Here is a 60,948-nt window from a genome sequence, read left to right as displayed (position 1 = left end):
GTCACTGTAGAGGGAGCAGGTCCTCACCTCTCCCACAGGCGGGATCACAGCCAGAACCTCCTCTCCGCATGGGGAGTGAGGCTTGGTCCTTTCCCTGAACACAGTGACAAAGATCTCTGTGTCATCACAAGAAGGCTCCAACTCTTCAGAGCAGATGTTCCCCCACAAGGTCAGCCCCTAAATGTTGGTGACAGATGTCCCACCTCCATCCCTTCCTAGTCCTTTCTGTTCTGCTATGAATCTGTCAGTCATTGGGAACTAGCAGGGAAAGCGAAAGAGGAGGGGAGATTGCTTAGATGCTGGCTCAGGGCATTGAGACAGACCTCTTCTTCTCTCTGAACCTCACACTTTATCCGCTCCCAGACGCATGAAATAAAACACAGACCAGAAATGTCTATTTAAAGAGTAAACATCTATGGTATAAAATTATGCACATATAATATTAGACACAGAGTAATGCATAACAGTGTGATGGGGCGAGGGGACCTCAAGGTGACAAGAAAGCTGCTCCTAGCTGGTCAGGAGTCATCACCAAGACACTCACAAAGCTTACCTATGATAACCTAATTACTACACATGTAATATATTAAAATATATTAAAACATAAGAAAATAGGACGGGCACAGTGGCTAATATAATAAAATATATTAAAATATAATAAAATAGGCCAGGCACGGTGGCTCATGCTTGTAATCCCAGCACTTTGGGAGGCTGAAGCAGGTGCATCACCTGAGGTCAGAAGTTTGAGACTAGGCTGGCCAATTTGGTGAAACCCTGTCTCTACGAAAAATACAAAAATTAGCTGAGTGTGGTGGTGACTGTCTGTAATCCCAGCTATTCGGGAGGCTGAGGTATGAGAACTGCTTGAACTTGGGAGGCAAAGGTTGCAGTGAGCTGAGATCAAGTCAGTGAACTGCAGTCTGGGTGACAGAGTGAGACTCCGTCTCAAAAAAAAAACCAAAAAACCAAAAAACACACACACACAACAGAAATAATGATACCAATTAATATGGCACTGTTAAGGGCCCCACAACCCTGTACCGGACTGAACAAAGGATGAACGTGGAAATAAAGACAAAGACAAAAGAGTATATTTGGAACAAGGGGTCAGGGGGCTCCTTGCTTCTCGCGAACAAGGGCTCTCTGATCTTCCACAGCCCTTCGTATTTATTGGTATAGGAGATAGCGAGAAGAGGGGTGGAAGAAGGAGTCAGCTTCTGGGTCCAGAGTAGGTTTTCAAGACTGCATTCTTCGAACAACAGGCTCTAGATGACCCAGTAGATAACCTCAATGAGCACCATGGAGTGATTGCCCTCAGCAAACCTTCTGTCGGCAGGAGCAGTCCTGAGTTTGCCCACATCCTGTATTCATGATAAGCAGTTTGCTGTTTGATCATATAGCCTCCAAAGGAATGTTGAGTTGGTCATGATCTCTTTGCCGCTCTCTACATGGCAGAGATGCAAACACCTCATATCCACTAACACTTTGCAGCATCCAACAACAATAAATAAGTGCTGATATTTTCTCTGTTTCATAGGTCAGGAAACAGAGGGAAAGTGCTAGTGAGATCCAGGCAGGGAGTTGAATCCCGGCCGCCTGTCTGTAGAGTCTAGACAACCCTCAGCGGAGCCAGTGGACCCAGGAGCTGACATCAGAGGCTGAAATCCCAGCTGTGTGGCATCCCTGTGGTCTCCCGTCCCAACCGGGTGTTGATCCAGGGTCTGCAGGCTCACGAGCTCTGGAGAAAAGAGGGAAACGGGTAAATGCTCCACTGGGTGCAGTGTTGTGTTTATTCCCTGAGGACTTTTCTCTCTTCAGTTGCTCCAAAACCAGATTCACCCTTTCTCTGAGGGAAGATGAGGCCCCCACTTTTTTCTTCCTCCCTCCCTGCTTTTCCCAGCTCCTGCCAGTTCCCTCCCATCACTCCATCAACATCAGCCCCTGCCCTTGCCCAACACCCATCGTGCAGGGAGTGAAAGGGCCACAAGACTAAAGGACAAGACCCAAGAGGGAACCCAGTGCCCTCCCCTCCTCTCAGACCTGACCAGTCCTGTTACAGTGAGAGGCCTCCCCAAAGAGAGGCCCTGACCCTTGCTCTCAGTCCCCAGGCCCTCCTCTCCTGCAGAGGCACCTGCATACCAGGGCAGGCCCTGCCCACTGTGGGCTCTGCCCTCTATCTGCAGCTCAGTGCTCCTCCCCTCCCAGCCCTGAGCAGACAGCTCCTAACTGGGAATCCCATCAGGAAGGCTGGGGTGCCCAGCAGGTCCAGCATGGAAAGACGTGGCTGCCAGAGGATCCGCACCTGACATGACCCTGGGACCCCCACCTTGCTCGAGGAGGCCTGGCCTCTCCTGACCCTCAGCACCCACTGAGGCCTGTGACCTGCTCTTGAGTCACCACTGCTCCTGCCTGGTCCACTTACTCCACCCCAGGGCTGCTGCTTGGTGAGGCTGCGAGGCCTTCCTGCTCTGTCCCTAGCAGGGATTCCACCTAGGCCACTGCCCTTGCAATCTAAAAGGGATTTTCTCCATGTGGACTAGGGGAGTCCCTTTAGCCTGAGGCTGCTTCTGCCCATCCTCTGCACCTGGGAACTGCCACTGCCACAGCCACCATCTCCCACACAGATTCTCCTGGAGAGGGGGCTCCAAATTTGAGTTCCTGTTTTATTTAATATGCTTTACAACAGCAGTATTAGAGGAAATCCTATTAAGATTATAGAGCTGAAATTATGAACATTTTTATTGGACATCAACATTGAAAGCAGGAATTTTGAGAAATTGGCACGTGAATTTCATACCCTTTTCCTTGCCAAAACCCCAGTGACCTACGAGGAAACCATTCCTGCCCACAGGAAAGCAGAACCGACAATCCCTCTACGGGAGACACCGCAGGTGAGAGCAGGAGTGACCACAGACCTGCACTGTCCCTGCTGTGGGTGCCTCCTGGACGGGGCCCTCTTGCTGGAGGGCAGGGCATGAATCTTCCCATCTGCTCAGGCCTGAGGGGCCGACTGATAGTGCAATTAGGTTCAAGGATGAGAAACCAGCGCCCCTACCGCTAGACACACAGAAGTGGGGAAATGACAGAGACTCAGGTCTCCTGGATACCCCAGCCTCTCACTGTCCCTGCATGGCCTGCTTTTGCAGAAACACAAAACTTCCTGCTGTCTCTTTTCATCTCCCATCAAACAACCTGACTGGGGGGGAAAAGATTCTGACTGTCCCTTACTCCAAATTTACCAGGTAGTGACTACCTTGAGAAAGGGAAGTTGGCTCAGGGAGGGCAAGGTGAGGCCACAGAGCACAGAACAAAGCCCCAAAAAGATGGTGCCTGGGGACTGTCTCCCTCAGGGACTGGAGAAGAAAACACTCGGAGGTGGGATGAAAACAGGGACCACAGCTGCCCTGATGAGGAGCTGGGCCCCGCTCCTCAAATGGCCCAGGAACATCTGCTTATCTACTCATCCATGTCATCTGCAAGGAAACTCTAGGAGGCCAGGTGGTGGGAACCTGGAAAGTGCCTCCTGGAGGAGGCACATAGGGGAGGCACTGCCTCTCCTTGGATTCCTCTCCAGTTTCTGGCCCTCCCCAGATCACAGCTGCCTTTACTATTTGCTCCCTCTGAGGCCATGATCATCCATCAGCATGTGATTCCCAACTCACCCCACCTGGATGCACCCTAGTGAGCATGAGAGACAGAGAGGCCGGGATGGGGACAGAGCAAGCACCGCAGCCCTCCCTGCTGCCCACTCCACCTGCAGCAGGAGGAGGCCACAGCTGGACGTTCGAGGGCCTTTCCCCAGTCCTGGCTTGGGAAGGACTTATGGGTGTAGATGGGAATGTGGCTCCCATTCCCCTCCCAAATACCCCAACTTCCATCCCCTGTTCCAGCCTTGTCACCTACATCCTATCAGGAGCAATGAAGGGACCCTGCTGCCCAGACAGGAGCCTTGTCATCTCCAGAAACTGCCTCCTTTTCTCACCTGGACCCTCTGCCGCTGATGATTTCTTCTTCTTGCAACGATGGACACAGATAAAAAATGCCGTAGCAACGGCAACAGCAACAGCAACAGCAACAGCAACAGCAACAGCAACAAGAACATATAGAAGGTTTAGCCATTCACTCTGAAGCACCGGCAGCTTCCCTGAAAAAAGGGACTTGTTACACACTGGGCAGAGAACTACAGCCGTCCCTGTTGTCCCTACCCTGGCCTGACCCTCTCCAGGGTCACCCCAGGCTCACCAGAGGGCACAGGGTGAGTGCTGTGATTCCCGCTGTGTTCCATGTAGCAGGCAAACTTCTGCTCCTCTCCTTGGCGAATCCTGGTGGCCACCCAGGTCTGGTAGGTTCCATTCCAATCAGGCAGGACATCCCCCCACTGCTGGGTGTCGTGGCTCAAAGACACCCCATCCTGACGCCAGGTCAGTGTGATATTCCGGGGATAGAAGCCGGAAGCCCTGCATGTCACGGTGATGTTGCCCTCTGAGGCCTCGCTGTGGGTGACGTTCATCATGGGGGGCACTGGAGAAGACAGGGCAGAGCCAGTGAAGCCCTGCTCCCCTCTAAGGGAGATGCGGGGAACAGGTCTGCTCCTCTCCACTGTTCCCACTCTGGCTGAATCCCTCACAGATCCTGGACCTTCTGTAAGTCTGTCCTCACCCTGGGGCCCAGTTCCTCCAGGCTAGCAGGAGGATGGGCCTTGGGACTGTGGCCTCAGGCTCTGGGATCCCCACATTGATGCTGAGGAGGGGGATGTTGGGGTGGACTCCTGGGTCGTGGGGCCAGGAGGGAACTCTCCAGGATGGGCAGGCTGGGAGGCAGAGGGGGCAGCCCTGGCCCTGAGGGCTTCCTCTCCTGCCTAACTCCCACCCCAGGCTCAGGCTTCTGTCGCAGGGCCTGCCGCTTTCCCAGATTACAACACTGGATGGTTCAGTCCCTGACCCACTGTCTTTATCCAGTGGCTCTAACGATAGAGGAAAATCAGGACACAATATGCCAACAGGAAATGCTTGCATCCATAGCACAGGGAGGGTTTCCCTGGACAGAGCTGGGAGGCGGAGGCAACTCTAGCAGAATTGGAGGGAGAGGAGAGCCCCTGGCCAGGATTGGTACCTGTTCTCCTGACAGCCACCCCGGATTTCCGATATTGCCGTAGTTTCCACAGGCAGTCTGCCTGCACAGCGCGATAGTGTGTCTTGGTCTTCATGGTATCTTCCTTCCAGAAATTCATAGCCAAGGTCTGAGCTCTGGAGGACTGGGCCACTGTCCATTTCTGAGTCTCCAGGTTTAGGGAGAGGAAGAGCTCGCCATCGTAGTACCAATGCCAGGAGCCCCCGGTGCTGCTGTCTTCATAGATCTCACAGATCTCAATCTTCTGGAGGGAATGCAAGCCTGCCCCCACCCAGCAGTGACTTCTCCATTCCCGAAACCGTCACCTTTCCACGCAGGTGAGGAACTCAGCCCAGCAGGGACACCTCCCTGGCCCTCCTCCATGCCTCCCTGTGTGGGCTGAGTGCTGACTCACCACCCTGCTGAGCCCCACTGACCTACTCCTCACCCCCACCCCCAACCAGAACCAGCAGGAAGAGACGGGTCCTGCTCTCTGCCTCCAACACTCCTGGAGAAGGCCTCCCATTACTATTGCCCCTGCCCGCTCTCACCTCCTTTCTGGCCCTCAATATGAGTCAGGGTCCTCCTGAGGTCCTGCGCATTCTCTGTCAAGTCCTCAGTTTCTTGGTCTCCCAGGACTGCTGCTGCCCACTGTCCCTGGGGCCTTGCCCTGTGCGTCTCCCTGTCATAGCGCACGAAGAGCTGACCATCCAGATGTCCCTCAGCGAGAAACTCTGACTGCACAGATCCATCCCGGGACAGCACCGTGACGTTGTAACGAAGACTGTGGAGCTCTGGGGAAGAGGAAATCACAGATGAAACTTCTTCCTGGAAATAACTTAACATCGATGTTTAACACACAGGTCTGCTGTCCCAAGCTTCTTGAGGAGGCAGGAAATGCACATGGGCAAAGGGACAAGAACGAGGATTTCAGATATAAGGAAAACTGTGAGGGTGGCAGGACAGAGGAGGGGACTGATGAACGGAAGAAGGGGGAATGCAGATGGCAAACTTGTAGGCCAGGTGCCAGGACTGGGTGGCCACAAGCCCCCTAAGGGAATAGGGGCCACGGGGAGAGGCTGCTCTGAAGGGGCAAGGGAAGGCAGTGGTGGAAGGAAGGTCTTGCCAGAGGGGACGGTGGGAATGGGAAGGGACTCAGGCTCAGGGGGACCCATGTCCACTGTGGCTGTGGTGCACAGGTGAGGGTGAGATGGAGGCAAGGGGAGCTGCCTTGAGAAAAGACTCATCATGGGCATGGCGGGGGCAAGGAAGGGGGTGGTCATGAGGCAAAAGGGGTAGGAAGGTTGTAGCCCCAGGGAAACTTATAGTGGGGTCAGTATCCCAGAGGGGAGCAATGGTGTGGGCTTGGGTCCAAAGTGGAGGAGTGGCATGACAAGGCCCCAGGACAGCAATTGGATGGACCAGTTAGTGTCCACCGGGGTGGGCAGGTGACAGGTCTCAAAGAGTCAGTCCATCTTTTCAGCGAATAGTGTTGGGGGCACTGGATGTTCAAATAAAATAAAATTGGACCCTTAATTTGTACTATATACAAAAATTAACTCAAAATGAATCAAAGACCTAAACTCTAAACTCAAGAACTAAAACTTAAAAATATCTTAGAAAAAAACATTGGGGATAATCTTCATGACATAGGATTTGACAGTGCTTTCAGGGATATGATGCCAAGGCACAGATAGAATAGAAAGAACTGACAAACTGGACTCACGAATATTCAAAACATCTGTGCACCAAAGGGCACAATCAGAGTGAAAAAGCAATCAACCCCTGAAATGAAATAAAAATGGCAAGTCATATATCTGATGAGATTAGTTTCCAGAATATGTAAAAAAGTCTGACAAAAACAACAAAACAGTCAACCCACTAAAAAATGGGCAAAGTAGCCATGAGAAACTATGTGGGGGAAAAAATGGGCAGAAGACTTAAATCGCCAGTTCTTCAAAGAAAATATACAAATGATCAATAAACACATGAAAAGATGCTCAATATCAGTAGTCACTAGGAAAACGCAAATCAAAACCACAATGAGATACCACGTCAAGCCAATCAGGATGGCTATTACACACACACACACACACGCACACACACAGCAAGGTTGGCAGAGAGGTAGAGAAAATGAATGAAGCCCCTGTGCACTGCTTCTATTTCTGGATATATACCCAAAAGAAATACCAAAAATAAATAAATATATACGCAAAAGAAATGAAATACTTGCCAATATCCGAAAGGTAGAAGTAACCCAAGTGTCCACTGTCTGAGGAATGGATAACCGAGATGTGGTACATACATATCATGAGTATTATCCATCTTTAAAAGGAATGAAATTCTGACCTACACTACAACCTGGATGAACTTCGAAAATATTATTATTATTGTTTTATTTTTTATTTTTTATTTTTATTTTTTTATTTTTATTTTATTTATTTATTTATTTATTTATTTTTTTTGAAACGGAGACTCGCTCTGTCTCCCAGGCTGGAGTGCAGTGGCCGGATCTCAGCTCACTGCAAGCTCCGCCTCCCGGGTTCACGCCATTCTCCCGCCTCAACCTCCGGAGTAGCTGGGACTACAGGCGCCCGCCACCTCGCCCGGCTAGTTTTTTGTATTTTTAGTAGAGACGGGGTTTCACCGTGTTAGCCAGGATGGTCTCGATCTTCTGACCTCGTGATCCGCCCGTCTCGGCCTCCCAAAGTGCTGGGATTACAGGCTTGAGCCACCGCGCCCGGCCATTTTTATTATTTTATTTTGAGACGGAGTCTTGCTCTGTCGCCCGAGCTGGAGTGCAGTGGCCGGATCTCAGCTCACTGCAAGCTCCGCCTCCCGGGTTTACGCCATTCTCCTGCCTCAGCCTCCGGAGTAGCTGGGACTACAGGCGTCCGCCACCTCGCCTGGCTAGTTTTTTTTGTATTTTTTTTTTAGTAGAGACGGGGTTTCACCGTGTTAGCCAGGATGGTCTCGATCTCCTGACCTTGTGATCCGCCTGTCTCGGCCTCCCAAAGTGCTGGGATTACAGGCTTGAGCCACCGCGCCCGGCCCATTTTTTATTTTTTTAGAGATGGAGTTTCCCTCTTATTGCCCAGGCTGGAGTGCAGTGGCCTGATCTCAGCTCAATGCAACCTCCGCTTCCCGGATTCAAGCGATTCTCCTGCCTCAGCTTCCTGAGTAGCTGGGATTACAGGCACCCGCCACCATGCCCGGCTAACTTTTAGTATTTTTAGTAGAGATGGGGTTTCACCATGTTGGCCAGGCTGGCCAGGCTGGTTTCGAACTCTGAAACTTGGGTGATCCACCTGCTTCAGCCTCCCAAAATGCTGGAATTACAGGCATGAGCCACTTTGCCCACCGAATCTCAAAAATATTATAAGTGAAATAAGCCAGAAACAAAAAGACAAACAACAAACATTACATGATTCTACTTAAATGAGATATCTAGAGTGTCACATTCATAGAAACAAAAAGTAGAACGGTGGTTACCAGGGGCCAGAGGTAGCCAGGAATGCGGAGTTACCGATTAATGGGTACAGAGTTTTGGGTTGCACAAAAATGTGAATGTAGCTAATGCCACTGAGTATACATTTAAAAGTGGTTAAAACAGTAAAATTTATGTAATGTATACTTTACCACAATTAAACATTTAAAGAACAAGAAATATCAGTCCTATTCAAACTGTTCTGAAAAACGGAGAAGGAGGGAATACTTCCAAACTCATTTTACAAAGCCAGGAATATCCTGATACCAAAACCAGGCAAAGATACATCAAAAAAAGAAAACTACAGGCCTATATCTCTGATGAACAATGATGCAAAAATTGTCAAGGAAATACTAGCAAACCAAATTCAACAATACATTAAAAAGATCATTCTTTATGATCAAGTGGAATGTATTCCAGGTATGCAAGGATGATTTAACATACACAAATCAATCAATGTAATATGTCATATCAACAGAATAAAGGACAAAAGCCATATCACCATTTCAATTGACACTGAAAAAGCATTTGATAAATTCAACATCCCTTCATGATAAAAACTCTCAAAAAACTAAGCATACAAGGAACAGACCTCAATATAATAAAAGTCATACATGACAAACTCACAGCTAGTAACATACTGAATGGGGGAAAACTGAAAGCCTTTTCTCTAAGATCTGGAATAAGACAAGGATGACTAATTTTACCAGTTATGCAACACAGTAGTGCAAATCCTAACTAGAGCAATCAGACAGGAGAAAGAAATAAAGGGCATCGAAACTGGGAAAGAAGAAGTCAGATTATCATTGTTTGCAGATCTTCTGGTCTGATGCTTGGAAAAGACTAAAGACTCCACCAAAAAACTATTAGAACTGAAGAACAAATTCAGTAAAGTTGTAGGATACAAAATCAACAGTAAAAAATCTGTAGCATTTCTACATGCCAACAGAAAATAATCTGAAAAAGAAATCAAGAAACGAATCCCATTTACAACAGCTACAAATAAAATAAAATACTGAGGAATAAACTTAACTGAAGAAGTAAAAGATTTCTCCAATAAAAACTATAAAACAGTGATGTGGCTGGGCGTGGTGGCTCACGCCTGTAATCCCAGCACTTTGGGAGGCCGAGGCAGGTGGATCAACTGAGGTTGGGAGTTCAAGACCAGCCTGACCAATGTGGAGAAACCCTGTCTCTACTAAAAATACAAAATTAGCCAGGCACAGTGGCACATGCCTGTAATCCCAGCTACTTGGGAGGTTGAGGCAGAAGAATCGCTTGAACCTGGGAGGCGGAGGCTGCGGTGAGCCAAGATCACTCCATTGCATTCTAGCCTGGGCAACAAGAGCGAAACTCCATCTCAAAAACAAAAAACAAAAAACACTTACGCAAAAAAATTGAAGAGATATTCCATAAAAAATGGAAAACATACTCCACGTGCATGGATTGGAAGAATCAATTTTGTTAAAATGTCCATACTATCCAAAGCAATCTACAGATTCAGTGCAATCCCTATCAACACACTAATGGCATTCTTCACAGAAATAGTAAAAGTAATCCTAAAATGTATATGGAACCACAAAAAAACCAGAATAGATAAAGCTATCCTGAGCAAAATGAACAAAACTAGAGGAATCACATCATCTGACTTCAAATTATACTATAGAGCTACAATAACCAAAACAGCATGATACTGGCATAAAAACAGACACAGAGACCAATGAAACAGAATAGAGAACCTAGAAATAAATCCATACATCTACAGTAAACTCATTTCCAACAAAGGTACCAAGAATACACACTGGGCAAAGGAGAGTCTCTTCAATAAATGATGCTGGGGAAACTAGACATCCCTACACAGAAGAATGAAACTAGACCCTATCTTTCACCATATACAAAAATCAAATCAAAATAGATTAAAGATGTAAATCTATGACCTCAAACTATGAAACTATAAGAGAAAACACTGGGGAAACTCTCTACGATGTTGGACTGGGCAAAGATTTTTTAAGTAACACCCCACAAGCACAGGTAACCAAAGTAAAATTGCATAAATGGGATCATAGCAAGTTAGAAAGCTTCTGCACAGCAAAGGAAACAATAAACAAAATGAAGAGACCATCCAAGAATGGGAGAAAATATTTTCAAACTATTCATCTGACAAAGGATCAGTAACTGAAACATATAAGGAGCTCAAACAACTCTATAGGAAAAAAAAAAATCTAATAATCCAATTTAAAAATGAGCAAAAGATCTGAATAATCATTTTTCAAAAGAAGACATACAAATGGCAAGCAGGTATATGAAAAGGTGCTCAACATCATGCGTCATCAGATGAAGGCAAATCAAAACTCCTACGAGACAACATCCCACCCCAGATACACTGGCTTTTATCCAGAAGACAGGCAAATAAGGAATGCTGGTGAGGATGTAGCAAAAGGGAACCCTTGTCCACTGTTGGTGGGAATGTAAACTAGTACGACCACTATGGGAAACAACGTGGAGGTTCTTCCAAAAACTAAAAATATAATAGAACTGTCATATGCTCCAGCACTCCCACTGTTAGGCATATACCCAAAAGAAAGGAAATCGGTATATTAAACAGCTGTCTACATTTCCATGTTTATTGCAGCGCTATTCAAAACAGCCAAGATCTGCAAGTAACCTAAGTGTCCACCAACAGACAAATGGATAAAGAAAATGTGGTGTACGTGTGTATGTGGAGTACTATTCAGCCATAGTGTCATTTGCAAAGAACTGGAGGTTATTATGCGAAGTGAAATAAGCCAGGCCCAGATAGACAAGACTTGCATGTTCTCACTTACTTGTGGCAGCCCAAAATTAAAACAATTGACCTCATGGGGAGAGACAATAGAATGATGATTACCAGAGGCTGAGAAGGGTAGTGGGGAGGGGGGGAGTGGGATGGTTAATGGGTACAAAATATAGTTAGAATGAATAAGATCTAGTAGATAGCAGAGCTGGGTAAGTACAGTCAACAATAATTTATTGTACATTTAAAAATAACTGAAAGAGCATAATGGGATTGTTTGTAGCACAAAGAAAGGATAAATGCTTGTTGTGATAGATACTGCATTTACCGTGATGTGATTATTACATATTGTAGGCCTGTGTAAAAATATCCCAGGTACCCCATAAATATATACATATATATCTACTACATACCCAAACAAAAGTTAAAAATTAAAAACAGGGCCGGGCGCGGTGGCTCAAGCCTGTAATCCCAGCACTTTGGGAGGCCGAGACGGGTGGATCACGAGGTCAGGAGATCGAGACCATCCTGGCGAACACGGTGAAACCCCGTCTCTATTAAAAAATACAAAAAACTAGCCGGGCGAGGTGGCGGGCGCCTGTAGTCCCAGCTACTCGGGAGGCTGAGGCAGGAGAATGGCGTGAACCCGGGAGACGGAGCTTGCAGTGAGCTGAGATCCGGCCACTGCACTCCAGCCTGGGCGACAGAGCGAGACTCCGTCTCAAAAAAAAAACAAAAAACAAAAAACAAAAAACAAACAAAAAAACCCACAAAACATTAAAAAAAAAAAATTAAAAACAAAGCAAGGGGTAGGAGTGCTGGCCAGAGAGAGAAAACCAAGGTAGAGGGATTCTCAGCCTGAAGAAGGGCCTGCCAAAAGGAGTAGCGCTGGAGGGGGAACACTGGCACCCCAAGAGCAGGCAAAACAGATTTTAGATATGTGGTGTAGGGCGTAGAGCTCACTGGGGTCAAGGAACCAAAAGAAAAGAATGCAGGTCAAGGAACAGTTGGCCCAACAGCCTGTTTTAGGTCTGGGTTGGGGAGGGGAGATGGCGGAGCAAGAACTGGAGGGCGGCATGACCATGGGGCAGGAGTGACTGTGGGAGAACTTGAGGTAGGGTGAGGACAGGAGGGGAGGGTGGGACTTGGGAAAGATGAGAACTTGCTGAGGGCCCAAGGCAGCTGGGCAAGAAGTGAGAGCAGTGCAAGGTCCCAAGGTGGAGAGGGGCGGAGGGACCCGGGAGGGATGGTTCAGCACCTGTGGGTTGGAGGGTGGGGTCCTCAAGAGGGTAAGGCTGAGGATGAAGGAGTAGGGAAGGGGCCACCGTGAGGCAGAGCCCAGAGCAGGCACGTGTACTAGAGGGGAGGGGGCATCTGCGCTGCCCTGTGCCCTGCCTAAGGCCCAACTGCCATTAGCACCAGGGCTCCCCTTGGGTGGTCTGGAGGGGAGTGGGATGGAGGGAAGATCCCCAGAAAAAAGGCAGTACAAGAAAGTTAGGGTCAGGGACAATTGGGAGTGGGAGGCATAGGGGCAGCACTGGGTGAAGGCTGCTTGTAGGAAAGGCCATAAGGGAGGCAGGAGGGACCTTCGGTGGCGGGGGCAGGGGATGAGGGCAGAGGACTCCCTAGAAATGGCGACAACGGCCGCGTCCAGCTCCCCGCACCCCAGACAGCGCACCTCAGCCCCGCCCTGACAGCACAGCGCTCGCCGCGACCCACCCGACGGCCCGAAACGCCCCGCTGCTCCCGCTCCGCCAAGGACCACCAGGAATGCCACTCACCAGCAGCGGCTCCCAGACGTGCAAAAGGGAATATGCTGGCCAGAAACAGCAAGACCGGACCCAGTCTCATGGCCCCGACGTCCCCACCCCCTCAGCGGCTCAAGCAGTGGCAAACTGAGCTAAGTCCCGGGGAAAGCGCAGCGTAAACTTATATAGTCAGCGGCTCCTTCTGCTCATGAACCTGGGGCCCGGAACTTATGAGAATCAGGGGCGGAGAGGGCGTGGCCACGCTCGGAGGAGAAAGTTCCAGTGGGCTGGAGACCTGGGGAGATTTAGAAGGCGGGATCTGGCGCCCAGAAAAGGGGAACACGCGGGAGCGCAGCCTAAAGCAGGGACCAGCTTCTAGTAGTTAAGAGTACAGCTCCAACTTCATGAGCACGGCCAGGGCCCTGCCCGCCCACCCGGCATCGCGACCACCCATCCCCGAACCCCCACCCCTAGGAGCGCGGGCCTCACCAAGCCCCATTTGCCGGCCGCCCCATCAGACCGGCTCTCACTGGCTTGTTCCTTCCGGGACAGACAACGCGTGGCTATTCTCCCAACACACTCCCTTAACCGCGCACAGGGTCACTGGCAATGAGACTAGTGACCAGATTTGCAGACCTGTTTCCAGATCTCAGCCACCTCTGCCTCTCAGAAGCACCTGCCTCAGTAGAACAGCTCAGACCACAAACTCTCTTAGACGTTTCAGCTTTATAATCTTCTTCTCTTCCCTTTGACTCAAAGCCAGGCGCCCCTTTCACCCCCTTATATCCTTTAAGTGTCTGAGGTCTCCCAGGGCTGCCTCTCTATTCCGTCCCTGGGTGGTCACAGGGCCAACGAGGAGGCTCCCCATGGTTCACTACAACACCAAGCTCTCTCCAGACTCCCTTTTCCAGCCTGTTTTAGGACATCTGTATCTCTGGGACCACAGTCCCCTCCAATGTGGCAGATCTACAAGGACTCTCTACACATCTCCCACCACATCATCCTCTCTTCCTCCTCAGTTTCTCTTAAGAGCATCACCATCCTTGATCCCTTCTGATTTCCTCTTTCCCCTTCATCTCCGGGAGTCAAAGTCAGCTCCTCCAACCCTATTTCAATCCCACAACCACAATGTTAGTCTAGGCTTTCCCCTCCCTGCAGCCTAGATTACTGCACAGGCTTCCTAAACACTGTGTCTGCCTCAGTTACACTCAGAGTGCTCCAAGCCACTCACAGCGCCCCATCTGCTGAGTGTCACACATGATGGATGCTTCTACTCTATCATGGAAACCACAGCTGCCACAACCTGCTGTCTGGCACCACCCCCATTTCTCTGGTGACATCTCCCCAGAGTTGCAGTAAAAGTGGGCTCTGGGATCTCCTCACCCTATCCCACCAGGATGCCACTTCCCAAGCAGTTTCCCTCGTCCAGGTTACTGTCACCTCTGACTTTGAGCCCATCAGACCATACTATAGCCTTAAAATCTTCCGAGTTAGGCTGGTCTGAGTGCAGTGGTGTTTACAACTAATTGATCGCAATCAGTTATAGATGTCTTTGTTTCTTCTTACTCCCACTGTTTCACTTGACTAGCCTTTAAAAGAAAAAGAAAAGAAAAAAGAAAAAAAGGAAAAAATCTTCCAGGGTAGATAGTGGTGATGGTGGCACAACTTTGTGATTATACCAAAAGCCACTGAGCTGTACACTTTAAAAGGATAAATTGTGTGGCATATGAATTCTCAATTCTCAATAATAAGAATGCTGTCCGGAAAGCCTCTTTCTACTAAGAGAATTGCCTTGTCCCCAATGCGTATCTCTTAGTCGTTGGGACATCTAGGCACTGGTCTTCAAACCTAGCCACTGCGTAGAACCACCTGGAGATTTTTAATATCCGTATTCCCAGGCCACAGCCACAACCTAGGTTGTTAAATCAGTAAACCTAGGTTAGACCTAAATCTTAGTATCTTTTAAAGTTCCCTAGGTGTTTCCAATGTATAGTCAAGTCTTAGAACTACAGATTTAGCCCGTGGTTTGAACCTTCCTGATAGTACTCACTGTGCCCTGCCTTGAATCTTTTTTTATTTTTTAAATTTTTTAAAGAGAGGAGTCTTGCTCTGTCACCCAGTTGGAATGCAGGGGTGTGATTATAGCTCACTGCAGCCTTGAATGCCTGGGCTCAAGCAATCCTCCCACCACAGCCTCTTGAGTAGCTGGGACGTGAGTGCCACCACACCCAGCTGTCACCCACCATCTTCTACCCTGTGAACCCTCCAAGATCAGGAAATGTGCCCATTTCTTCTTTGTCAGCCTCACAAACTTTCTTTTTAAGTTAAACTATACTTGTCATTACTAACTATTCCCCCATGATCCCTAGCCTATGCTTTTCTGCGGATTAAAATGTAGCGTATTTGAGAATTTTAACAATTTCTTAGTTTTCCCATTCACATTCACTGTTACTTTATTTTGATCCTCATAATTTATTGAGCACAGCAGGGACTGGGGTCCTTTCCCCATCTTAGAGAGATTATTTTCACTGCTAAAGATCGTAAGTCTAGTGAGAGACAGAGAGGGAGATGGACCCAGCCCTTCCCTCCACAATGTCTACCCTCCCTCCAGGACTTCCTCCCTGTGCCAGCTCCAGCAAAGGATCTCATTCAGCTCACCGCCAAAGAGACTTAATAGTTCAATAATAATAATGAATATGTAAGGTTTGTTCTAAGGCACTTAGAAGTGGTTTCAGGTAGACATGAAGCCAGTCCTCTCCGGGGCTAGGGGAGGCCAGTGTGGTCGAGCTCCAGGGGAGTTGCTTCTTAGTGCCCAGGCCTGGGCGTCCCTCTCCCACCAAGCCTCCCAGGTCTTCTGTCCAAAGCCCTCCCCCTCCACCCCACCTCCAACCCCGTCTGCTCTGCCCCATCAACTACGTTTTCTTCCTCAGCACTTGCCTTATACCCCATGCACTCCCGAGCATAGAGGCGATTTCCTTCTCGCAGACTTTAGGCGCCACTGCAGGGTCCGGAAAAGAAAAGAGAAACCGCCCAGCGCGGTCGCTCACATAACACAGGGCGGGGCTGCGCTCCGACCCCGAAAGCTTTTCTTTCTTTTTTTTTTTTCTACGGAGTTTTCCTTCTTGTTGCCCAGGCTGAAGTGCAATGGCGCGATCTCGGCTCACCGCAACCTCCGTCTCCTAGGTTTAAGCGATTCTCCTGCCTCAGCCTCCCTACTAGCTGGGATTACAGGCATTCACCACCATGCCCGGCTGATTTTGTATTTTTAGTAAAGACGGGGTTTCCCCATGTTGGTCAGGCTGGTCTCAAGCTCCTGACCTCAGGTGATCCGCCGGCCTCGACCTCCCAAAGTGCTGGGATTACAGGCGAGAGCCACCGCGCCCGGCCTTGCCCGCGTTTTGAATTCTGCGGCCCGGAGTTCACTGCGAGGAATGGGATCACCCGTCACCCCGCCCTGGTCTACGGAAAAAGAAACGTGTTTACTGATATAGAAACGGAATAACGGCGCTGCGGCTGGGGAGGGCCGAGCTGCCTTCAGGCTTCTGGTCTCCAGCTGCGGGTCACTCACACCTGCCGCTGTGAAATGCAGACCCGTGGGGCAGGAATTCCGAGTCCGGGCTGGAGCGCGATCTGGACTCTGACTGTCTTGAAACAGCACCGCGGTGGATTCGGATCCGGGTGAGTAGGGAAATGCGCCTCAGTCCCTCCCACGGGCCGCCCACGGATTCCAGGATCCGAAAACACTTCCTGCTGCTCCGCCACCCCTGGAAGGCAGCTCCCGCCTCTGGGCGGTTCTGATGGAAACGGGCTCCACGGCCCGCAGGAAAACCCACAACTAAGAGGCCAGGAAAAAGTCTCTCAGGGTCCCGCCACTTCAGTGAGGATCCTAATTTATGCCCCGAGTGTGGCCTCCATCAAAGACTGGAGTGACCTTCACTGAAATGATACAAGGAGCCCAGGTCGCTGCGGCTCTCAGAATGCGGTGACAGCGCCGCCTCGCGTCCCTTCCCAGACCTGCCTCGGCGGACTCGGACACGTTTGTTGGCCTGGAGGCTGGAATACATAAGGGGATCAAATGCAGAGAATGCAGAAAAGAGGGAAGGATGGGGGGACGTGTTGAAGAAAGCAGGGAAGAGACAGGAAGAAAAGGGGAGAGAAAAAGTCAAGGAGAGATTTTTTTTTTTTTTTTTGAGACGGAGTCTTGCTCTGTCGCCCAGGCTGGAGTGCAGTTGCAGGATCTCACTGCAAGCTCCGCCTCCCGGGTTCACGAGTAGCTGGGACTACAGGCGCCCGCCACCACGCCCGACTAATTTTTTGTATTTTTAGTAGAGATGGGGTTTCACTGTGTTAGCCTTGATGGTCTCGATCTCCTGACTTCGTGATCTGCCCGCCTCGACCTCCCAAAGTGCTGGGATTACAGGCGTGAGCCACCGCGCCCGGCCGGAGAGATAAAATTTAAAAGATGTAGTTTCATTATTTCTTTTATTTTTGCCCTTTATCTAGTTTTACTTATGAACATTTTTACCATAGCTTTCTCTGTCTCTGAATCTGTAAATATAATGCTATTATTGCTTTTTCAGAGCTTGTGAGGGTAAGTTGCAGAGAGCATGACCCTCTACCTCCAGATGTGTCAGGGTGTGTCTCCTGGGCACAAGAACAAGGTTTTTGTTTTGTTTTGTTTCACATAAGCAAAGTGCAAGTCTCAAAGAGGATAATATTTTTAAATCATCTTATTGGGGGTATACTTTTCATGCAATAAACTGCATCTATTTAAAATGTTCAACTTGTTGAATTTTAGCTATTGTACACAACCACATCTCCATTACCACAGTGAAGATAAAGAAGATTTCAATCATCTCCCAAAGAACAGCTACATGATAAAATTCTATGCTGTCATTAAAAAGAGTAAGAGCAATTTTAAGTATTGCTATGAAAAGATGTGCCAAGCATACTTTAAACCTTTTTTAAAAGGTTAAGGAGGCTGGGCGCAGTGGCTCATGCCTGTAATCCCAGCACTTTGGGAGGCTATGGCGGGCAGATAACCTGAGGTCAGAACTTCAAGATCAGCCTGGGCAACATGGTGAAACCCTGTCTCTACTGGAAATACAAACATTAGCCAGGCGTGGTGGCGGGTGCCTGTAGTTCCAGCTGTTCGGGAGGCTGAGGCAGGAGAATCACTTGAATCTTGGAGGCAGAGGTTAGAGTGAGCCGAGATTGTGCCACTGCACTCCAGCCTGGGCGAAAATGCCACTAATACCACTTACATAATATTAATATATATTTTAAGTAGGGGAAAACCTGGAAGATTCCTCATGAAAGTTTTGACAGTGACTCCGGAGACTGAGATAACTTCGTGACTTTCATTTCCTCTTAAATGTTGTGCTGGGGTCTGACCAGCAGACCCAGGCTGCACGATGGATGAATAACATACTCAGACACCGATATTCAGTGAAAGAGTGCGCCAGGGGGCCGGGCCACTCACAGAAAGGGTTGTGGCAGCTGGGTATCCTTACTAACTGGCCCTGTGGGCCTTTATTCAGCACAGATTTAATGACAAAGGCTTTGAGTCAACACATCTGTGGGTAATTAATCTGGTCACCAACCCCTGGAGAGAGCAGTACTACAAATGATCAAAGGTTGGTCTTAGGATCACATGAGTAAACATGCTCTTTAGATAAACTCCCTTACATGTCTTTGTACCTACTCGAAGCTATTAACTCAAGGTAAGAGGATTAGGCTAGTATCCAAGGTAGAGGATTTCAGCCATAACCCTATCCTGAGGCTTTTGCAAAACTTACTGCCTTCCAAGAAGGTTTGTGTCTATTTCCTATAACTTTATAATTATTCCCACCACCTGACCGATCCCCTACAATGTTGAAATTTTATCTTTTAGTATAAACTTGGATTTGGGTGGATTGCAGTGGTTCATGACTATAATCCCAGTTCTTTGGGAATCAGAGGCAGAAGGATCACTTGAGCTGGGGAGTTCCAGGCTGCAGTAAGCTCTGATTATGCCATTGCACTCCGGCCTGGGTGACAGGAGGCGACCCTGTCCCCGAAACAGAAAAATAAATAAAATTTTAAAATAATAAAAATTATAAACTTGTATTTATGTGGAGGTTAAGGAAGAGAATATTTCAGTTTGAAAATATGAGGCTAAGCCCCACAACGAAATAGTTACAGAGTTTTAAAAACCAAAATGTGGCCGGGCGCGGTGGCTCAAGCCTGTAATCCCAGCACTTTGGAAGGCCGAGACGGGCGGATCACGAGGTCAGGAGATCAAGACCATCCTGGCTAACATGGTGAAACCCCGTCTCTACTAAAAATACAAAAAACTAGCCGGGCGACCTGGCGGGCGCCTATAGTCCCAGCTACTCGGGAGGCTGAGGCAGGAGAATGGCGTGAACCCGGGAGGCGGAGCTTGCAGTGAGCTGAGATCCGGCCACTGCACTCCAGCCTGGGCGACAGAGCAAGACTCCGTCTCAAAGAAAAAAAAAAAAAAAAAACCAAAATGTTCATTAAAACCCACCACCAGAAACTCTCTTTCAAGAGGATCCTTCATATTTTCATGGCATTGAATCTTTCTTAAAATGCCTTTGAAAGCGATGTTTTCAGTGGAATAAAGAGATATGTAACAATATTTACAAAAGGGGTTGGCTGTAACAAAAAGGAAAATGCAAATGAGTGGGGACACAGGGGACCCCGTTCCATTTATTCTCAAAGCACGTTTGAAAACTGCGTTGCCATAGCGTCCTTGGGTGGAGACAAAGTCGAGGCAGATCTTGTTCCTGGAGTATTGATTTGATTTTGGAACCGATCAAAGGCTTTCAGAAATCAGGCTGACTTTCAGATCTAAAGTCTCAAGAATGTTCGTTCTAGCAGTGAGCCTGTGGCAAGAATCTAGCCCATCTGGGCGATGTTCGCTCTGCTTCCACCTAGTGGCAGTGGTTGGAAGGACAGGGCACAGTAATACTGCGTTGGTAGGTCTGAAGCCAAGGTGAAACCGCCTTTGCAAAATTATAACTAAGGAAATGATGACAGTGAAAGATATCAAACCTAACTGACCCCATCTTGCTTCTAACCGCTAAACTGCCCTTGTTCATTTCTAGGCGTAGGCTGAACTAGCCTTGGGAAGGAATTTAGTTTATAGTTTAAAGGAAACTGTTCTTGTAAAACGAAGAAAGGCCACCGGCCATTAAGTTAGGATGAGAGGGGCTGGAATTCTAAATATTACCAGCCATTATTCCGGAGGTCATAAGATTTGCAACTTCTCCTGTTACTCTTGTAGGTAACATCACTATTGTGAACCCCGGAGCGGCCTTTTGAGATGTCTTTTCAGGTTTTTTTATTTCTAACAACTGGAGGGCCCCATCTGGACCTGCCAACCAGTCCTGTGGCCCCGACTCAGGAACTGACTCAGCCTGAGAGAATAGCCTCCACTCACTATGATTTCATACCAGAGCCAACTAATCAGCTCTCCCGATTCACTGGCCCCTCCATCCACCAAATTATCCTTAAAAACTGATCAGAGTTTTCAGGGAGACTGATTTGAGTAATAAAACTCTGGTCTCCCGCATGGAGGGCTCTGCATGAATTACTCTTTCTCTATTGCAATTCTCCTGCCTTGGTAAATCAGTTTTGTCTAGGTAGCGGGCAAGATGAACCCACTGGATAGTTACAAAGGGAGTCCAGGCCAGTGTGCAGGATGTGCTTTGCTGTAGTGGGGTCCTGGTAGCGGAGGAAAGGCGAGGATACTCAGGGAATAAAGGGCAGAGGAAGAAGGAGCACAAGGGAGGACCCAAAGCCTCCAGACCTCTCCTTCCTTCCCTCCCTGTTAGGATTGGAGGGAACCAGCACTGCCCCAGGAGGGGCGGCCGGTGGGGTGCAGAAAACACCCTGGTTGCAAAGGGGTGTCATGTGCCCCACACAAGGGTCCTGGTTGTCAGCTGCTACTGATGAGTTCAAACTAGGAGGAGACTCACACGTGTCCTCTGCAAAGTAGACTCCTTATCTCCCCCTCCGGCTGGTTCCCCAAATCCATTCTTATAAAGCACAAAAACCAAGAGCCAAATTCTGCCTGACTTTGCTGACAGCTGGAAGGTCCTCCCCCTTCCCATTCCTCTCGTGCTCCCTTCTTGCCCTGCCTCCTCCTCTTTGTCTCCACTTCCTCATCCTTTTCCCTCTCTGGACCCGGCTCCTGAGTATCTCCCGCCTTCTTCAGAGGACGTCCCCTCATGGAGTACAGACTCCTCCACTTCCAGGAAAAAGAGACAAAGGCCACTGAGAGGGACCTGAGAAACGCCTGTGACCCCACCCCTGAGGTCAGCCTCTCCCTCAGGGCTGACTCTGGCTGTGTTTGTTTGTTTGTTTGTTTTTGAGACAGGGTCTTACTCTGATGGTCAAGCTAGAGTAGAGTCCCGATCACAGCTCATTGCAGGCTCCAACTCCTGGACTCATGTAATCCTCCCACCTCAGCTTCTCGAGTAGCTGGGACTACAGACTGGAGCCGCCACACCCAGTGTGTGTGTGTGTGTGTGTGTATTTTGTAGAGACTGGGTCTTACTTTGTTACCCAGGCTGGTCTCAAACTTCTGGCTTCAAACAATCCTCATGCCTCAGCCTCCCAAAGTGCTGTGATTATAGGCACAAACCACAATGCCTGGCTCCTGTGTGTGTACATACAAAGTCAAAGTGCTAAACCTGGTGCCTAGGAAACATCCCCACCTTGGCATTGCTTGCAAGAGTCGGTATTTTGTGCACCTGTGGTTTTATTTCAGGAGCTGGGACAATTATATTCATCAGAACAGCACAGTGTCAAGGCCCTCACCCCCAGAAAGCCCCCCACAAGGGTCCTGGCTGTCAGCTGCTACTCGTGAGTTCAAACTAGGAGGAGACTCATGCATGTCCTCTGCAAAGTAGACTCCTTATCTCTCACTCTGGCTGGTTCCCCAGATCCATCCTGATAAAGCACAAAAACCAAGAGCCAAATTCTGCGGGTGCTTTTTCTGACAGCTGGAAGGTCCTCCCCCTCCTTATTCCTCACATGCTCCCTTCTTGCCCTGCCCCCTACGCTTTGTCTCCACTTCCTCATCCTTTTCCCTCTCTGGACCCGGCTCCTGAGTATCTCCCGCCTTCTTCAGAGGACGTCCCCTCATGGAGTACAGACTCCTCCACCTCCAGGAAAAAGAGACAAAGGCCATTGAGTGGGACCTGAGAAACGCCTGTGACCCCGCCCCGAGGTCACCCTCTCCCTCAGCGCTGGCTCTGGCTGTGTGTGTGTATGTATTTTGCTTTGTTTTGTTTTGTTTGTTTGTTTTTGAGACAGGGTCTCACTCTAATGGTCAAGCCAGAGCAGTGTCCTGATCACAGCTCCTTGCAGGCTCCAACTCCTGGACTCAGGTAATCCTCCTGCCTCAGCTTCTCGAGTAGCTGGGACTACAGATTGGAGCCACTATACGCAGTATATGTGTGTGTGTGTGTGTGTGTGTGTGTGTATGTATAGACATATATTTTTTCTTTTTCTTCTTTTTTCTTTTTTTTTTGTAGAGACTGGGTCTTGCTTTGTTACCAATGCTGGTCTTGAATTTCTGGCTTCAAGCACTTCTCATGCCTCAGCCTCCCAAAGTGCTGAGATTATAGGCATAAACCACAATGCCTGGTCCTGTGTGTGTACATACAAAGTTGAAGTGCTAAACCTGGTGCCTAGGAAACATCCCCACCTTGGCATCGCTTGCAAGAGTCGGTATTTTGTGCACCTGTGGTTTTATTTCGGGAGCTGGGACAATTATATTCATCAGAACAGCACACTGTCAAGGCCCTCACCCCCAGAAAGCTTACGGGACACTATTTTTTGGAGGAGAGTGAGATTAGAGGAGCCCTTGACTCCAAGTCTCCTGATCCTTCTTACACAAAGAGATGCTGAAAAAAAGTGCAGGACATTCCATTTCCTCCTGGAACCAGACAGGGACGCCAGAGCCAGCGTGGATATCAAATTCCAGCAAGGAAACACCAGTATAGCAAAATCTCCACATCACATTTTAAAGCTCACACAATGGCTCAAAGAGAACCAACATCAAAAACCCGAATTCCTAGCTCAGGTGAGATCACTGAAGTTGCCTGTGAGGTTTCGTGGAACCTGCAGGTAGAAAGGGCATCTTTATTGAGAGCTGCAGCCCAGTTGCTCCTGCATCTTGGGACCCCTTGAAAGGACCCTCTCCCTTCAAGAGTGCATCGTGAGGCCATTTCCGGGGAGAAATGTAGACTCTCCTTGGACTCCTGAGGGTTTTACACTTACTTGCTGACTCTGTGGACTTTGACTTCATCATTAAACATCTTATAATGATGTAATTTGCTTTGATGGTACGTGTAGAACAGGATGCTGTTCCTGAATCAGGAAACAAGGGACTAGTGACCTGCACTGTCGCCCCGCTCCGTGGTGCTCAGATGCAGTGAAATCAAACAAACCTATGGCTAGGTAAACAGAGAACTCCATTGCAGCAAATGTTTCAGATGTTCCTTCTTGCCTGGTAATGTTCTAACCTTACCCCAGCCTTAATCTTTTAAAATGTATATTTTCCTTGGTGTTGATTTTAAAATAATTCGCATGTATTTATTACACTGGGTTTGTTGCAGTAAGCCACCTCGAAGGTTGCTGTAGAATTAAAGTAAGCAAATAAATGTGTGGTTCTCCATGGAGTTACTAACTCTAAAAAAAAAAAAAAAAAAAAAAAAAAAAAAAAAAAAAAAAAAAGTCCAAATGTCCATTCCCTACTCAGCTTCAAGGAAAGTCCCGTCTAGAGTTCACAGGGTAGAAATTCCTCTTGATGGCAGCTTCAGAAGGTAAGAAAGGAACTCTTCCTCCACAATGCCTGACCCATCTTTGGGTTTTAGGCATTGTCCGACTGATAAAGGCAACACTGAGAGTACGAAGAATGTATAGTGTCTCACGTGTGTCCGTATGAAGAGACTACCAAACAGCCTTTGTGTGAGCAACAAGGCTGTTTATTTCACCTGGGTGCAGGTGGGCTGAGTCCGAAAAAGGAGTCAGCAAAGGGTGGTGGATTATCATTAGTTCTTATAGGTTTTGGGATAGACGGTGGAGTTAAGAGCAATGTTTTGGGGGCAGAGGGTGGATCTCACAAAGTACATTCTCAAGGGTGGGGAGAATTATAAAGAATCTTCTTAAGGGTGGGGGAGATTACAAAGTACACTGATCAGTTAGGGTGGGGCAGAAACAAATCACAATGGTGGAACGTCATCAGTTAAGGCTATTTTCACTTCTGTGGATCTTCAGTTGCATCAGGCCACTGGATGTCTACGTGCAGGTCATGGGGGACATGATGGCTTAGCTTGGGCTCAGAGGCCTGACATATAGATGACCGATTGTCATGTAATATGAATCTCACCACACCTGAGAGTGGGATAGATTCTCTCATTTTCATAGTGTAGGCATCTGAGTCCCTGAGAGCCTGAATGCCTGACATGGATTCTCCAAGAATGTTGGCCTTGAGACTCTAAAGGGCCCCAGGTCTCTTGTGAAGCCCCCGTGCATGCACCACACCCGCAGAGGCCCCACACCCGCAGAGGCCCCACACCCGCAGAGGCTCCACACCCGCAGAGGCCCCACACCCGCAGAGGCTCCACAACAGCGGGAAGCACCCAGGGTCAGAGCCCAGGCAAGTTCACACTCAGGGACCATCCACATCCAGGGCGTGCAGAGGAGGGGCCGAGGTGAGAGCCCAACCCCTGCCTAGGCTGTGGTGACAGGTGGGCTGCATGGGGGTCCCAGTGCTCCTGGAGCTATCATTCTTTATCTCCTGAAGACCCTGGACCTGCACATACCAAAACTCTGCATTTCTGGTGGAGCGGTCTTCTCTTTTGAGATGTAAACACTACTTCTCGAATCTTAAAGCCAGCCATTGCCACTCCTAAGGGATAAGCCTCTAACTCCACTGAAATTAGCCTCAGAATTTCAGCTGAGGATTTGGAGCCACAGGCAGGAAGTCTGTGGGGTTTGTGCCTGGCTGATCTGGAAGGTGGTCGTGAAAGGTAGTGTGTGACTAAGTAGGCTCTGTGGGGCATGGATGTCCCTGAAGAGAGGAGGATGAGACAGATGGGAAGGTTCAAAAGTGAACTTTAGTGGGCCCCGTGCCCAGCACCAGGATTTGGAAAATCTCCCAGCCACTTTTGGCCTGTGGGTTTTCATTCTTCTTTCCTGTGTGCCAGGCCATTGCAGGCAATCCCTTCATTTGGCAAACATTTATCAAATACCTACTGCGTGCCGGGCATTGTTTTAAGAGGAGCTGGGACTGAGGTAAGAGGAAATAAACCCTCCTTGCCTTCAAGGTGTGCCCAGTCTTGCTCAGGCAGAGATCAGTAAGGAAATTATAACACAAATTGAGAGAGGAAAAAGGAAGAAACTGGTCAGGTGGGCAGTTATGGCGGGTCCTCAGTTGAATTATTTCAAACAAAAGAACAGCCTGCAGGCACAGAGAAGGGAACTTGCACAGGGGGGCTTGCCTAAGACATGCCCACAGCTGCACAAATAAGAAAGGCTACACAGGAAATTTGCCCAGACATGCCCGCAATGGAAAATTCTGTTCCCTGATACATGGGCAGTAAGGGAAACAAAGCAATGTGGAGTCAAGCTAAGGGTCCATATGGGCACTAGGAGGATGGGGTGGAGTTGCCATAAATTTGTGCCTCATTCAAATGAGACACCCAGCCCTCATCAGCCTTTGCATTCAACTGTAAAAATGGCAACCCTCTTCCAAGCCCCCTCTCTGCAGGGGAGAGCTTTCTTTTTTTGCTTATTAAACTTTTGCTCCAACCTCACTCTTTGTATCCATGCTCCTTAATTCTCTTGGTGGTGAGACAAAGAACTCCAGGTAACACCTCACAAGAAGACACTGAGAGGCTGCTACATTGTGGTGCATTGGCAAGACTAACAAACTGGCTAGTGAGACATGCACACTTGCTTGGTAGACATATATGTAGATCTTCAGCTCTGACTAATGAAGGAATACCAAAAATCTCATAAAAGAAAAGAATATTATTTGAGTTTTGTTTTGTGGTGTAAGTGGGAGCACCACAGACACCCAGGATAGGAGAGCTTTGCTCAGAATCCAGGAAGTGAACATCTTTCTCTGGGCCAGGCCAAGAATGAGAATAAGCTGATCAAGGAGCCTGGTGCTTCCTGGCAGAAAGGGTGTCTAACGTCTGACTATCCAGAAGTCACAGTTATTCAATATTGAGACTTGAAACAAAGAGTGAGAGACAGAGAGAGAGAGAGAGATCTGATTTGAAAAGCAGAATTCTGTTGGGGGCTTGTTAAAATGGAGAGTTTCTGATACAGTAGGTCCAGGCCAGGCCCTGAAGATTGCATATCTAAGTTCCCAGGTGATGCCAATGCTGCTTCCCCCAGGACCACACTTTGCGAACCACCACCCTAAGGCAATCTGTGTTGATTTCTAATATCAGAAGAGGGCTGGGAGTGGGCTGGGAGGCAGAAGTGTAGTGTCAATGAGACCACACCTGACCCATCCTGGACAGCTCCCCACCCCAAGCTTGCAGCATTTGATTTCCTTAGAGTCCCGGGAATATCAGACACCCAGGAAGGGACCAAATGTGGAGTCACAGAGTGATCCAAAGGCTCGGCTTCATACAGCACCTGGGACTCCCGCCACTCCACAACTGGTCCCCATACTCCCAGTGACACTGGCACCCCACTCCTCACGACACTGACCTCCAGACCTTCCTTGACTACCCTCAGCTGGTTGGGCCTGGGATGTGACCCTAGGAGCTCTGAGTGTACCTTCTGATTTAAAGATAGGGTGACCTCGTATGACAAGTACTCAGATGGGCCTTTAATAGGACCTTGAACATTTGGCAAATGGCTTCAGTCTTGTGTCCTTGAGAATTCCAGTGTTTTCTAGATATCACATCCATGAGCCCATATAAACACTAGAGGGCGGTGTGAGCATACGGAAGCCATAATTGTTGCACTGGATCCCCTAGAATCCCTTTCCCACTTAGACCAAGATTTGAACAAAATTTCCTTCACCAAACAAATTGCATTTAATTAATCACGCTGTTATTTTACATTGTGTTGGAAAAAAGACAGATGTAAGGAAAAATAATGCAATTAAAAAGAAAACAACATACTGAATTAAAATGGTAGTAAACCTTCTTATTAAAGGAATAATATAATATTTAGAAAATTTTTAAAATTTATTTTAATAAAGGTAAAAAAATTCTATTAGTTTTTAAAAGGTTTTGCGTTTTGAATTTTCTTGGGTTTGTTTGGTCTCCCTAGGAATTATCTTTTATTTCTTGATATAGTTCAAAATTCAAAATTTAAAATGTTCAAAAGGTAAAATGTCTCTCTCTTAACCCTGTCTCATCCCCAACAGGCAACCAGGGATATCAACTTCTTGTTTATACTTCCAAATATATTTTATGCATATGCAAGCAAATATAAATGTGTACATATATAGCTTTGTCCCTTTTCACACAAATTTTAGCAGACTCTATATGTTATTCTACACCTTGCTTTATTTCTTCTTAATAATGTATCATAGAGACCATCCCATGAGGGAATATCAAGAGTTTCCTATGTCTTTTTTCTTTTGTGTTAAATGTTTGTAGACTCCGCCGTGTAGATATGCAGTGCTTGTTTGGGTTTTCTTAGGAAGGTAGGGAGGCCTCCTTATGATATCCAGAGTGGAGTAGAGTGGCTATTCACAGGTGAGTGCTACCGTGCCCAGCTTGCAATGCTTTTTTAACCAGCCCCCTACTGACAGACATTTGGATTATTTTTTCTTTTATCTTTCATTTTCTTTCTTTCTTCTTTCCTTTTTGCTTTTACAAACAGGGTTGCAACATATAATTCTGAATACAGTCATTTTTCAGGAATGCAGGTGTAGTTTTGGACACATTTCTAGAAGTGGGACTGCTGGGTGTATGCATTTTTAACTTAGACAGAAATCGCCATACTGCCTTTCCTGAAAACATTTCCAGTTTGCAGGCCCATCTGCAATATATCGGGGTACCTGTTTTGGTACCATTATCTTTTTGATTATAGAAATATGTAGAGATATATATTTGGGAGCCATCTGTGTCTAGACGATGTTTAAAATCCTGGGAGTGGAGGACTCTAGAGTGGTTGGGAGGCAGTAAACCCCGGAGTGCTCCAGCATCTACAACAAAAGGAGCCAGTGAAGGGGGACTGAGGATGAGCAGTCAGTTGGGGAGGAAGAGAACTTGACCTGTAAAATGTCAAAGAAGATTTTAGAGGGGAGTTGATACAACCTCGTCAGAGAACAATTTGACATCCTATGACATCATGTGGTAAAAGCACAGTAATCCCGTTCCTCCATCCATATCTTGGGGAACTCACACAGGGACCAGAGAGAGATGACCCAGGATGTTCATTGTGGCAGTGTCTGTACCAGAAACAAGCTAAAGGTCTGTGGACAGGAGAAGAGATAAATTGTGGGATATTCCTCCCATGAATACTATCCAGCACTGAAAACAAATTAACTGTTTCTGTGGGTGTGGATTCACCTCACAGACCATGCTAAATGAAAAAGCAAGCCACAGAATGATACATTCAACAAAAAACAATTTATACAAAGTCTAAAATCATGTCAAACAAAGGGATTTAAAAAACTTTGTAACATTATAAAGGCATTCACCAAATTCAAGACATTGCTCACTTCTCACTGGCAGTCCTTGCTTTACTCAGTACAGTATCAACTGAAACACATACATAACAGAACTGTGGAAAATCAGGGCTATCTACATATATTTCTATTATTTTCTATGTATACTACATATAGCCAATAATATTAAAATGTTACAAATGGACAAACCTGGGTAGTGGCTTCACAAAGATTTCTTTTAATTCTCCATTCTTCTAGCTAGAGCTACTTCATAATAACTAGCAGCAACATGGATGGAACTGGAGGTCAGTATGTTAAGTGAAATAGACCAGGCAAAGAAGGACAAATATCACATGTTCTCACTCACATGTGAGAACTGAAAAAAAGTTGATTTTATGGAGGTAGAGTAAAATAATAGTTACCAGAGGCTGGGAAAGGTGTGTGGGGGGACCTGGGAGATAAAAGGAGGTAGCTTAATGGGTACAAAGATACAGTTAAATAGAAGGAATAAATTCTAATATTCGATAGCACAGCAGGCTGGCTATGGTTACAACAACGTATTGTATATTTCACAATAGCTAGAAGAGTGGATTTGAAATTCACCCAACACAAATAAATGGCACATGCTTGAGGTGATGAATATCCTAAATATCCTGACTTGATCATTTCACATTCTACACACGCATGAAAATATTATGTGTACCCCAAAATATGTACAAATATTATGTGCCAGTAATTTTTTATTAAAAAACCAATAAGCACAATACAATAAAGGATATCTTAAGACAATACAAAAATTATTTGTGTGATAATAATTTGGCAAATGTTTCCTGTTTATTAACATCAATTTTTTTCTCCTGTAAGTATAAGGAGAATAATACCTACATAGCATCAGAAGTGGTTGCTTTCCTGAGAGAGAATTATTTTCCCAGTTAAAAGTAGAGAATCAGAATCACTATAGTAAATAGCACTTTGGAGAACTACATAGCACTGGGTCTTGCTGCCCTGGGGCAGCCAGGCTCAGGGAGGGCTCACCTTCCAGGGAAAACTAAACTTTGGCTTCCTTGTTTTGGTGGTGTTCTTATTGCAAGACCAACATTTCAAAATATCAACAGAGTCCAGCCAAAGGTTGTATTCTCTTTTATTTCTTACAAAAGGCACTGCCAAGGATGGCACAGACTGTTATGGGCTAAACTATGTCCCTCTACACATATTTTGAGGCCTGTGTTGACAAGATAGAGGGAGAAGATGGCCATGTATAAGCCAAAGAGAGAGGCCTCAGGAGCAGTCAGCCCTGCAATACATTTGATCTTGGACCTGTAGTCTCCAGAACTGGGAGATGATACATTTCTATTGTTTATTATGGAAGTCTTAGCAAATTAAAACAGAGATATCACCTTTTCTACCCTGCCCTGCATATGGAAATGAGATTATTCAAGAGTATGAATTATGTAGGATTGCAAAGCATAGAACAGATAGATTGAAAATTGACAAGGGAAGGTGATGTAGAGTTTGGGCAGATGTAGGCTGGTTTCCAAACCTCTGTGGTCCATGGTCACCACACGAAGGCGGAGATGTTCTCATTCCTCTTCATTTTCACTCAGAGCAAAACATGTGGGTCCACACTGGTATATGATCAGAAGATATATTTAACTGGTTTGAGATATTGAGAGAGAAAGTCTTGCTGTACTTTAATAGAAAGATGAATGATAATTATCATCACTAAAGGGGATTTTAGGCAGGGCGTTGCTGGCCTTACGTTTTCCTCCTACTTTTAAGGTGCATGTTCCTAAAAAGCCCTGTCTAGGAGTAAATGCCATCACTTAAATTTTGCTCTGCCTGTCAACTCATTGGTCCTCACTTCATTTCGGTGAGGTTTCCGGAATGTCTGTGTTTATCCAGGGTTCACAGATGAATTTAAAAGTCCCTAGTGGTAGAGAGCTTCTCCTGAGGTCACACAGCAACCGAGTGTGGTGGAGCAACGACAGGTACATGGCAACCTGGGTCCGTACTCCAGTTCTCTAGGTGCCATGAGAATTGCAGCCTTTGGTTCACTTTGGTTCATTTTCTATGTTTTTTTTTTTTTTTTTTTCTGAATGAGTGAAGGAAAATGCATGTTGAGAACAAAGTGCCAGAGACCTAAGTCTGTTCCTTAAAACTACAGGGTTGGGGCCTGGAGAGACAGAGAGTCTGCCACTGATTCTCTGAATTCCAGCTCCTGTTGTCAGTCACGCAGCTGAAAGCAGGAAGAAGCTTTCTCTTCTGCACTTGGAACAACAGGATAAAGATGACAGAGAGTCCCACATCTACCATGGAAAAGACAATGGTCCTTCCCACTCCCTGAATCAGGCCAAGTTTTCTAATGACATGTGTTTTCCTGCAACATGTCACTATATCTCCTTCCTTCAAGCACCAGTTTTCACAGTATAAGCACAGCAACAGCACAAAGGAATGACTACTGAGCCTGAAGCTTTGATGGATGCTCTGAGTTGAGACTTTATTTTATACTTAGGTACCTGTGAGTCATTGCAGAATTTTACCTGACTCCACCATGACCCAATTTGATCAAGGTGTATATGCTATGGGACTTCTCTAGTTCCTCATCAGAAATTACAATGAATACCATGTCCAGCTCCTGGGTGCCTGATGGCAACGAGTGGCAGCTCCTCTTGGGGCAACACTTTGGGGGCGACCAAGGCCTCATAGACTTTATTATTGCTGGGCTACATGGCCCAAGGCTCCTGGGCACAATGGATCAGTGGTCTTGGATTCACCTCTGACATTTAAGGACATTTGTTCTTGGGCTTTCACAAGTGGTCTCTGATTGAGATGGAAGGAAGGGACACAGGGACACAAAATCTCTGACTGCCTAGGGACCACCGCCCCGTACCGCCCCACTCCCCGGCCCTCACTTCCACTCAGAGACTACATGGCCGTTCCATTGAATTCCTGAGGACATGGCCAACATGAGTAACAACACAGGAAAGTGCCTTAGACTGAGTTCCGTGGGAGGCTGGCTAGTGCCCTCTGGACCATTTACCTACACCTGTTAGGATTTCTCTAGAAGGAAATGCTCCAGAGGCAGTCATACCATAAGCTTGGATCCTCCAGCCATTGAGTGTGGGGGTGTTAGCCCTGGCTAAATGAGCACCGAATTTTAGAGAGACCAGGAGACCATCTAAGTTCTGAAGCCTGAGTCCTGAACCCTGGAAGTGGGCTTCTGGCCGGGGAGCAGGTGTCACTGCCTCCGATCCACAACAGCAGCTCCACAGCTCAAGATCCTCTTCTGAATTTCTGCTTCTCCTGGTTCCTGGCCAGGCAAGTCTTCACTGCTTTGTTAGCCCATCCATTTGCTCAACCAGATTTTTCAAATATGTGTGTTTTCCTCCTTTTCCAGTTGTACTCAGTGGAAGGAATGGTCTAAATTACCTAATCAGCAATTCCTGGAAACCAAGCCACCATGTACATACAATCTTATACGTTAATGTCACATACAAGAAAGAAAATGCAGAGATACCAGTAGTGACCACCTAAGCAGTGTAACATAGAGGTAATAAAGACAAATTGTTGGGTAGTATCTATCTACGCCATGATTAAAATACGTATCAATAAATTACAACTTCTAAGAAAATAATCTCTATATGTAATATATGACTGTGACTCTGAGAGACAAACCTCAGAGTATTGTCTGAAGACACTTCCCATCACCTTCACCTCCTGAGCCAGACGGTGTGAAATGAGAAGCAGAGATTTGAAATGTGTGGCAAGCCTCTCTGCAAAGCAGTAGAGTAACATTCTACATGAGCAAATGAAAACAATCTCACAAATGACATTGGATGTACGGTGTGGGATGTGTGTCCTTATTATAATGGAGTTAATCCTTTAAGTAGGTAATCTTTTTCCATGAATTGGATTCTAAACGACTTATTAGCTGTCAATTAGCCAGGAATTGTTCCCTTTACTAAAAGAGAGACCCTGCCATGAACCAGCATTTCCCAGGTGGAGGTCTCTGGCAGACATGAACTTCTAACAGGGTAAATGACCCGTTTCTTTAGTCAGGGAAAATTGACTTTCATAAGTGGTCTCTGGTTGAGGGATCCCATTTTGAGTGGGGGATTTGCAGAGTCACTTCTCCCTGTTCCTGCTGGGGCTGGGGATGGTGAACCGAATGAAGACACAAACTCTGAGAGGGAACCAGGCAGACAGGCACACTGACAGGGAGGGCACTGCCTGGTCTAGTTACCATTTGCACCCAGTCAGAAGAGGTGAAGGGTGAGAGAGGAGGCTGCTGGGAACCAGAATATTGGCAGCCAGGAAGGCCGAGAAAGTGCAGACTGACAATACAGGCCAGAGGCTGGAGACCCTGGGAGGCAGCTGTGTTGTTCCGTCTGAGCCCCAGAGTGCAGGAGAGGGTCATTTTCACCAGGGAACTTCAGCCTTCAGGATGATTTCTGAACTCTGCTCTCCACTGATCCTCCATCAGGACTTCAAACAGCAAGATGAGGTACCCAGGACCCTAGGAATCTGATTTTCATATCCCCTGAATTACCTTTACTAAAAATATCATCCCTATGTTTTGTTTATTTCTTATAACATATAAAACATTAAACCAAACCATTGTACAGAATTTATTAATATGTAGATATGAGGTGTCTGGTGACAGATCCTCCAAGTTATTTATATTAGAGGAAGAAAGGGATCCGGCCCCATTCATAGATGAGAACAACAGGGTAGCAACACTCAGGACCATGATACTGGGTGCTCCCAACCCTGAAGGGAAGCGTCTCACTGCACACAGACGGCCAGGAGAGTGATCACAGGGTCCTGCACTATCTCCTCCTCCTCCTCTCCTGGGTCCTGGGTTTCACTTCCAAATCCCAGCTGGTAGCAATATTAACTTGGTATTCAAGACCCTTGTGGCCCCTCTTCACCACAGCATCTCATCGGGTTTCTTTCCTCATACGAATTCCAGCAGGGGTGTATTCTAGAAATATCACCACGGAAAGGGTGGCAGAGGCAGCTCATCTCTAACCCCTCGAATAGAGAGGATAGAACCACAGTCCTGTGCCTCACCCATCCCATGGTCCTGCCTCAAATACAGTCTCCTCCTGCAGGCTGCTGGGTCCTCTTTATTGTCATTCTCCAGAAGGTGACAGGGTCCCAGACAGACGTGCTCACAGCTTCCTTGGGGCCTGATGCCAATAGGAGTTGAGGCCAGGGAGCATCTTTGGGCTGTAGGGATCTTCGGATTTGAAGGTAGGGGATCGTGATGGGCTGTCCATAATGCTCTAGGTTTCAAGGCTGAGAGTGGCTGAGCTGAACCTGGTCATTACCATGTTCTCCACAGTTCGAGAGCTGCCTTGTGCAGACCAGCAAGACACAGATTGTTTTCAGTCCCCTTATATTTCTGTGGACCCTGACTTTTCTTCCCCCAGGCTGCTGTCCTCCCAAGTATAGCCCCGGGAGGATGTAGGGAGAGGAACCCATTCTTCTGATGCCCCAGAACCCCTTGCATGTAATCCCAATATCCAGGCCTGGGGTCCCCTTCTTTGGATCAAACTTTCTTTTCTTGGAATGAAAGGCTTACAGGGTCTCCCTCCCAGATCGCCACTGTGACTCACTCACCCTAACTAGATGTCTTGCTCTACAGTTATCTTCTGCATATTGTTTTCTGAAGATGTGATAAAATATTATAAACCATAAATAAAACATGGAGGTTAGGTTCTCTTTGTGGATTCTGAGGATCTGCTGGGGAGAGAAGGGCAGGTGGAGGGGCAGGTGCTGAGTGGTGTGCAGCCTCCCTCTGTGCTCAGTAAGGCTCCCGCTGTGGTCATTTCTTGTGTATTTGTCTGGATCCCTCCATGTGGTGGGATTTGTGCCTGGTCTTTAGGGGCGGGTGCTGCTCCAGGTCGGAGGCTTCACACATCTCCAGGCTGAGCCTTTCTCCAAGTCCATGAAGGTCAAGGGCTGAGAATGGCCAGTCCCACTCCTGCCTTGAGTTTCACTTTATTTGGCATATTTTTATATGTTGATCTGATCCTTCTCACAAGGGCTGTATATGAGCATTATTTCATAGGAGAGCTGCTATCATCCTGCTGCGGCCACGCTCTGTCCCTGACACCAGCATCCTGTGTGCTTTGTTGTTGTTCACTATAGACCCGGGACAGTCTCTGCATGGGGGGCTTCTCAGATGACACAGACTGATGGCTCCCACCTTTGCCTTCTTTCCTGCTCCATTTCCAGAGCACTTCTATTTTTTTCTTTTATTATACTAAGTCGGATTTTCAAGTTAAGGGCTGGGGACAATGACTCACTCCTGTAATCCTAGCACTTTGAAAGGCCAAGGCAGGGGGATTGCTTGAGGCCAGGAGTTGAAGACCAGCCTGGGCAACATAGCAAGACCCTGTCTCTAGGAAACAAATTGAATTAACACCATGAATAGATGTGTTATTGCCATGTCATAAATAAATTCTTGACACTTCTTCTGTGAGGCAGTCAGGGTCCTGGCAGGAAAGAGATAACAAAGAAGGAAGACACATTACAGAGGTGCTGGCAGGGCTGAGAAAGCCACAAGGGGTGCTGAAGCTCCCTGGGATGATCAGTGGCAGGAAACTGTTTCCATCTCTGAGCTTGAAAAAACAAGGAAGAGGGAGCAGTTTCCAGAACCCAGGGAAATCTGTGGCTTTCACTAGGGGCAGCCCCGCATGCCTGTGGCTGTAGGTAGAGGGCGGCAATGATTACAGAACCCCAGACCTGTCCAGAGGGAGTTAAGGAAATGAAAACCCTGAGTTACTTCTCCCGCCATGCTCCCATCTCCTGCAGATGCCTGTTATCATCCACACTCAAGCAGAAGCCAGGTGGTGCAGGAGCACAGGCCATGCTGTCTGTTGTGGTCGCCTCCCAGTGCAGGGGGCAGGATGGAGGAGAGTGAACCACAGCTCTGTGGAGGGGAAGCAGAGAATAACGCACTCACCTGCTTACGGTGTTCACATTCCTCAGGGAATTTACTTAAATATACCAGAGTTTGTTTTAATCCAAAAGTATGACTTTAAAAAGAAGTATCTCACTTATAAATGCTTAGCAGGTAGTACAATTGAGTATTACCTCACTCTCCTTCTCTTTTCCCACATGAGACTATATAACTCATAAATGAATAACTTGAATTATTATTGTTTTCTAAAATAACTTGAATTATTTGGGTGTAAGCCATAAAAGCAGAGTCTGGCTTAGATCAGCAAAGGGAAGTTTTTGGGCAGCTGGGGGTTCAGTTCACAGAATCACAGATAGTTTCAAAGTACCAGGACAGCACTGAGGCAGCAAGACCTGACCAGTCTCATTGGACTAGACCATGGAGTGAAAGAATTGTCACTGATTCTGATATCTTGTCACTGCTGATGCTTTAAATTCTGAGACAGTTTACCCAAATATCTTAGTTTAGATTTCATGCATTTCTTATTTTCTTATGATTTAGTTTCAGGGATCGAGTCAATATCTTCCCTTAAGGGAAGCTCCTTTCCTCTGTTTATCTTGCCAAAATAGGGGGAAGGGGAAGAGTCTTTCAAGTTCCTATGGACCCATATACATCATGACATCAATCTAAATGCTCTCATCCAGTGATATGGTTTGGCTGTGTCCCCCTTCAAATCTCAACTTGAATGGTATCTCCCAGAATTCCCACATGCTGTGGGAGGGACCCAGGGGAAGTTAACTAAATCCTTGGGGCCAGTCTTTCCCGTGGTATTCTTGTGATAGTGAGTGAGTCTCGTGAGATCTGATGGGCTTATCAGGGGTTTCCGCCTTTGCTTCCTCCTCATTTTCTTTTGCCACTGCCATGTAAGAAGTGCCTTTCACCTCCCACCATGGTTCTCCCTAGCCATGTGGAGCTGTAAGTCCAATTAAACCTCTTTTTCTTCCCAGTATGTCTTTATTAGCAGCATGAAAATGGGTCATTGGGAGGGGCTATTTCCTCCACCACCAGTGGCACTGTGGGAGGCTCTTCTGCACCCACATTCCAGCTCAAACCCATTAAAAGGCAAATCAGAGAGCTGGGCTAAGGCATTTCCCTTCCCCACACTACAGGAATCCTAGTTGTATTTCCCTTCTCTTTAATACACTTAAACCTAGATGGTCACCAAGTTGCTGTGTGGTCAAATTTTGGAGAGAAAGGAAAGCAGGCAGGAGTGAGGACCCTGGGACCCCAACTGCTGCCTGTGGGCACCCACACACTCGTGCTCCACTCTCACACTCACACTTACACATGTGTACACACACTCCAATTCCCACTTGTGCACACATGAACACACCTGTGCAGATACACACACACACACCCACACACACTCAAGTCAGCACTGGAGCATGACAGTTACTGACACCCTCGTACCCACGTGCCATTCTCGGGGATTTGTGCAGCTGGAGGCGGGAGCTCCTGAGAAGGCACCACCAGGAACCACCTCTGGGGGGAGGGTTGAGTGAATGGGGTCCTGCCAAGGCACTGGCTGATGGGATGATACCTACGGGATACACTAGCAGGGGCAGACGTTTGCTCCAAGGCCATCTCCCTTCCATCTCCTCTCCCAGCTCAGGCTCATAGCCCTGACCTGAGGCCCCGCTAGAAAGGCAGAAGGCATTCTCCCACACAGAGCACACAGCTCCTTCCCTGCATCAGAGCCCTCAGTGGCACCGTCAAGTTGGACAGATACAGTCAGGCGAGGTGGGGGGTCACTGCAGGGGACAAGAAGGTCCTGTCCTGAAATCTGCAGCCAAACACCTTTGGCCACAGACTGAAGGCTGCACTGTCAGCTTCCCTACCTTTGAGGTTTTGGGACTTGGACTGATCCACCACTGGCTTTCTTGCACCTCAGCTTGCAGAAGGTCTGTCATGGGACTTCACCTTGTGATCGTGTGAGTCAGTTCTCCTTAATAAACTCCCTTACATTGTACATACATCCTATTAGTTCTGTCCCTCTAGAGAACCCTGACTCATACAGTGGGTGAGGCAGGGAGCTGTGTGAGCTGCCCAACAGCCACCAGGAGCCATTCTCTCCAGGCTTTGACCTCACTTCAGTGCCAGGCTCTGCCACAGCCCTTGCCCCCATCCTACTCTGCCATGCCCAGCTCCCTCCCAGCCTGGCCCCAGACAGAATCCAGAACAACTCCTGTTCCTGACCTGAAAAATGTTCTTGCCAGTTTAGGCAGAACTTGCTTTAGAGCACTGGTGTCCAACCCACTACAGGTCTTGTATCTGTTTCTCTTGGCACTGTGTCTTTTCTCATTTATTTTTCTGAAACTCTGCAAGGGAGGAATTATATCACTGGATATCCTTATTAGTTTTCTGTCTCGTTGATCTGTCTAATAATGACAGTGGGGTGTTAAAGTCTCCCATTATTATTGTGTGGTAGTCTAAGTTTCTTTGTAGGTCTCTAAGGACTTGCTTTATGAATCTGGGTGCTCCTGTATTGGGTGCATATATATTTAGGATAGTTAGCTCTTCTTGTTGAATTGATCCCTTTGCTATTATGTAATGGCCTTCTTTGTCTCTTTTGATCTTTGTTGGTTTAAAGTCTGTTTTATCAGAGGTAGGATTGCAATCTCTGCTTTTTTTTTTTTTTTTTTTTGCTTTCCATTTGCTCGGTGGATCTTCCTCCATCCCTTTATTTTGAGCCTGTGTGTGTCTTTACATGTGAGATGGGTCTCCTGAACACAGAACACCAATGGGTCTTGATTCTTTATCCAATTTGCCAGTCTGTATCTTTTAATTGGGGCATTTAGCCCATTTACATTTAAGGTTAATATTGTTATGTGTGAATCTGATCTTGTCATTATGATACTAGCTGGTTATTTTGCCCATTAATTGATGTAGTTTCTTCATAATGTCAAAGGTCTTCACAGTTTGGCATGTTTTTACAGTGGCTGGTACTGGTTATTCCTTTCCATGTTTAGTGCTTCCTGCAGGAGCTCTTGTAAGGCAGGCCTGGTGGTGACAGAATCTCTCAGCATTTGCTTGTCTGTAAAGGATTTTATTTCTCCTTCACTTATGAAACTTAGATTGGCTGGAAATGAAATTCTGGGTTGAAAATTCTTTCCTTTAAGAATGTTGAATATTGGTCCCCACTCTCTTCTGGCTTGTAGGGTTTCTGCCGAGAGATCCACTGTTAGTCTGATGGGCTTCCCTTTGTGGGTAACTCGACCCTTCTCTCTGGCTGCCCTTAACATTTTTTCCCTCATTTCAACCTTGGTGAATCTGACAATTATGTTCTTGGCGTTGCTCTTCTTGAGGAGTATCTTTGTGGTGTTCTGTGTATTTCCTGAATTTGCATGTTGGCCTGCCCTGCTGGGTTGGGGAAGTTCTCCTGGATAATATCCTGAAGAGTGTTTTCTAACTTGGTTCCATTCTCCCTATCACTTTCAGGTACAACAATCAAACATAGAAACAGTCCCATATTTCTTGGAGGCTTTGTTCTTTTCTTTTCACTGTTTTTTTCTCTAATCTTGTCTTCTTGCTTTATTTCATTAATTTGATCTTCAGTCACTGATATCCTTTGTTCCACTTGATCGAATTGGCTATTGAAGCTTGTGTATACTTCATGAAGTTCTCATATAGTGGTTTTCAGCTCTATCAGGTCATTTAATTTCTTCTCTACACTGGTTATTCTAATTAGCCATTTGTCTAAGTTTTTTTCAAGGTTTTTAGCTTCCTTGTGATGGGTTAGAACTTGCTTCTTTAGCTCCGAGAGGTTTGTTATTACTGACTTTCTGAAGCCTACTTCTGTCAGTACATCAAACTCATTCTCCATCCAGGTTTGTCCCCTTGCTGGCGAGGAGTTGTGATCCTTTGGTGGAGAAGAGGCATTCTGGTTTTTGAAAATTTCAGCCTTTCTGCTCTGGTTTCTTCCCATCTTTGTGGTTTTATCTACCATTAGTCTTTGATGTTGGTGACCTATGGATGGGGTTTTGGTGTAGATGTTCTTTTTGTTGATGTTTATGCTATTCCTTTCTGTTTGTTAGTTTTCCTACTAACAGTCAGGCCCCTCAGCTGCAGGTCTGTTGGCGTTTGCTGTAGGTCCACTCCAGACCCTGTTTGCCTGGGTATCACCAGCGGAAGCTGCAGAACAGCAAACATTGCTGCCTGATCCTTCGTCTGGAAGCTTCGTCCCTGAGGGGCACCCACCTATATGAAGTGTCTCTCGGTCCCTACTGGCAGGTGTCTCCCAGTCATGCTACACAGCGGTCAGGACCCACTTGAGGAGGTAGTCTGTATGTTATCGCAGCTTGAACACCATGCTGGTAGAACCACTGCTGTCTTCAGAGCTGTCAGGCAGGGATGTTTAAGTCTGCAGAAGCTGTCTGCTGCCTTTTGTTCAGATACGCCTGCCCACAGAGGTGGAATCTAGAGAGGCAGTAGGTTTTGCTGAGCTGTGGTGGGCTCTGCCCAGTTTGAGCTTCCTTGTCACCTTGTTCACACAGTGAGCATAAAACCACCTAGTCACACCTCAGCAATGGCAGATGCCCCTCCCCTTGCCAAGCTCCAGCATCCCAGGTTGATCTCAGACTGCTGCACTAACAGCGAGCAAGGCTCCGTGGGCATGGCACCTGCTGAGCCAGGTACAGGAGGGAATCTCCTGGTCTGCCGGTTGTGAAGACCGTGGGAAAAGCACAGTATTTGGGCAGGAGTGTGCCACTCCTCTGGGTACCATCTCTCACAGCTTCGCTTGGCTAGGAAAGGGAAAGCCCCTGAACCCTTGCACTTCCTGGGTGAGGTGATGCTCCGCCCTGCTTTGGCTTGCCCTCCGTGGGCTGCACCCACTGTCCAACCAGTCCCAATGAAATGAACCAGGTACCTCAGTTGGAAATGCAGCAATCACCCGTCTTCTGCATCGAACTCACTGGGAGCTGCAGACCTGTTCCTATTCAGCTGTCTTGGAAGCAACCCCTTTCTTTCTTCCTTTTTTCCTTCTTTCTTTTTTCTTGTTTTTTTTACAGACTGAATGTGGCAACCTATTGTCAAGCAGGTCTATTTGGCACCATTTTTCCAACAGCATGTGTTCACTTCACTTCATATATCTGTGTCACATTTTGGTAATTCTTGAAGTATTTCAACCTTTTCCATTATTATACCTGTATGGTGACCTGTGATCAGTGGTCTATGAAGTTACTCTTGTAATTGTTTTGGGGCACCATGACCCACACCCTTATAAAATGGTGAACCTTATTGATAACTGTTGTGACTTCTCCACCAACTGGCTGGTTTCTTGACTCTGTCTCTCTCTCGGCCTTCCCTATTCTGTGAGACACAGAAATATTGAAGGCAGGCCGATTAGCAACCCTACAATGGCCTCTAAGTGTCCAAGTGAGAAGAATCTTGCTGCAAACTTCGTTGTGTTACTTTAAGAAATTGCCACAGCAATTTTCAGCAACCACCCTTCTGATCAGTCAGCAATTATTAACATTGAGGCAAGACTCTCCACAGCAAAAAGGTTAGGATTAGCTGAAGCCTCAGGTGATTGTTAGCATTTTTTAGCAATAAAGTAATTTTACATTATGTACATAGTTCATTTTATACATAATGCTATTGTACACTTAAGAGACTACAGTCAAGTGTAAATATAACTTTTATATGCACTGGGAAACTGAAAAATTTGTGTGATTTGCTCTGTTGCCAGGCTCTGGAACCAAACCTGCAATATATCCGAAGTATGACTGTAATTTCTCTTTCCCTCTTCTTGCTGGCCTGTGCATGTGTGAGCCTGTGTAGAGATGTCGGCTTCCTGCAGGGTGTTCTGAAGAGGTGTCCTGTTGTGACTGGGGGCACAGCCACAGGCCACTGGGCAGAGGTGGTTCAAAAAGGAGTAGATGGCCCTAGTTTTGATCATCTGAAAACACGAAGGTCCTCAGACAAAAACCCATACTTCAGAAGGCAAAACTGCCTGAGAGTGGACACCTGCTAGCCAGCTCACTATCCGGGATATCACTCTGCAATGGGAGGGAAGATGGCGTCTGCCATGGTGTAAGGGTCCAGGAACCAGGCAGGGAGGCCTTCCTGGTGGGCAAGTGCTTCTCACAGTTGGTAGCTGAAGCATCTTTAGATGAGGCCAAAGACCTCATGTTCTTCACTAGCTGACTTGTTGCCAGCCAGTGGAAAAAGAACCCAGAAACTTTGTAAAATTTTAGGGGAGAGGGACTTTCCCTTGGGACTCTTAGTAGTAGGGTGATGGATGAATCACACTTGCATTGCAATGTGGACACAACTTAAAGTCTTAGTTATTAGAATATAAGAGGCCTGGCCAGGTGCGGTGGCTTAAGTCTGTAATCCCAGCACTTTGGGAGGTTGAGGTGGGCAGATCACGAGGTTAGGAGGTCGAGACCATCCTGGCTAACACGGTCTCTACTAAACCCCGTTTCTACTAAAAATACAAAAAAATTAGCCGGGCGTGGTAGCGGGCGCCTGTAGTCCCAGCTACTCGGGAAGCTGAGGCAGGAGAACGGCGTGAACCTGGGAGGCGGAGCTTACAGTGAGCCGAGATTGCGCCACTTCACTCTAACCTGGGGAACAAAGCTAGACTCCATCTCAAAAAAAAAAAAAAAAAAAAAAAAAAAGGCCCTCACATTTTGTAAATTTTAAAACAACATTGACAGGCATTTAGAAAAATAACAAATGAGACTTTTGCAAGACAAGGTAAATGATACCCTAATAATATTGCTTTGTGACAAGGACATTTGAACCATCTGAGTCTCTGCTTTAGGTTATAACTCCAAAATGGACTAACCCCCAATAATTTACAGTAGGCAGCCCCAAGCCACAAAGAAAGGTGTCAGGGCAGACCTGAGACCTGGAGTGAGTCACCCCCTCCCTCAGGGACAAGAGTGAATCCTCTAAGACCCCTCTTCCTCCAGGCCCTCCACCCAGTCATCAGGGAGACAAGAAGTCCACACAGCACTAAGGCCCAACTGTCTCACCATCCTCACCTCCATGGACAGAGCCCAGGTGAGAGCCATCCCTGAGCCTCCTCCGTCATCTCCCACAGCCTCAGCACTGTTGTCTGCCTTGAGTTCACCAGGCCTGAGCTCCTCATGCCCTTTCCCTGTTGGTGTCAGTCACACTGGGTCCCCCAAACACTCTGCATTCACATCCCCACAAGGCTCCGCACACCCCTATTCTGTCTCCCCATACCCGCTCCCGAATCCAGAAATCTTCCCGCTGTGCCCCTGGGAATTCTCAGCCCATGATCAGCAAAACCTCCACATCCTGCCTCAGATGTTCCTGCACCTCTCAGCTCCAGTGATGTCTGTGTCTCCCAGAGGACGTGGCCCCTTCCAAAGTCCTCCCACATGGGGGAGTTTCCACAGGGACCTTGTACCCTTGGCCCAGAGGTGGGGTGGCCTCCTCACTCCTCACTGTGGTTCTCTGATCTTTCTGCCTCCTTCATCCCTAAGTCCCCTAAGCTGTCATCAGATTTGGGCCCCACTCCCCTCATTGCAGTCATTCCCTGTGGGCTGCAGGCTGTTCCTCTCAGTCCTGACTCTTGTGGCTCCTGGTTCACTATTGCCCTCTCCAGCAGTGCTGTCTCCTTGATCCTTGGTGACTTCAACATATGCAGATGTGATGGGCTGAGTAATGGTTCCCAAAGATGTCCAATCTCAATCCTTGGCATCCTGGAGCAGGTTGCATTACACGGCAAAAGGGACAACACTGATGTGATAAAGATTAAGGACCTTAAAATTGCGAGATAATTTTGGACTATCAGTGTGGGCCCGATCAAATCTCACAAGCCATTAAAAGCAGAGAAGCTGCTCTGGCTAGAGTCAGATGCTGCAGAGGAGGAAGGCAGAGGAGTCACAGCAGAGCAGGGAGGTCAGAGGTTCCACACAGGAGTATTAGATATGTCATAGGGGACACATGTGAGGAACTGAGAGAGGACTCTAGGAGCTAAGGGTGGCTCCTAGACAACAGGCAGTGAGGAAGTGAGGACCTTAGTCCTATCTGTAGGAAGTGAACTCAGACAAGAACCTGAATGAGCTTGGGAGTGGATTCTTCCCCAGAGTCTCCAGGAAGGAACACAGACCTTCCCTTACCTTGATTTTAGCCCCATGAGACTGCTGAACTTGTAACCCACAAGACTGTGCCATGATAAAGAGATGCTGTTTAAAACTGCTTGGGTTGTGTTAATTTTTATGGCATCAATAGACACTCATACAGCAGATAGGATGCATCTCTCTCTGGCTTCTCAGATGCTGGGACTCTCCTCCTCCATGACCTCCTCTGCTATGCCTGGGCCCTGTGCCTTGTCATCCCCTAGGGCACATCCTGGCCAAGAACTCCAGCCTTTTCATATTATTAATCTCACACTTTCCACTCTCTGACCATCTTTCCACTCATCCCCTTGCATGGGGGCCACTTGCTCTGAGGATACTTAAACTAACATTTTATCACATGCTGTGATGTAATATCAGTGAACCACTCATTGCCTATGTGCCCACTTTCCACGCTTGAAGTCTGCTCTGTAATACATCAATTCCAACAATCCTTCCATCCAGCCTGGGATTCCCAATCCAGGGATCCTGCCATCTACTCACTGGCCCTCACTCTTGATGTCCTCTCCTCCCTCTTAAACCATTTTGGATTCTGTGGTAAATAATTTCCATCCCTCTCTTGCCCCTCCCTTGCATTGTCACACTTGTTTGGCAAAACTAAACAGCTGGTGGATTCCACCTCTGCCTACACTGCACCTGCCCGCATGAGCTGCAGGAGGCTGGAGAGCAGCACACAGCACACTGACTACTGTCTCCAACTTCATGACCCAAACCTCATGGGGAGCCCCTACCATGGCCAGCAATCCTCGCCACACGTGGTTCACCCTCAGCCTCCTGCTGGCCTGGGTGACTCTCACACACCTTCTCTCTGCTCACACATCCAACCCTCTATCTGCATTCTTACTTCAGCTAATGACCTTGCTTCCTACTTCACTGAGAAAACTGAACACACTAGAAGACAACCTCACAGATTCCATCTGCTCTTGCATTTGCAGCTGCGCTGCATGCTGGGCCTTCCACCACATGGATGGTTGTTGTGGGTTAACCTTCCTGCTCCCAGCCAGAGCCAGTCCCTCTACTGGTGTCCCAAACGTCATCCCTTCTCATTTACTTAAAGGTATCAGTTCATCAGTTCATACCTTTTTCTCTCTTTTATCATTACCCTTTGTGCTTTCTTCCCACTGGATCATTGTGGCAGTCTTGGGAATGCACATCCCAGCCCCTCAGCTAGAGGAAGCACAACTGATAATGCTCCAGCTGTTGCAGCCTGAAATCTGTTGCTATGTTTGCTCTGAGACCACACTTGCCATGGACTTCTTCAATTCAGTAATTGAGGGAAGAGGGGAAACTAAGACAGGAATGTTCCTCCTCTAAAGGCCCACTGAGGGTCCAGGGCTCACCCTTACTGAACTTCTCTTAACCTGCACTGGGTCTAGGATGCTTCCAGCCAAACTTCCTTCCCTCTCTCCTTCACTGGGGTTTAAACTCACATTGTAGTCTGGCCGGGCCCAGTGGCTCACACCTGTAATCCCAGTACTTTGGGAGTCCGAGGTGGGGAGATTAATTGAGGTCAGGAGTTTGAAACCAGCCTGGCTAACATGGTGAAAACCCATCTCTACTAAAAATACAAAAATTTGCCAGGTGTGGTGGTGTGTGCCTGTAATCCCAGCCACTTGGGAGGCCGAGGCATGAGAATCACTTGAACATAGGAGGTGGAAGTTGCAGTGAGCTGAGATTGCTCAAAAAATAAAAATAAAAAAGAAAGCCACTTGCGTCACAGTCTTATGGCTTTCCCAGTCTTTTCTGTCTTGGTCCCCAATTTCTTTCATGGCTATTTCCCCTAATAAATCCTGGCACATTTAATTCTGTATTGCAGTCTGCTCCTCAGGGGACGCTAACCAACACAAGTGGCTTCAGGAGTGGTCAATAAACACAGGCAAAAACGGGGATTGGAGCTGAGCTTGCCCACTGCCTGGCAGGCCGAGGATGCCATCCGCATTGGTGGGGGACACAGAAAGTCCACGGCACAAGGTGCAGCTGAGCTGCTGTGGATCTACCCAGCACTGACCTGAGAAGATGCCCTGGTTACCAGGTGCTAGGTGGGGTGATAGAAGCCTCTACACAATAATGACAGGGTGGGAGGGAAAACCTAGAACAGAGAAGTTGGCTGGTTACTGCTCAGCTATGTTGATGCCCTGTAAAAGGAGAATGAGAATCTAAGGGATTCTAACAGCTGTCACTGGCTACGTGTGAGGGCCTCTGCAGTGTCTCATGGAGAGGCCCTTATTTCCTGTGGAGAAAGGGTAGAGAGCATGCAATGGTAGCTGAAGACATTATTGTGAGGGTCACAGAACTCCAGAGATGTTTGACATTCAACCAAGGCAGACCTATTACGGAAAGTCAGGGCCCTGGTGGGGAAAAGTGAGATGCTGCAAACTAGGACAGCATTATCAGATGGGTGCCCTCCAGGACCCTCTGGGCATGCAGAGAAGGCCCATCCTTCTCTAGTAATGGTTCCCACTTCCTATGCTGGGAGATGCTGCAGAAGCCTCACCATTATAACGCAGCAGGAATCCCACTCAGGAGCTTTGCAGGAATCAGCCGGCATGTCTACATAGGACTCCGGGGAGCACTTCTGGGATTGGAATTTGAGGGCGTTTGATCAAAGGGAGAGAATTTCAAGCTAGATAAATAAAAATCCTTTGACTTGGGAACACTTTCTCAAGGCATGATGTATTAGTCTGTTTTCATGTTGCTGATAGACATACCCCAGAATGGGCAATTTACCAAAAGAGGTTTACAGCTCCCTGTGGCTGGGGAGGCCTTACAATCATGGCAGAAGGCGAAAGGCATGTCTCACATGGCAGCAGATAAGAGAAAAATGAGAACCAAGCAAAAGGGGTTTCTCCTTATAAAACCATCAGATCTCATGAGACTTATCCACTATCATGAGAACAGCATGGGAAAATTCTGCCCCCATGATTTAATTACCTTCCACAGAGTCCCTCCCACAACATGTGGAAATTCGAGATTTGGGTGAGGACACGGCCAAACCATATTACAAGGGTTTTTCAAAGACCCCAGGGCATGGGGCAAACCCACTGCTGGGGTGATCCATGTAGACTGCAAAAAGTGATGCCGGACTCTCACAAACTAGACCAGACTTAGTTGCCCTGGAACATGTAGAGGATAGAATAATGAGGCTGAGGGAATTTGGCATGCGGGATGGAGACATTAGGCGAGGCCAGAAGGCCCACCAGAACCACGCTTTATAAGAGGACCCAGGGGGCCCACCTTCCACCAGAGCCTCAGGAGCGTGCTGGCGACAGGGACCTGCATCACTAAGAAGTTTCATTGTGCTGTTCTCTGAAGGCTGGGGGTGATGGTAGGAAAGGTTGTCTCAGAGTTGGGCTCATGAATATCTGTGGGTAGAGTGTGGCTCTGAAGAGATAGAGAACAAGTGATGGCAGTGACCTGCAAAAGCCAGAGGACACGGTTACCATGGCAACCCCAGAGGAGCAGCCGAGGGGGCTTGACCTGCCTGGAGTTGTGGGGAAGGTTAATAGAGGGTGGTGTTCTAGGATCAGAACTGACGGGCAGCCAGCAAGGGCGCTGCTTGATATCTATGATAAGAAAGCAAGAATTGAGCAGGAGGCTGAGGGTGTTTGACCCAATACAAAATCATGATCCATTCTCAATGCCTAGATCTCAGCCAGGCTTCAGATTCAGACCCCAGAGACGGAGGAGGTGTCCATATTCCTAGGAGGGAGGATCCTGCAACCCTGTGGCAAGTATATGCTGGGTCAATTCCCTGAGCCATTCTGCAAAGGGACCTACAGCCATTTACTTTAGAGACTGTACCCTGGGAAAGGGAAATAGGGAGAACTTGGGCGAGTCTGACTTTGGGTGTGAGATGACATTGATGCCCAGAGGCCCACAGCACCATCATGACCCCCATCACATTGGGGATTAAGGAGGCCACGAAATAAACCTGGACACATGATGGCTCATCATGGAATCACTGAGTCCATAGACCCAGCCCTAGTTATGTCCCCATTCTCCTAATGCATAATTGACACTGATGCCCTGGCAGCTGGGGTCACCCCCACACTGGGTCCCTAGTCTGTGGAGTAAGGGCTCTCATTGTGCTGAAGGCCAAAGGGAAACCTCTGAAACCACCTCCATTCTGGCCAAATCACAAATGATCATGTGTCCCAGGGTGAATCTTGTGGAGGGCACTGCAAGTGTTGTGGGATTAGCACCAAAATTAGAGAGCTGAAGGATGTGGGGTGGTGTTGGGTTGCCTATTATCTCCGTGTAATCTGGCAAATAAGCCTGATAGGGCCTAAGGAATGAATGGGACTCCTCCAGATGTAACTAAGTGGGAGTCCTGTTTGCAGCTAGCATGCCTATATATATACCAATATGCCCGACAGCATCCATCATGAGATGGAAATGTTTCATGTGAGTTGAGACTGAATCTCATGTTAACATCCGCAGAAAACACCCAAACTTGAAATGGCCCTGAACCACCAAGCAGAAGCACTGAAATTAGCCAGCCTTCCCCATGGGTCAGCCAGGCCAGGTAGGATGGGTACATAAATGGAGCAAACGCAGTGGCAGGGATGAGGCTACCTATGGGTCCAACAGTACTGACTCCCTCTTACCAAGGCAGATCCAGATGCTGCCACCTCTAAATGTCCTACTCATCAGCATTTGAGGCCAATGATGTTACCTGGTAGGGCTCTATGTTTTCAGGTGACCAACCAGACTCTAAGTGAGGAGTTGAACTACATTGCACTCCTTCCATCCTGGAAGGGCCAGAGGTTCATCTTCACAGGGATAGGCACCTATTCCACAGGTGGGTTTTCCTGTCCTGCTCTCAAACCTTCAGCCAGCACCACTCTCTGGGGGCTGTGGATATTCCTGATCCACAGGCTTGGCATTGCTGTCCGTGCAGTAACTTCGTGGGGACCCACTTGACAGGGAAGGAGGTGCAGTGTGGCCATGGCTGTGGGACCCACTGGTCCTATCACCATCTGCACCAACCAAGGGCTGCTGGCCATAAAGAATGCTGAAAAGAGCTTCTATAGGCACAGCTCAACGCCAGCTTGCAGGAAGCTCTTTGGGGGTGGGAGGGTGCCATCTTTCAGGACACGGTGCATTTTTAAAATCAAAGACATCTCTACGGTTCTGTGATCTCAGTAGGAAGAACACGTGGGTCCAGATACCAAGGGGTGGAAGTGGAAGTGGCTCCATATCCCATTCCTTCAATTCACCTGCTGTGGGATTTTGCACTTCTCCTCTCCCAAAACCATGCTCTGCAGGGTAAGAAGGTCCTGGATTCTAAAGGAAAGTACTCTTAAAAGGGGACAAATGAGTGCCCACCGAACTACACATTACAGCTGCCACAGGGGAGCTTTGGACAGTGTGTGCCCAGAGACCAGCAGGTGAGGAGTCCCCTCCTCACCAGACTGAGAGGGTTTAACTTCCAAAAGCCCAAACCCCTCAGGAAGGAAGTTTTGAGCTGCATTTTCAGGTAATTTCCCAAGGCCTGGTTCCTGTGCTCTGACATCCTCAGCAGCATTGATGCAGAGGCCCTGCTTCCTGCGGGTTGTTCCCAACCAGTGATGGGTCACACCAGGGATACGAAAGCAGGACCATTCCTGGGACACAGAGGACTCCTTTGATGGCCAACGGTGGCTGCAGGACTCTTGGCCTTGCTCAACACTCCTTAGATTGCCTGTGTTCTAGAATGCATCCAAAACACCTTTTCTCCTTCTGCCCATCACTTGGGGTCACACTTGCATGTCAGTCTGTTGCCTTTCCCAGGGTTTCCTGGTTCCCTTCCCACATTGTCTAACAGGTACCTCCCCTAATAAAATGCTGCAACTTTCATCCCATGGTGGCATCTGCTTCTTGGAGGACTTGGACCAACAAAATCATTTCCATCTGCACACTGGTGACCTCTTACTTATTCCAAATTGTAAACTCCTTTTGTTTATTTAACTTCTCCCACCTGCAGTGGCTCCAGTTTCAAGTTGTTTTACATTTAAGTTGTTTTAAGTCACTAAACTTGGGGAACGTCTGTTACACAGCAACAGACAACTAATGTAGCTCTCTTATGTCTCCAAGATTCTAGAGTGGCTATCTATGTGTGTTCATTTCCTTCTATTTTGATAATACTGGCCATACATGGTGTTTCCAGTTCCTCTACATCTATTCTCTTCTTGATTTCAGTTTGTCTTTTTGCCTTTGTTGCTTCTTTTCCTTCCCTTAGTTTTTTCTTCTGTCCCTCTCCCTCTCTCTTTCTTTTCTGTTTGCAACCTCCCTCCTTCCTTCCCTTCCTTCCTTCCATCCTCCCTCACTTCCTCCATGTTTCCTTTTTATTATGAAACATTCCTAAGATATAAAATAACCCTATGTGGTAATGCTGTAAGGAAGCATTTTCTGAATCTATGTTATAAGTACAATGCCACTGTATGGGATACCAGTAAAGAGCAGGACGTTATTAACAGGGTCTGAATAAAAAATACCCATTGTAATTCTGCAGTCAAGACAGTGGCTTTTAACTCTTAATTCCTCACCTTTAAGCCAGTGTTTTCAGAAGACATCAACATCAGCTCTTCCACTGATGTAAAAGCTTCACTGTAAAAGTTTGAGTTGGTACAATCATTTTGAAAATCAAATTTTCATTATCTAGTATGGGTAAAGTCCATGCAACATATCATCCAACCATCCCACTCTTGATCATGTACTCTGGGAACCTTCTTGCCTATGTGTCCAGGAGACATGCACACTAATGTTTATGACAAAAACTGGAGTCAACCACATATATATGAATAGAAAAGCAGCAAAATGATAGTATAACAATAAAATGTAAAGCTTCAGCAGTCTAAAAATGAATGGATGACAGCCGCCCACACCAAAGAGGACTCCTGCACAGAATGTGCATCCTGGAAACATAAATGCAGTATGAGTTTACAGTACAGGAAGTTCCCAAACTGACAAATAACTCATATTTGGTTTGGGGGTATATATACCTATTGTACACATTTCTATAAAAATACAAAGGAATAATAATCACAAGACCCAGGATGGAGGCTCTTTCTGGGGGATGGAATTGGGCAGCAGCCCAGGGTGGTCTCACAGGTTCTGTGTCTTCTGCCAGTGCTGGTTGCCCAGTTAGTTACTTGATTATGACTTTTTAATTGGAACAAAGCCATAGCCAATAGTAAGGAGGCATGTGACAGAGAGGACCAGGATTTCATGAAAATGGCCTTGGCTAGAAATAGGTCATTTGATCCTTGGCTCACTGGCATCTCTCTAGATTTTCTGGTATACAATTTTCAAGCTGATGTACAAGCCAATTTCATCTTGCAAAGGATTTAATGTGTTATATATCACCACACATACACCTAAATTAAACTTTTACAGAATTGGAAATGCACATGGTTGGTCAAAATAAACTAAACAGAAAAAGGTTATATAGGAATAACCAGTGAGGGAACAGCAAATGACTGGAAAACACAACAGGGCTGCTTAAAAAAAAACTTCAGAAGCACATATTGAGGGAGTTACATAAAAACTAATAAATGTTAGAGATTCTCTACCCAGAAATATTTCCAAACACAAGAAAATATAAATATCAGTATAAAACATCAGTGTGCACCCAGATCTTATGAGATCTTACAAACCTGGGTGTTTCAGTCCTAGTAAGAGACAATGCCGAGGGGAGACGTTTGAATAATCATTTCACTATCACACAATCCCACTCCGATAATCTAGAGTATGAACGGGGACAGGCAAAAGCTTCACGTAATATCATACTCTCAAGGGAATGGGTGGAAAGATGTTATTTACTAGTCCCTGGTACATTCAGCCACTCTGTCTACCAGGTACCAGATAAAGTTCTCATCTTGGATCACTGCTCCAAGAATTAAAATTTGTCATTCTTTTCCCACCCCTCACACTCCAGCACTTGAACCCTCTTACTACATCAGAATTCCACACTGTTGATAAAAAGAGTCCAACTCGTAATACATTTGAAGAGATTTATTTTGAACCAAATATGAGTGACCACAGCCCATGACACAGCCCTCAGGAGACCCTGAGAACATGTGCTCACCGTGACTGGGGCACAGGTTGGTTTTATACATTTTAGGAAGATAAGAGACATCAATCAAATACATTTAAGATATACATTGGTTTGGTCCAGAAAAACAGGACAATTTGATTCAGGGTTGGGGAGGAGGAGCTTCTAGGTTTTAGGTAGATTTTAAAATGTTCTGATTGGCAATTGGCTGTTATCAATAGAAAGGAATGTCTGGGTTATGATAAGAGGTTGTGGAGACCAAAGTTTATCATGCCGATGACGCCTCCAGGTGGCAGGCTTCGGAGAGAATAATTCTGAAAGGGAAGAGACCATAATGAAGAATGTTCAGTGCCCCCTTGCCATCATGGCCTGAATTGGTCTTTCAGGTTAAATTTTGAGTGCCGTGGGTGAGGATGGTGTCCATTAAGAAGATGTTTGGGGTTGGGTCGGGGGTCCTTGAAGTTTATTTTTGCTTTATGACACTTAAAATCTTGAGAGGAGACAGAAACCACCTCCCTCCCTGGAACAGAACAATGCTCCAGTCACCCTGGCAGTTGGTCATGGACGTGAGGCTTAGGCTCCACCAGTCAGACGACCACCTACGGGACCCTGACCCAGGACGAGGCTGTGACTGTGCAGAACGCATTTTAGTAAAGATGACTGAGTGACAGTGGTGATGTCCAGTTGCCAGGTGCGGCAGTGACATCTGTCCTAGCCTCAGGGCCCAGTGTCCAGTACCAGGGTTTCAGAGATGTGAGCAGTGGTGTCTGTGCTCAGCAGCAGGGGCAGTTGTTTCTAGGAGGGACCTAGGGTGGACTGTGGATTCTGTCTCTGGGGCAAATAAAAATGTAAAAATTTTACAGGTAAAATTTTAAATTTTTATAATTTTTGGTGATGCAGTTAAATTTTAATACACTCATATTTCATTGATTCAATCAACACAAATTAAATTAGTGCCTATGATGAACCAAGTGTGCCCTCATATGCTCATGTGCCTGACATTCTAGAAGCTTCACAAGACTGAGATGGAACCACTGGAATGTGTTTTTTTTTTCTTTGAGACGGAGTCTCGCTCTGTCGCCCAGGCTGGAGTGGAGTGGCACGATCTCGTCTCACTGCAAGCTCCGCCTCCCGGGTTTACGCCATTCTGCTGCCTCAGCCTCCCGAGTAGCTGGGACCACAGGCGCCCGCAACCACGCCCGGCTAATTTTTTTTTGTATTTTTAGTACAGACGGGGTTTCACCGTGTTCACCAGGATGGTCTCGATCTCCTGACCTCGTGATCCGCCCTCCTCGGCCTCCCAAAGTGCTGGGATTACAGGCGTGAGCCACCGCGCCCGGCCTACTGGAGTGTTTTATGTGAAGAAATAACACACTCCGTGACAGAGCAGGAGCATCACCATCTCTGATAAGCCCCTCATTCTAAAGTTTACCTTAATAAAAAACCGCCTAAATCCAAAGGGCATCAGCCTAATGGCTAAGGCCAGCACGACCATAAACCACAAATAACATCTTCAACGAGAAACATTCCAAAGTCCTCCTGGACCAGAGACATGCTAGCTTCGAGAAAACGCCCCTGCGGCTGGCCGGGAAGATGTCTGCCCCAAGAGAAACTCACCTCCCCCAGAAACATTCCAACCTTGCCATAAAACTGAGGGGGATCACCCCCCACAACACTTTTGTACCTTCCAGCACTTTCCTTCCTTAATCTGCTTAGAGTGTATCTATCGTCTGCCTCTTTCCACTGGAACACATGCTCCACAAGGCCAAAGATTTTTCTGAGTTTACTTCATTTACGTTCCCCAGATGCAGAACCACTCTGTCCTAGATCTGTCAGACAACAAAGGTCATTGAATGAATGATCACTGTAGAGGACCTCCCTATTCTAAAGGCAATAGCTTTATTAACATAGCCTTAGGCCAAATGCTGTTTTTGTGATAGCTGCAGCACAAGGTCCCCTCTCTGCCTTGATCTCTTGTATCTCCATCTCTTGATGGAGAATCATTTGTGTAAAAATGTAAAAATAAGATCATTTCTGCCTTGATTGTAATTGTAATCTGTAATTAAATATATGTGCAGATTTACCCCGCCGGGCGGGCCCCTCGCTCCTTCCCGCAGAGGCCGTTTCCCTCCCGACCCCGCACTCATCCGCGCAGATCTGGGTCAGGGCCAGGACCCCCGAGAGCAGCAGGAAGAGGGTTCGAGTCGCCATGAACCGCAACCTTGGCGTCTGGGGAGAATGAGTACCGGTGGGCCGGCGAGAACGTTAAAACCAGGAATCACGGCGACGCTGATTGGCTGATCTAGGAACCCGACACCCAATGGAAGTGAGAACTGGGGCCGCGTCATGAGTATCCAGGAAAAAGGACCTGACACAGGCTGGGAAAGTTAGGAGAGAGAGGGGAGTTGGGTCCCAAGGCTGAGCCGCCCCACCCCAGACACAGCCCTCGGGGCCTGAAACCCAGAAAGCCAAGCCCCCGGGCCCTGGGACTTGGCTCTTACCCACTTCTTTTATATCAAACGCTCTGTCTCGATGTCTTCCCGAATCTTGGCCCCGGAGCTATCTGAGAAACCAGGGAAAAACCCTCGGCATGGGCTCAGTCTCTCTCCCGTCACTTTTCATCCCAGAATCCCCCTCCCTGAACTGGACTTCCTGCCTCCCACTCCTTGCCTGTCCCCTTGGACTCTTCTAGAAGAGAACTCACCCAGGAAGCTTGATGCCACAGAGTGAGCTTGTCCTGGGAATGGAGGTTCAAAGACAAGGGTTGTTTTTTCTTTAAATCTGAAAAAGTTGTGCACCTGGGGATTTATTTATGTGGTCTTTTGTCTTTACAGGTATTTGTTTAGGAACAAAAGAAAGGCAGTTTTTCCATGACTCAGATTAATCTGGAGCAAATCCCTGGAATACTGATCAGCAGTCCCCTTTGACCCCTGCAGCAGCCTTGGGCACTGTGACTTTCTCTCTCAGGCTTTGTTCTCTTCCTCACACTCAGTGTGTGTGGGGATCTGATTCCCGGTCTTCTGAGTCCCTCAGCCTCCACTCAGGTCAGGACCAGAAGTCGCTGTTCCCTCCTCAGAGACTAGAACTTTCCAAGGAATAGGAGATTATCCCAGGTGCCTGTGTCCAGGCTGATGTCTGGGTTCTGTGCTTCCTTCCCTACTCCAGGTGTCCTGTCCATTCTCAGGATGGTCACGTGAGTGCTGCTGGAGTGTCCCATAAGGAGTGCAAAGTGTCTGAATTTTCTGACTCTACATTTTTATTTGACCCAGAGAAAGAATCCACAGTCCACCCTAGATCCCTCCTAGAAACAAGGGTTTCTGCCTTACAGAAAGAGATAAGCACAGAAGCCTCTGTCTCTATGGAGATGGGGTGCACCATCCTCCCAGCACATGGACATGTGGATGTGCTCACCAATTGGGAAGCTCTGCAAAACCTGCTGTCTAGAGGTATCTATGGAATTTTCATTGTGTAGGCAAGATTGATTAAATCATTGGCCATTGATGGCTGAGCTCAATTTCCAGCCCCCTTTTCTTTCCCAGAGGATGGGGATGGCAGTGAAAGTTCCAATCCTCTAATCACAGCTGGTGTTTCTGGCAAGCAGCCCCCATCCTGAAGCTATCTAGGAGCCCCTCACCCCATAGTCATCTCATTGCCATATTAAAGTCATGCTTATCACTGAGGGGACTGCAAGGGTTTTAGGACCTGCTTGTCAGGGAACAGGAGCAAAGATCAAATATATTTATTGGACCACAGATCACTTCCTGCCTTTAACCACATTATCTCTTCTTTTTTTTTTTTTTTTTTTTTTTTGAGATGGAGTCTCGCTCTGTCGCCCAGGCTGGAGTGCAGTGGCCGGATCTCAGCTCACTGCAAGTTCCGCCTCCCAGGTTTAGTTTACGCCATTCTCCTGCCTCAGCCGCCCGAGTAGCTGGGACTACAGACGCCCGCCACCTTGCCCGGCTCGTTTTTTGTATTTTTTATTAGAGACGGGGTTTCACCTTGTTAGCCAGGATGGTCTCGATCTCCTGACCTCGTGATCCGCCCGTCTTGGCCTCCCAAAGTGCTGGGATTACAGGCTTGAGCCACCGCGCCCGGCCATCTCTTCTTATAATTATTTATTTATTTATTTATTATTTTATTTTAGAGACAATGTCTTGCTCTGTTGTCCAGGGTAGAATGCAGTGGCATAATCATAGCTCACTGTAACCTCAAATTCTTGGACTCAAGTGATCCTTCCGCCTCAGTCTCCTGAGTAGCTGGCAATACAGGTGCACACCACCATGCCTGACTAATTTTTAAATATTTTGTAGAAATGCAGTCTCATTATGTGCCCCAGGCCGTTCTCAAACTCTTGGCCTCAAAAGCAATCTTCCTACCATGGCCTCTCAAAGTGGTGAAATTATAAATGTGAGCCCCTTTGCTTGGCTAACCACAGATCTCCTATAGCAGAAGAATCATAACAGTAAAAAGATACTGGTGCATTACCAGAGTCCTGTTTAGTCATTATCAATTAGCCCATTGAAGTCCAAAAATAGCAATGGTCTCAGCAACATATGGCTGCAACCTTGCAGACATCTGGTAAAAATGAGATAAAAGACAATTCATCATTCGTTTATACCTCTTTTGAGGAGTTCATGTTATATTGGATTTTCCTTATTACATACCCCATTTATTCATTCATTTCACCTCAGCTACTATTCTTCCTCTTCTGCATTTATACCAAATATTTCTCGTTTTGGAAGGGGCATTAGGTTCTCCTGCTGTGCTGGCCTCACCTGCAGGGAGCTATAAGTGCTATTAACAACGAGTGTCTTCCATCAGTCCATTTCAGTTCACAGAGGTTAGGGTTATGCAAGCAGAGAACTGGTTGGCTATCTGGCTTCCAGGCAATACAGTTTCATTCAATGTTAGCTCCAACTTTGCCAGATGCAGTGAAGGCACATCTACTTCTCCAGGCCCTTAGGAAGTCTTGCATAATGGTTTTTAAATATGTTAACAGCTTCTTGCTTAGGAATAATTCCTGTTTCTGGACTTTTATTTGCATCCCTAGTCCTGAGACCACTGCATCGGGTATGAGAAAAGCAAGTTGAGGTAAAGTATAGTCATTAGTCTAGTGTCTTCCGGCCTTGGGAAGGATTTATGTGGAGTCACACCAGCACCTTTCCCCGATCCAGCAGGGAAAAAGAGGACACTCTCTAGTGGGGACACTCCTTTGTCCACACTCAAGTGTGAGCACACTCATGAAGGTGTGTAAGCCCGCCCTTCATGCTTATGTCCCCTACTCCTGATTTATACACTCAATGCTTCAATTGACTATTTTAATCCTCTCTGAAACTCTTCTTCTGAGGAAGAAATTTCTTTGACCATTGTTGAACATTGTGGGCAAGTGTGTTTCCTGGTGTAATGTGGCTCAGTGGTCCACATGGTGGCCATACCTCCCATTCATGTTTTTTTTTTTTTTTTTGTCTCTGTTTGTCTCTGTCTCTTTTCTTGTTAAAGAGAATACTTTTTTTTTCTTCCTTTGAGACAGAGTCTTGTTCTGTCACCCAGGGTGGAGAATAGGGGCGCCATCTCGGCTCACTGCAGCCTCTACCTCCCAGATTCAAGCTGTTCTCCTGTCTCAGTTTTCTGAGTAGCTGGAATTACAGGTGCACACCACCATGCCTGGCTAATTGCTGTAGTTTTAGTTGAGACAGGGTTTCGCCGTGTTGGCCAGGCTGGTCTCAAACTCCTGACCTCAAGTGATCCATCCGCCTTGGCCTCCCAAACTGCTGGGATTACAGGTGTGAGCCACTGCACCCAGTCTTGTTAAAAAGAACAGTTCTTATGAGTATTTTGTGCCTATGAGGTCGGGGATGCAAGAGGAATATGTCTTGATTCAGCCCATCTCTGGATGGCTGCAGCCCCAGTGTCTACTTATTTTGTAGACCCCGGTGATCTTCACAAGCAAACATAAATTTTTTTGAGATGTGGTCTTGATATGTTTCCCAGGCTAGACTCAAATATTTCTCAGGCTGAACTCAAATGCCTGTACTCAAGATATCCTTCTGCCTTAGACACTCTCATAGCTGGAATTACAGGTGCACCTGGCAAGCACTTAGAGGTAAATGCTTGTTGATTTCAATCACCTTCCAAACCTGGAGGGGAGTTATTCTGATTGATATTGAATAGCACTGAGGGAATGATACTAAACCATTCATGAGAAACCACCCCATGATCGAGTCACCTCCTGCCAGACCCCAACTCCAACATGGGAATTACATCTTGACATGAGATTTGGATGGGGACAACATCCGATCTATATCAGGCATCAACATGTCTTACGTTAATGCACCCCTCAAATTACCATAGTGATTTCCATAGGACTGTGTCTCATATGAGCATTCTTTTCATAGGCCAGTTTTCTGTTGTTTTCTTAATTAATTATATGGCCAGTCCATCAGTCACTGCCCATAAGTCAGTAAAAACTAAAACATGGTAGCTTTTTATCATTGTTCAATTCTTCCATCACTGCTAAGAAAACACCCTGCAATTCAGTCCACAAGAGCTGTTCTGTTTTTATCTTCTTTGATCAAAGGGGTGGACTTCCAAACAGGGTGTTGCCCATTCATCTTGCAAATGCTGTACACAAACCAACCAGCTCTTTATGGGTCAGGTGACTGATACTGCAGTTCAAATCCCAGGACAGAATTCCATCTTGCTTGGGGAAGGTCAGTGTTTCGTTCAATTTACACCTTCAATGAACTGAATGAAGCCTGTCCACATTATAGAGGTCAATCTACTTTACTCAAAGCATAGCAATTTATATGTTAATCATATCCAAGAAACATCCTAAAAAAATCATCCAGAATAATGCTTGACCACCTATCTGGGCACCAGGTCCAGGTGACAAATAAAATTATTTATGACATTCTTCAATACAATAATATTATAAGGAAATTAGCCTTTGTAAAACAAAGAATAAACAACTGTTTCTGAAAATTTATTCTGAAAATTTTCATGAAAAACCAATCATCAACAAACTCTCCCTACAGATTGTTTCCCAAGTTCACTTTATAGTTGTGAGTGATAGTAACATGTATTTGTTCAAAACCAGAGAAGGAGAGAAAATTGAAAAAGCAGAAAGCAAACACAAAAAACAAAAAACACAAAACATAAGAAGAATAATAAAGATGACCGTAGTTATTTCATTGGAAACAATGCAAATGAGGAGACAGATAAGCAACATCTCTAAAGTTCTGAAAGGAAAATGCTGTCAAACTAGATTCTATTTCCAGAAAAAAAAAACTTTTAAAAACATATATGTATATATGTATAATTTTAATTGACAAATAATAATACATTCATGAGGTACTGTGTGATGTACTGATATATATATATACCATGTGTAATGATTACATCAAGCTACTTAATGGACTCTAAAGATATCTATCAAAAAATACAGGGATTTTAGACTTATAGGGAGTGAAAAAATACATAACCAGCAGACATGAACTGTAATAAGTGGTTCAGTCCTTCAGGCAAAAAGAAAATGATACCAAATGCAAACATGTAATGAAGAGCACCAGAAATGGTAAGCATGTGGGTAGATACGTAAGACTTTTTCATAATTTTTAAATCTTATTAAAAGACAACTGTAATGCCTTCACCAAAAATGGTAGAGAACTCCAAAAACACACTCCCCTACTAAAGCAACTCTTAATCTGGAAAAAAATAACAAAATTAAGTTTTTCTGTACTCTGGAGCCTATGAATTTTTTTTTTTACAACAGCCAAAGTAGTGCTTAATGAAAAAGGAACTCTAGATTTTAGTAAGAGAGCATGGTGCCACTATTCCTTAGCCACCTACTCACTCCCACCCCAACACCCTCAGCTATGAGGCAGCCATGGGGATGGTGGCCCACATTCCTGGTGTAGTTTCCTGATGCCAGAAAAGGCAAAATGAACTTCCTTTTCAAATAATTGTGTTTGTGTCCTTTGACATGTATGATAGCCCCCAAAAAGATCAGCTTAGAGGCTGGTCTTTGCTTCACTCCTCTTGGAACTTTATTAAGATTGGAATGGTCTCCATAGCTATGTTTGTCAAAAGCATTTAAAGGCAAATACTAGTCACAGATGCCTGGGGCATGGAATGACGGATGGGTTAACAGGAGACAGACTGAAAAGCCTAGGAAGGTAGAGGCTGGAGATGGAGATACATAAGGCAATATGGCTTTCAAAATATCCCACATATACTGAGGAAATCAGAATGCCACATACATGGCCAGGGCCAAACACATTATTTAAAAAGACCTGAGATGACCTTAGGCTTTTACCTCTGGGTGATCTTTAGCCTCCAAGTAAGCAGCCAATGAAGGTTAAGGTGGATGTCTAAACTGCCTGGTTAAGTGTCGAAGGAGTATCCCAACTCAGAGTCCATCTGCAAAGTCTGGGAGGCATTATTTATTTATTTTTTGGCTCCAGCTGTTTAAGGAAACTTCTGTCAAATCACTGGCTGACCATGAAGCTAATAGAATAGATTTTAGTGGCCACACATGGCAAAGAAAAAGCTTAAAAAATATTGTAGAAAAATCACTAAGAAACAACTCCACCCACAAGCGGCAACAAGAAACTCTGAGGAGTGGAAAGAATATAATATCCAGAGTTACTAGATTGTTGTATTCAAAGTGTTCAGTTTTCAACAAAAATTCTTGAGGTATTTAGAAGTTTAAGAAAATGGCCATTCACAGAAAAAAACACATCAGCAGAAGCTGTCCCTAAGGAAGCCAAGTCATTAGATTTACTAGACAAAGACTTTAAACCAATAGTTTTAAATATGCTCAAATAAATAAAAAAGATCATGGACTATATATACTATATACACACACACATATATAGTGTGTATATATATATACACACACACACATATATGAACTAGAAGAACAATATCTCACCAAATAAAGACTGTCATTACAAATATAATAAGGAAACCGCAATTCTAGAAGGGAAAAGTATTATTACTGAAAAAAATTCATTAGAGATGTTTGATAGCAGACTTGAACAGATAGAA

The 60,948-nt window shown here is 46.6% G+C and overlaps 1 protein-coding gene and 1 long non-coding RNA gene across 2 annotated transcripts; one reads left to right on the top strand and one right to left on the bottom strand.

Moving 5' to 3' along the window:
* Positions 1-393: 393 nt before the first annotated feature.
* On the bottom strand, positions 394-13,481 carry LOC104661906 (MHC class I polypeptide-related sequence B). The gene is made up of 6 exons (XM_030928349.1): positions 13,151-13,481; positions 5,661-5,903; positions 5,113-5,391; positions 4,243-4,521; positions 3,983-4,144; positions 394-1,738 (listed from the first exon to the last, which is right to left on the bottom strand). The coding sequence occupies exons 1-6, from the start codon at positions 13,218-13,220 to the stop codon at positions 1,560-1,562; spliced, it is 1,212 nt and encodes a 403-aa protein (XP_030784209.1). The 5' UTR covers positions 13,221-13,481; the 3' UTR covers positions 394-1,559.
* Positions 13,482-16,139: 2,658 nt separating this feature from the next.
* Positions 16,140-32,412, top strand: LOC115896842. Its single transcript, XR_004056729.1, has 2 exons — positions 16,140-16,795; positions 30,943-32,412. It is a non-coding gene; the product is annotated as an uncharacterized LOC115896842 (long non-coding RNA).
* The last annotated feature ends 28,536 nt before the right edge of the window (positions 32,413-60,948 follow it).

Source organism: Rhinopithecus roxellana, chromosome 4, assembly GCF_007565055.1.
Source record: "Rhinopithecus roxellana isolate Shanxi Qingling chromosome 4, ASM756505v1, whole genome shotgun sequence".
In the NCBI taxonomy this organism is placed as follows: Eukaryota; Metazoa; Chordata; class Mammalia; order Primates; family Cercopithecidae; genus Rhinopithecus; species Rhinopithecus roxellana.
The sequence above is the reverse complement of the archived record's forward strand: the minus strand, read 5'-3'. Positions and strand labels throughout refer to the sequence as shown.

What these genes read in the sequence shown, in the direction of transcription:
- LOC104661906 (XM_030928349.1), bottom strand. Translation starts at nt 13,220, where the DNA reads ATGAGACTGGGTCCGGTCTTGCTGTTTCTGGCCAGCATATTCCCTTTT. An exon ending in TATTGAGGGCCAGAAAGGAG is followed by an intron (nt 5,392 to 5,660) that starts GTGAGAGCGGGC and finishes GGGTGGGGGCAG; the next exon opens with GCTTGCATTCCCTCCAGAAG. An exon ending in CACTCACCCTGTGCCCTCTG is followed by an intron (nt 4,145 to 4,242) that starts GTGAGCCTGGGG and finishes CCCTTTTTTCAG; the next exon opens with GGAAGCTGCCGGTGCTTCAG.